Raw genomic sequence first — 71,699 nt, 5'->3', positions numbered from 1 at the left:
CCTTCCACTCCAATACAAAAAAATTCTTTGGTCTGCTCTACAAAAACTAGGGATTTAGTAGTGCATATAAATCAAGATAATATGCTTTGTTTTGAGATGATTGCTTATTATTATCTATCTATTTGGACGTGTTGTGATTGGTGTTATACATTTGTATGTATATGATGTTCCCGTTCCAATTCCTTGTTTGCTTAATCCTCAGAATATGGTTTACAAGTAATGGCATCCATTATATGGTGGGGGAACTCTTATCTAAGTTGTAATCAATATCTATCACTTAAAATTTTTTTAAAATTACCTTTTATTAGTATTTACGTATGTACTACAACTATGGTTTTACCCACATTATGGGTCTTAGAATCTACTTATATATGAAAGTCCTTGGTTCACAAGTTGGATGATTGGGTGCATCAAGAGTTCGCGTAATAAAGCATTATAATGAAATTAACAAGGGAAGTTTTTTTTAAAATCTATTAAAGGACCCATCTGTTCTTTTCCATGTTATTTGTTAACGAAGTAAGTTTTTTTTAATAGTAATTTTTGCACTATGAGGAAAAAGTTTATTTAACATATATGTTTTAAAATAGTTAGACATAAAACATGTGAAAAAAAACTAAAGTGTTTTTCAGTACTAGATTAAAGCTAAAATGTAAAATTGTAACAAAAACAGATTCTCGAACTTTGTTACATCAAATTATTTGTAATTTCTTAGGTATCAATCATTATGGAATTTTTTTTTAAATAAGAAGGGTTAGAGATTGTTGAATTAAAATCTGAGGTAAACAACAAATGGGTTATGGAGAAGTGCAGAGTGGGGAATGGGGTCTGATTCTCCCATTTGGGAAAGGAAGAAAGGAATCACTGTGGTTGAAAATGAACCCTTCAAACAAATGTGAAATTCGTGTGTCTACATGATTCAAACACCTATGGAAACTGATAGGGACTGACAAGACTCAATAATAACAAAATCTCCAACAACTTACAAGTTTATTTATACTTTAAGAAATACCATGTTTAACTATGAATTACTGTATCGTATCCCCTACCTTTCTTTTATGTTGAATATATAAAAATAAATCTTAAATTCTGATAAGTAATTTAGTTTCAAGATTCAAAGTTCCAACATTTCTTCTAGTGTTTCCTAGTTACTCTTGTTGTAGGGAGATCAATCTTGCTTAGAGTTGCTCATGGGATCAGTTAGATACAGAGGTTTTGAACCAAAAAGTAAAACTCATTTAGAAAATGAGTCGAGTCCGGGCCCGACCTGAATTTACAATAAAAATATCCCTTGTTATTTTGCTGTTGTTTTCTCACTTTTTGCTATCATTTTACTGCTATATTGCTACTATTTTGTTATTAATATTTAGATATTGTATATGATTTGTTTTATTCTTAATTTTGCTACTATTTTAGAAGCATTTGCTTGTTAAGTTGCATTTATGTTAGTGCTATTTAAGTATAAATACTTATTTTATTTTATTTTCAATTTTTTGAAAAATATTTATTTTAATATTTTTAGTGTATTTGGTGTATGATATTTAAAAAAAATTATATAAAAAAATTAATACGACCAGGTGGAACTAGATCCAGGTTTTAACTTTTTATCCAGGTCGACCTTGAGTAAAAATTTAAACCAATTTTTCGAACGGACCTGAATCCAAATCTGTCGCACAAAAGAGATAAAAAAAACTATGAATATTGTGTGATTAGTTTCATCGGTGTCAAAAATATGGAATTTAAGCAGGCAAGAGAAGATTGAATCAAAATAATTCCTTTTTTTTTTTAAAGTAAAGCTATATTTCTATCTGAGGTTAATATGAATGGCATATCAAATGCACTAAACGGGTTATATGATAACTCTGGTGTGAAAGTAGGCCAACATTTCTATTGGGAAATAGCAGGTTTCCAAGTCCATGCCCAAGTACTTATTACTTCTTGGGTTGTAATTGCTATCTTATTAGGTTCCGCCGTTATCAATGTTTGGTATCCACAAACCATTCCAACCGCTGGTCAAAATTTCTTCGAATATGTTCTTGAATTCATTCGAGACTTAAGCAAAACTCAGATTGGAGAAGAATATGGTCCATGAGTTCCCTTTATTGGAACCATGTTTCTATTTATTTTTGTTTGTAATTGGTCTGGTGCTCTGTTACCTTGGAAAATCATACAATTACTTCATGGAGAGTTAGCCGCACCCACGAATGATATAAATACTACTGTTGCTTTAGCTTTACTTACGTCAGTAGCATATTTTTATGCGGGTCTTTCAAAAAAAAAGAACTGAGGTATTTCTATAAATATATTCAACCGAGCCTAAAATTTTGTTAATACTTAATCCAACCCATGAAAAACACTAACCTTGCTATCATTGCATAGTGCAAAAGGTAATCAAGAACATGTTTTAATTCATGACTCATGATGTAGACCGTGAATGACAATTCTTTGATTACAACATTCATCGTATTTAAACTCTTGAGGCTTGATAAAAAATTATTTATTGTTTACGGTTTGAGGAACACTCACTTACTTTTCTAAGGTTTGACTGAAATTTTCTTTTTATTTAATTTTTTTACTTTTATATTTTAATTATTTTTTTTCATTAAAACCTTTTAAATATTTTACCCTTACAAAACCATGCTTGACAAGTGTCAACTATGTAAGATTAATGTAAGACTGATGGATGATAACTCTATGCTAAGGGCTAGTTCTTCATTGCTTAAAAAAAACATTTCTGATTCCAAAAACATTTCTGGAAGAAAAGCTGTGCAGAACAAACTGTTTTTGGCCGAAATTTTTAACTTTTCAGAGGTGTTTTTCAAAAGCACTTCTAAAAAGGAGAAGCTAAAAATTTTAGTTTTTTTTCTCCCAAAAATACTTTTGGTGCTTAATTATTTTTTCACCCCTCCAATAATATAGTACTTTTCTTTTTTTTTTCTTGGTGCTTAATTACAAATGTGTTAAATCATTAATTAAAAAATATTTTTTAAAATACTAATTACAAATATTTAATGGTTATATTTAAATATTTAAACTATAGTTTATATATTTTAATTAAATTTTATAAATAATTAATATTTATTGCTTAAAAATATTTAAGATTTATATTTCATATATTAAAATATTAACAACAAGTTATAATAATTTTTTTATATTACATTTTATTTCTCAAAAACACTTTTTGACAGCAATGCTAAACACTCAAATTTTAAACTAAAATTTTCAAAAACACTTCTCGGGAAAACTGACTTCCGAGAGAGCTGCTTTCGCCTCGGTAATTACCTAACGAGAGAGAGCCGATGCCAAAGTCGCCCTTTACGCGAGGGAACGCCGGACAGACTTACCTCTGCTAATTACGTTTTATATAAAAGTACTTTTTCACAGCATTATCAAAAGCATTGTCAAATTAGCCTTAAAATAGGAGAACCAGAGGCTTTTGAAAATTCTTGAAGAAAAACAGTTTTTCCTTTGAAAAAAAATCCAAACTCAAGTGAAGTTGTGAAGGAGTTAACTGCAACTCAAGACTATTTTGAAGAAGATGGGTTCTAAGAATGAGAGGTTGGGAGAAGAGAACATGGATGTGGAAGTCAAGGGTATGTCGACAATTTCCCCAACTGTGTTTTTCAAAGCAAAAGAGATTGTTGAGAAGCCAAAAAGTTCCGAGAAGGTTGTTGCTCATGCTAATGAGAAGTCCCAGAAGTTCAAAGGAAGAGTGGTGTGCCACTATTGTGGAATTGCAGGGCATACTTGGCCTAAATGTTACAAGTTGCTAAAGGATCTCGGAAGAAATCATCCAATTGTACCTCAAGTAGCAACTCAAGTTACCTTGATAGACAGCAGAAACATAAATTTGTCTTTAGTGGAAAAGACAAAAAGTGTTGTTTGGTTGCTCACCATTCCTTGCATAATGACTGGAAATAGGGGATGTCTTAAGGATTTTCAAGAAAACCATGAAGGTAGTGTGACTTTTGGTGATGACAAAAAGGGTAGGATACTTGGCAAGTGAGTGCTAAATGTAGATGGTATGCCTAAACTTAAGAATGTGTTCCTTGTAGAAGATTTAAAGGCCAATTTGATTAGCATAAATCAACTTTTTGACCAAGGCATGTTGGTGAATTTTACCAAAGAAAGTTACAAGGTGACCAACCAATCTAGTATATTGATCATGGAGGGTGCAAGGTCATTTGATAATCGCTATAGTTTGGTGGAACCTCCCACTTGTAATTGAGCTAGCTCTTTAGATCTTGAACTATGGCATGAACAACTTGGCCACATACATTTCAAAGGGTTATAGAGATTGGTGAGGTTCTATGCTATTTGAGGACTACCAAAATTAGGAATAACAATTCCCAATTTTTGTGGTGAGTCTTTGAAGAAGAAAAAACAACGTGAGTTAAATCCTCAGTTGCAACTTATCCAAAAAGTTGATCTTTAGAACTTCTGCACATGGATTTTATAGCACCAATGCTGGCAGAGAGCTTGGGAGGTAAATGTTAAGTTTATGTATGTGTAGTTGACTACTCCAAGTATACTTGGGGTTAATTTCCTACATGAAAAGTTTGACCTTTTTTATGCTTTTAAGAAACTATGTAAAAGGCTGATGAATGAAATTAGGAAAATTGCTTAGATTAAGAGCAATCGTGAGAGAGAATATGAGAATAATGAATTTTCGGGATTCTATGGTCAAGTAAGTATCTTACATGAGTTTTCTACTTGAAAAACTCCACGGTAAAATGGGTTAAATGGAAGAATAAGACATCCAAGATGTGTCTCGAGTCATGTTTAATGGAAAGAGAATTTCTCACAAGTGATTCATCCCGTAATCAAAGAAATGATCTAGGATCTTACTTCTTTTCCCCATTAAATTGTATATTTACCCATATTTATTTATCGGCTTCTTAATATTAAATTTCAACCATTCTCTATTAGAGAATATATTCTCCTGTGATTTGATCCATACCTATGAAAGAGTTTTAAGTAATATATACTCTAAGGGTGAGTTTGGATGGGCGGTGCGTTTACCTGCGGTTAGTGTAAAAACAGCGGTGGCGGTGAGATTAGATACTGTAGCGATACTGTAGCGTGAGACAAAAAGTAAGCTAAACGCACCGCACCGCACCCAATTGCCCATCCAAACCCACACTAACATTCTAAGGATGATAACCTCAGAGAGAATGGCCATCAACATGATAAAAAATCAACTCATTTACACTAAACTAAGACACTCGTACAATTCCAACACTAACAAATACTCTCAACTATACTTTCCCCAACAAGATTGACTAATTCCAAAAATAAATTACCCAAACCATGCCTCCTACTCCCACCCACCACCCAATCAAATACAACTCAACTGAACCCCAGTTATCCAAATGTCTCTTATCCAGTTGCCAAATCTTAAAGCCAAAGAAACCCATTGACTACACCGTCGATGACACTTCTTCCCTCACACCTACAACGTATAAGTAAGCCCTAAAACACCCTTTATACTGTTGTTATGAAAGCCCTAAAGAATTTTTTGTTATGAAAGCTTTGATTTTTTTTTCTTGTTAGGCTCGGGAGATTATATGAAAAAACAAAAAGGAAAAACAACTATAATTTTTTAGAATTATATTTTTAGATTTTAAAGGTATTTTCATTTTTTTTCTTATTTTCTCATTTTATGAAAAAAAACTACAATTTTCAAAAAATTTATTGAAAATACCCAAAAAAAAACTTTTAATTTTAATTTTTTTATGTGCATTTTATTGAAAACACGTATAAGTTGAAGCATATTAGTTGGGCATTCATCGTTTCCAAGAATAGTTTGAATTCAAATTATCATTGTACAAAAAAAAACAAGTAAAAATCAAATTGATTAAAGTTATAAATGTTGAGATTGAAAAAGTCATTTTACCTTTTTATAATTGTCATAACATCAATTTCTAAGCCAGACTTTTGACTATAGGCTTCACTGTTGATAATGTTTCTTATAAGGAATTCTTGATGAATATGTTCTTATGAAACAACCACTAAGATTTAAGGATTCAAATAATCAAAATCATGTTTTTCGATTTACTAAAACAAATTATGGGTTCAAGCAAACTCCTCAACAATGGTATAAGAAACTCACAAAAGTTTTTTTCCAAATGAGATTTCATCGGTCTCAATTAGATGCCTCCTTGTTTATCTTTCATATTCATGGTAACTATTTGGATTATGTTGATGACATTGTCATCACTGGTAACAGTCCGATTCTTTTTTGTAATCTCATTTCATCTTTAGAAAGTTTCCTATCAAAGATCTCAGTGAATTAAATTTCTTTTAGGGTATCGAAATCATTCCTATTTTTTATGATTTAATTTTATCACAATGAAATTATGTTTGTGATGTTCTTCAAAATACGAGTATGCATGAAATTAAACGTGATCCGGCTCTCATGAGCTCCAACCAAGTTTTGTCCATCAATGATGGCATTGCACCTGTTGCTGGGGCTGAGTTCGGACGAGCTCTTGGAAAATTACAATACTTATCATTCACAAAGCCAAACATTTGTTGATCAGTGAATAAGTTACCCAAATTCATGCACTATCCTTCACATTGGATTGCTTTCCTACTTGCAAGCAACAACCTTTGGTCTCTATATCTCTAAACAATGTGATTCTAATCTTTACATGTATAACAATGTCGATTGGGCTAGTGACCTAAACGATCGCATCTCAGCCGCAGGATACATTCTTTTCCATGGTCTCACTCCCATCAACTGGTCTTCAATAAAAAAAGAAAAAGCACTGTTGCGAGATCTTCTATCGAGGCAGAGTATCGAGTTGTTGCTGTAGCTGCTTATGAAACTTAGCGAGATCTTATGTGCGCTGTCAACATCCTGTTTTACACAGCAAAATGAAGCACTTAAAAAGTCGACATACACTTTCACTATTACTGCTATAAATTTCTACAAAAACATCACACGAATCATAAATGAATAATCTCATCTTAGTCATATAAAACACAAATGAAAAATATTCGACAATAAGTCTCTAAATTCATAATGAATTAATATGGTTTCACCCACACTTGCATTCTGTCTCGAATTATAGAGTAAAATTTTTAAAATTAAAATACGTACTTAATCTCTATACATGTTGTACATTTAGAATTCAGTTTTCTACTTCTATTTTTAAGAATTAATTAGTACGTTTACTTTTGTAAATCTAAAACGTAGGTCAAACTGTTACGATAAAATTCTTCTCTCAAACTCATTGGTGTGACATTAGAAATTAAAAGTATATATTCATTTGGTGTGACATTAGAAATTAAAAGTATATATTCATTTGATAGTCATGTAACATAAAAACAATATTGAAAATATTGATTAAGATATTTTCTTAAAAACACTTATTTGAACTCGTCATGAAAACATTGATTAAAATATCTCTCAAAAAGTTTATCAATTAAATTAAGATAAATTAGAAAATTTTGAAATAATTTGAGATTAAAAATATGATCCGATAGAATTAAAACATGATACACTCTTCAACGTGTGAATCAATCACTTTATAATATAATTTAAAGATAAAATAACAAATGAAGTGATAAAATATATTTATCTTTATACAATTACTATGTAAGTTATATAAATAACGCTTGAAAAGAAAAAAAATTTACTTTTTATATATAGTCTGCTACCCTAGCAAGCCTTTGTCTGCCGCCACTGCCAAGAGTTTTTTAGGTTTTTCGTTCTGCTTTGTTTCTATCGTTACTCTGCTTTTAGTCATCTGTGATATGTATAGGCTTTTCTTCTTGAAATAAGACCTGTGTTTAACGAAGGCTGGGAGTTTTTTTTTTTCACCTGCAAAGAATGGAGAATGTGTTAGGCCAACTGTCAATTAATGATGAAGAAGAGGAAATCATCCACATACCAATAGATCTAAACAGGGAAAACAGGGGCGAAATCTTTCAATTAGTAGGATGTTTTCTCACAGCAAGCACGATCCACTTTCCTGCAATGAAAAGTACAATGGCAAATCTGTGGCATCCGGTTAAGGGAGTACGAATCTGTGATCTGGAGAAAAAAGGTATCTGTTTCAGTTTTTTCATGCAATGGATATGAATAGGGTTTTGAAAGGCTCACCTTGGACTTTCAACAATCATCTGTTGGTACTATACAAATTGGAATTGGGGGAAGATCCTCTACAGATCCCTCTAGTTCTGACACCTTTTTGGGTCCAGATTTATAACATTCCTACTGGTCTCTTTTCTGATATTCTGGCTGTCCAGTTAGGAAATTTCTTGGGAAATTTCATGGAGCATGATGTCTCTTCATTGGGAAAAGGGAATAGGAATTTTATGAGAATTAGAGTACAGATCGACATAAGGCGTCCTTTGAAAAGGAGGAAGAAAATTTCTTTTGGTGGAAAATGTTCATACGTCAATTTTAAATATGAGCGCTTATCTTTATTTTGTTTCTATTGTGGAAGACTTGGGCACAATGACTCGTTTTGTGAGGAAAGAATGAACCTTGGGAGTGGAAATTGCTGAAATGGGTTGGGACTTGTCTCTTCGAGCCCAATCACGAAGGTCATTAACAATGAAAAGCATTTGGCTACGGGAGAAAAAAGATGGGGATAGTGGAGGCATTAATGCAGAATCTGGAAATCTCAGAAAGGTACAAGAGTCCTCGGGGTGGATGATAAGATACGGAGAAAATGTTGATCCAGTCCTTGGATTTAATTTGACGGGAGGTTCACTTCACGCAGAACGAGGCAAGGAGAACTTAATTCCTATTGCGATGGAACAGGATCTAGAAGATGTTGCTCTAGTCGGGAAGGAAGGAAAAAAGAGGCCCAGGGGGGAAACTGAAGATATAATAGGAAAAGAAGAACTGAGAAATGTACTGGAAATAGGAGAATGGTGGAAAGTAATCATTTATTATCGGCGGCTGCCAAATGGCAAGCCGACCGGCAACAATGAAAATTCTGAGTTGGAACGTCCGTGGATTGGAGAGTCTATGGACATTTCGAAGGCTTCAGCATTCGCTGAGGACTTATAATCCCCAAATTGTCTTCTTTATGGAGACTAAGCTTTGCAGGAAACGAACGGAAAGAACTAGAAGAAGATGCAGATTTTGGAATGGCATTGATGTTGATTCGGAGGGTTCTAGAGGAGATTGTGCCTAGCTTGGCGAAATAACATCAATGTTACGCTAAAGAATTTCTCAAAAAGACACATTGATGTGGAAGTGGAGGATGAAGAAAAGGATAGGAAATGGCGATTTACGGGTTTTTACGGAACTCCATATGCGCAAGATAGAGTTGATTCATGGTCTACTTTGAAAAATCTTCATAGAGAGGAAGATACCCCTTGGCTGGTTTGTAGGGATTTCAATGAAATACTGTTTGATTTTGAAAAGAAGGGAGGTTTACCAAGAGAGGAAAAAAGAATGGAATTGTTTAGAGAAGCGTTAGACTTTTGTCAGCTTGCTGATGTGGGATACTCTGGTAGATGGTTCACCTGGGAGAGAGGAAACTTACCAGAAACGAACATCCAAGAGCGCCTAGATAGGGGTGTTGCTAATACAAGTTGGATCTTCATGTTCCCTGAGGTAAGAGTTGAACACTTGGTTCACTCTTTTTCTGATTATTGTCCTATTTTTGTCAACACAAATAAGGAAGAAAAATGGGAAAAAATGAATAAATTTAAATTTGAAGCCTGGTGGATTATGGCGACTCATTTGCTGATGAAGCTAAGCGTATATGGGGGATGGCATATGGAGATTTCCTGCAGAACAGGGAAATGTTTCGAAAAGGGCTCATTAAAAGGACGAAACAGGTGCAAAGGAAAAAACAGGGAAGGAAAAAATTTCTCACAGCCAAACTGTCAACTTTGATAGAAACTGAAAGGGATGATTCCAACTTAGCTGAGATGATTGATACGAAGATCCAACTTAATTTTGAAATTGAAAAGGATAAAGCTTATTGGGAACAGCGAGCTAGACTAAATTGGTTAAAACTTGGAGACAGAAATACAACCTTCTTCCATAGTCAGGCAACGCAAAGGAAGAAAATGAATGTGATAATCAGACTACAGAATAAAAACGGTCAGGAAACGAATGATAGCCAGGAGATGAAGCATATTGCACAATCATATTTTGAAGAATTGTTCTCGTCAGAAAATCAAACAAATTATGAGCGTATACTGTCCGGAATTGATCGGTGTAACTCGGATGATGATAACAGGAAACTCAATGCAAAATACACAAAAGAAGAAGGGAGGCTTTATTTGAAATGCACCCCACGAAGGAACCTGGGGAAGACGATTTTCCTGCTCTTTTTTATCAAAAATGTAGGCATTTTATAGGAGAAGTGGCTGGTTTTTGTCTACACTTTCTTAATGGCGAAATGGAGGTCAGTCAAATAAACTTAACTCATATTGTTCTTATCCCAAAAATCAAAAACCCCTCCAATATGACCCATTTTAGGCCCCTATTAGTTTATGCAATGTTATTTATAAAATCATGGCAAAAGCGATAGCAAACAGATTTAGAGGAGTTATTGATAAATGTATTGACAGCGCACAAAGTACTATCTTACCAGGCAGACTAATTTCTGATAATATTCCTGATAATATTCTGTTGGCCTATGAGTTATTGCACACTCTTAAACAGAGAAGAATGGGGAAAAATGGATATATAGTTGTTAAGCTTGACACGAGCAAAGCTTATGACAGAGTGGAATGGAGATTTATCAAGGAAGTAATACTGCGGATAGGTTTTGAGCAGAATTGTGTTGCATCTATCATGAATTGCATGTCCACAGTTTCATATCAAGTTGTGGTGAATGGAGGTATTGGAAGAATTTTTCGTCCAACAAGGGGACTTCGACAGGTTGATTCTTTGAGTCCGTTTCTATTCCTAATATGTGCTGAAGGACTATACAGTCTAATGAGATTGAATGCTAGAGAAGGTCTTCTAAAAAGAGTAAAGGCAAGCAGAACTGGTCCGCAGGTAACTCACTTACTATTTGCGGATGATTGCATTCTATTTGGAGAAGCGACGAGAAAAGGTACGTTAGCACTTAAGGAGATTCTCAGAGAGTATAAGAGATGTTCAGGTTAATGTGTGAATTTTGCTAAATCCACTGTCTTTTTTAGCAAAAATACGCTCGAGGAAGAAAAACATTCAACCGCCAATTTATTGGGAGTTCAAAGTTCAGATGAGCCAGAAAGATACCTGGGTTTGCCAAATATGATAGGTAGGAAAAAGAAGCAATCTTTTCAGACTTTAAAAGACAGATTGAAACAGCAGGTTGAAAATTGGAGCACTCGTTTTTTATCGCAAGGGGGAAAAGAGATTTATTAAAGCAGTGTTGCAAGCCATACCGACATACTCAATGGCGTGTTTTTTACTCCCAAAATCATTATGCGAGGACTTGGAGGGTATTGTTGCGAGATTTTGGTGGCAAAAGAATCGAGGAAAAAAGGGAATCCATTGGTGTTCTTGGAAAAACCTTTGCTTTTTAAAGGAAAATAGTGGGTTGGGGTTTCGAAATTTTAATCAGTTTAACATTGCGTTGTTAGCAAAACAGGGCTGGCGTTTGTTTAATAATCCAAATTCACTTTTAGCTAGAGTGCTTAAAGCTAAATATTACCCAAGGTCTAGCTTTCTTAATTCACAGTTAGGAAACCTACCATCGCTTACCTGGAGAAGCATTTGGGCAGCAAAAAGACTCCTTCTAAATGGTCTCACCTGGAGAGTTGGAAGAGGGGATTCAATATCTATCTGGAATGACCGTTGGATACCAGGTATGGAACCGGAGATGTGGCAAAATAGAAGAGAAAATGGGGAGTTAGTTATGGTTTCTGATCTTATTGATAATATTAACAAGTAGTGGAAGACAGAGTTAATTATGAATACCTTTCGAAAGGAAATCGCTCATAAGATACTGCAGATTCCTATTGTGAGCACGGATTGTGATGACATGAAAGTATGGAAAGGGTAACTGTCCGGAGAATATACAGTCAGAAGTGCCTACAAACAATTACAAGAAGCTAGCTTGGATCCTAGTAATTATTTATTACAGACTGATACCAAAGATTTCTACAGGAAATTATGGAGTTTACAGTTACCAACAAAAATCCTAATTCTCGTATGGCGAATATCTTGGAACTACATCCCTTCACTTGTTAACTTCAGACAAAAGAGAGTGACCACTACTGCAAGGTGTCCACGTGGTTGTTCTGAAGAAGAAGACAGCTTTCATGTGTTCAGACAATGTCCTGTAAGCATGGATGCATGGATTAGTCTCAATATGGCATGGGTAACAGACATACAGATCAGAATACATGGTCATGGCTCACTTGGGTATTCAGTAGAGGAACAAAGGAGCAGATCCGTATTTTTTGTTGCACCTTATGGGTTATCTGGAGCTCGAGAAATCAGATGCTCCATGAAAGGAAGAGTTCATCAGGAAGGGAACTAACTATTAAAGTACAGAGTTACTTAGGAGAGCTTGAAGTTGTGCGAGAAAGAAAAATTACCACCACGACTGGTAGATTCGAACACAGAGAAGAGGTACTAGGGGAGTCCATACAGTTTGACGCAGCTTTCAACACCAACAACTCCAGATCAGCATCAGGAATGGTAGCCATGGGTCAAAATGGGGAAATCGTAGTCTCTAAGTCCACTCTTCACTCCAACGTTTCCTCTCCGTTTGTAGCAGAAGCATTGGCATGTTTAGAAGCAACCAGATTATGCATTAGATTGGGCTTTAACTCAGTCACGGTAATGGGGGATTCGAAAACAATAATCAACAAGTGCAAAGTAGGGGTCAGAGATAAATCGGTTCTAAGTGCGATCATGATTGATATTCAGAACAACAAAAATCGATTCCAAAACATTGTTTTTCGATTCATACAAAGAACAGAGACTGGTAAGGCGCATGACTTGGCGAAAGAGGCACTAAGAAAAGGGGAAGGGAGTTACCTGGTGGAAGAGACGAGAGAAGATCTGGGCTCAGGAGAAAGATGGCCACGAAATCCTGATTGAAAGAATTTGATGGAATGGAAATGAAACGGCAAGAGATAGCTAAAGCAGACATTTTTAATGCTATCATCTGAAAAGCCTGGTGCTTTGGAAATGAAAAGATGAAAAATAATGGAGGCCAGGCTGGTTGAGTTGACTGGGAAATGACGTTTTGATTTATGTTTTTTTAGGCTTTATTTTCTGTTTTTACTTATTTGGGCTTGTAGCCTACGTTTTATTTTTGTTTATTTTTTTATCCAGCCCAGCACTGTTGGGATTTTGTTCTTGAACTTTTATATTTCAAGCTTTTAATAATAGCCCAGTCGATTATTCAAAATAAAAAATAAAAAAATAACGCTTGAAAAGAATTAAATTATGTCAAAAATTAAATATTGAGATAAAATTTTAAATTTGAGCGAATTATAAGAATTAAAATTAAAATTTGGTCATTATTTTATAATAATAATAATAAGTAAACGGATCAAAATTAAAATTGGACTATCATCTTATAATATAAAGAGAGAACAACAGAACATGTGTCGCTCGATATCATATTATGTTAAAAATTAAATATAAAGATTAAAACTCAAATTTGGAAGTAATATAAAAATTGTAAATAAAATTTAATCATTTATTTAATGTCAGCAAAAAAAAAAGCTTCGTGGTGGGTGTGCCACTTGTCAATGAAAAGAAAGTCACACTTACTTGGTGAAAAATAAAATTATATGATAAATATATATATATAAAACATTGACACAAATAACAAATGATGATTTAGTTGGTCAAAAACTCAAAATGCTAAAAATTATAAAAGTTTTAGTTTAAATCTAAAAACGTGTACATATTTTTCTATTTTTATATAAAATATATATTAAAAATAATATTGTTAGAAGTTGTGTAACCCGAATCTCGTCATTTGTTGATGAAATAAATATAATGGCAAAATAAGAGATCTATGGGGGGCGAAAAGCAAAAGGTTTTTCAACCCTTAAATAAATATAGTTGAAGCTCCTCTTATACCATTTGTTTTTCAACATTAGTGGATTTCTCTTCTTCTATTCATGATTTTTTCCAAAAGGGTTTTTCACATAAAATCTCTATGTGTGTGTGTGTTTTTTTTTTCTTATTGTTTTGCAATCGTTTTACTGTCATTATCAATATTTACTATAATAAATATTTTTAAAATAATACAATTTACTTCGTAAAGTAAAAATATTATTATTTAACTAAATTAATGTGGAATTAATTTGTCCTACCATATGATAATATAGATAAGGAAAGTCTATACAACTGTTGATTGCTTAAATAAAAACAAGTTATTAAAAGTTACTGAAAGGGACACAGTTGAGATAAATAAAATTATGCCTTTATTAATTGATTAAGTGTTCCACTTCCCCTAATTCCACACTTTATTATTAAAAGGATTTTTCCGGGCAAATGCACAGAAGACTACAAGTTTTCAACATTAATTAAATATTCTTCAATTCCATAGTGAAGTCATTCACCTAAACCGACCCCTCAACTACTAGTATTTAATTTCTAATAATAATTATGATAATCTATCATAAAACTATTTTTTTAAAATTATTATAATAATGGTAAACTATATCATTAGTCACTAAATTGTGGGTACATTTTCGTTTTGGTCATTAAATTATTTGAAAATTTTTATTTAAGTTATTGGGTTGTTAAGTTTTTCTTTTAATAAATTCGCTAGCGAGGTCCAAGCAATGATTCGACGATCAGTACGATGAATCAATACCCATTGACGAGTATAATAACATATCTTAGATCCAAGTAAATCTAATAGTCAATGTCAGAGATCAAAAAAAAAGTTATTTGAATTTTGGTTCATAGATTCGTGGCATCCAAAACTATTTCATAAAAAAACTAAATTATAGAAGAAAATGGGAAAAATTTTTGATTAGTGCAAGCAGTACGAATAGAAAAAGTTATATAACATCAATTTTAACAGTCCGATGACTTAAATGAAAATTTTCAAATGGTTTAATGACCTAATTATAATTATTTTAATTAAATCACCAAAACTAAAAATTACTCATAATTTAGTAAAGAATGTAGTTTACCCTAATACTAATATTTGATTTACCAGACAGAATTCAATTAGAACTGTTATTTGGGAAATTGGTAATTAATGAAATATTTTAACTTCATAATTAAAAAATCGGTCCTATGTTTAATCAATTAAAGTTTTATTTTTATATACTATTTATTAAGCCTTATCTCAGTTGGTATTAACCTTAATCGGGTCACTAACTCAGTCAAAAAAATTACGGAAATGTTCAATAAAAAATATGCATATGGTGAGTTTTTTTAAGCATTAAAATATCATTTTTAAGTTATTATCATATATGCTCTTTTTATATGATGTTTAGAACTATACATAATTCATCCACAACCTTTAAATAGGAGGATAACTGCTTTAGTACACTCGAACTCACGCCTTCCTGCATTGGTAACAATGTTGATGCCAATTGAGCCAAGACTCAATCGGCATCCATATGGTGAGATTTGAACCCACACCAATTTGGTTACTAAAATCTTAAATTCAACACTCAATCAAATCTTTATTTTGATGTATTTTATACATTTTTGTTTTAATATGCACAATTTATTATCTCCATTAGTTGCATATCCATCTATACTTGCTATCTATTAGGCCCTGACTGAGTTGATATCACCCTCAATCGGGTCATAAAATTACAAAAATGTTCTTAATTTTTTTTTAAAAAGTCATGTTATTCGAGAGTATTTTAGTCTTCTCATTTTAATAAAAACCAATTAAAATGTGCATATAACGGAATTTAAGCCGGCACTAATTAGATTACTAAAACATAAATTCATTGCTCAACCAAAGGTTCATTTTAATGTCTTTTTTATACAATTCTATTTTAATATACACAATTTATTATCTCCATCAATTGTATATCTATACTATTTATTAAGCTTTTGACTTAATTGGTGTCACCCTCAACCTGGTCACCAACTTGGCCAAGAAATTAGAAAATATTATTCCGTAATTTTAAAAATGTTCAATTATTCGAGGGCATTTTAATCTTTTCATTTTAATAAAAATCAATTAAAGCATATATATGGTGAGATTTGAATCGCACCAATTAAATTACTAAAATCTTAGATTCACTATTCAACCAAAGCTTCATTTAAATATATTTTGTACATTTTTGTTTTAATATACACACTTTATTATCTCCATAAATTGTATATATTAATAATATGTTCATTGAGTAGTATCACAAATCAACTCGACAATAACTCAGAGTTGATAAATAATTGCAGTGCATTTAGTATTGTTTATATGATGTATTTAAATATTGTTTTACTCATAATTTAATCTAATTTTTTTATTTTAATATCATACATATTCATGTATTATTATGATTAATTAATTTCAAACCATATGTTTCATTCTTTATTACAAGTTATTTTTAAATATACATTTATATTTTAAATTCATAATTTTTACATGCATACGCGTGTGATAATATTTATAATATTAATGGTATCTTAATTTTATTTATAAAATAAAATAACTGCATGCTATATAATTATTAATTGAATTATTGTAAATAATATCTCAAGTAGTTTAAAAAAAACACTTAGTCGTCGTCGTCGTCGTCATCATCATCATCATCTTATCAACCCATATTAACTATTGATCACTGAAAATGTTAATAAATAGGGACACCATTAGGCGAATCCTTGGGTTGCCTGCCTCGTGTTAAACGTGTGGGTCCACGAAACATTTTAATAAGAGTACCGTGGCAAAATGCCATTGGTTGTTATTAACTGCCAATTGTACGTTGGCTTACGAACGTAGGTAGCAGATGCTTCTCGAAACTTAGGCTTTCTCGCACCGGAGATTCTTTGCGTTTATACGTTATACAAATCTGGTAGACATCTTTCTCCTCTTTTAAAATTTAAATTTTAGTTTTTGTATTTTAATTTTTATGTATAAAGTTTTTATATTTTTTAAATATAGTATATAGGTTTGTTTACTGTTTTTGATTTATCGTGGACAATTTTGATATGATTCGCAAGTGTTTGAAAATAAAATTTTCAATTCTCTTGTCCCAGGTCTCGAGACATACGACATATGACTCGAGACACAAAAACTTTGAAGGCATAAGTGACAGTATCAAGGTCTTGTCTTGAGACATACACCCATTTGTCTCGAGATATAATAACACATCCAAGCTCTTGTCTCAAGACATATAGACCTAGAACTTAAAATTTTTAGTTGAGCCAAAAAAGACCCGAAACGAGTTTAAAATGAAATTAAACTTTATTGTTAGTTTAATTAAATTCTAAAAAGAGTAATGTGATATTAATAAAGGTCCAAATTATAAGCTACTTTTATATACATATGGTAAATGATTTGAAGTTAGCAACCTGGTTAGGTTACTTGTATTTGCAATATAAGGAGTAGCACCGACATTATCTACTATTATTTAAGGTTTATTTCGAGTTGAAATATAATCTAACATTAATTTAATTGTAGAATTTATATTTATATTATTAATAAAATTTTTAATTGAGTCGGTATCACGGTTTAATCGGATATTTATTCAGTTAAAAAATTACTAAAATATCTTTTTGTAATTAAAACAAGTCATATTATTCAAAGCTATTTTAGTCTTTTCATTATAACAAAAAAATATATACAACAAGATTTAAACCTGCATCAATTGGATCAGTAAAACCTTAAATTTACTACTCAACCAAAGTTTTATTTTAATGTTTTTACATTTTTTTATTATCTCCCCCTATTTTTATAACGTTCTTAATTGAGTTGGTGTCACAAGTCAACTCAATACTAACTCTGGTATCAATTCACAATTGATGACAAAACCGTTATAAATAATTGTAGTGCCTTTAGTATTGCTTACATGATGTACTTATATGTTTAAATGCCATTTTACTCATTATTTAATTTAATCTTTATTTTAATATCGTACATATTTCATGTGTTACTATGATTAGTTAGTTTCAAACCATATATTTTATTGTTTATTCTATGTTATTTTCAAACACACATTTATATTCTAATTATTACCAATTCAGCTAAAAATAAACATACAAAAGTATTTTTGCATAAAATATTACTATGGTAAAATTGAAGTCGTGACACATTATCTTTAAAAGATTATCTTAACCGTTTTAACCAAAATTTCATTAGTTATGATATAATTTTTATATAAATAATTCTTTTTTATATAAGTTTTTACGTTTTCCATCTATATTGAGAGGTGCGACGCATTTAAAAAAAATTAAAATATTGACCGTCAAATAATCGATTAAATCCCTAACAAAAGTTAATTTTACCCTCAAATCATGTCGGATTTTTAAAATAAATTTTATGAAATATGTGAGAGTATTTACTTAAAACATGAAAAAAAATCCTATTTAATTAAAAAAAATTAATATGTCTCATAAAGTGAACCGGCGTCCTGTAAATAAACAATTGTAGGGGGATATTTGGAATAAATCTGAAAATGAAATTAGTTCATATTTGATCATGACTCTAACAATAATAATTTGAGTTCATATTTGAAAAATACAACTGTAAATTCCGCCGAAAAGAGGAGCCCACAAATTAATGTTGATGTATGATTTAAAAATAATAATAATATCAGACACATACATGCGGGTATACGTTGATATTGATGTGATTTTTTTTTATCACATAATTTATTTATTATAATTCAAATTATAAATTTCAAATAACTGAAATTGATATAAAAATATTAAGGATATTGTTGTTGAATAGTTTAATTTCATGAACACATTATTATTATTATTATTATTATTATTATGGATGAAACTATGAAAACATAAAATCTCATGAGGTAAAAAAAAATTGAAGGGATGGAAAAATATATATATATATTTTCCTATAGATGTGCTGGGTAAAAGAGATGAAAAAATAGAAGGAAAAAGTAATTTATTACTTGGTGGAGTTCAAAAATGGAAGGAAAGAAAATAAAACATTTGAAAAATGTATATTTTTGAACTAGCATGCACATCTCTCTCATTTTCTCTCGTCTCATCATTCCAGTTTGGAAGAATCGATTTTTATTCATTAAGATGTAAAATGATAATCTCTCTTATTTTTTTTCCTCTCACTTTTCTTTCTAACCAAGCACGCCCTAAAAAATTAAAATAAGTGAATGAATTAAAAGAAATTTTATTTTGAAACGTCTTAGATCCATACAGAGGTTGGGGTGGCCGAAATATAGGTACTCGAGAATTTAGAGAGTTAAGAGTGTCAGACGAAAGAATGCTTTGACCTTTTGTCCTAATGCACTTGAACTCTTAAGGGGTTGTCTCCGACCATTTTCAAGACGATACATGTTACCTAGGTGTTGGTTTCGGACTTTTTAGGATTTAATTGACTTGCTAATTTCTTATCCTGGCCAGGTTGTGGACTTAAGGAATGGATGTATATAACATTTGAGTGGTAAAAACTCTATCCTGACCAGGTTGTGGACTCGTAGATCTTCAGCTTGTAAGAGAATTCTTCTTCATTAAGGGCATCGACCTGCAAGGTCTCAAGATCGCAGAAAGAGCTTGCATGGTATATATAAATATATCAATACCCATTTCACATCTATTAACAACAAATCGGAATAAGTGGAATTAGACTTCTTTCTCCAACATTTAAATAAAATTTTAATTTTGAGGTTAACATTGTTGTAAGAACTTTACCTAAGTATCACTCTTAACATGAACGATTTCCTATTTCAATATATATTTGACAAATTTTTTCAACATATTTGTCATGTTATATTGCCAACCCAATGAATGATTTCCTATTCCTTTTTACCTTTACTTATATATATAAAATTAAAAATCGAATAGAAAATAAATTAATGGTGGCATGTAAAGGCGACGATTCCGAAATTCGTCGTAAAAAGTATATGTTATAATGAAACAAAAAAAAAAAAGAAAAAAAAAAGCGGAATCATTCAAGTCTTGTAAATGTCAATAACTATACTAACTACTTTAATGATGTTCATAAGTTAAACATGGCCTCAATCTTTGATGTGAAATTAGACAAAACTATAAATCTTGTTTCAAACACTATTACTATAATGCTACTTCACCATCTAATTTCTTCTTTTATTTTCCACCCCAACAGTTTTAAAGGTAAAACAAAACTCTTCTCAACCCTTCTCTTCCTTCAAATACATAATATTCATATTTAATTTTTAAAAGTTACTCAATATCTAAGCTTTTAAAATTGGCATAATAGTAATTTTAACCTTTAATATTTATATATTGAGTAACTTGAACTTTTTGTATTTTATTTTTTTGATCTTTTACCTAAAAAGCTAATAAAAAGTAAATTTATAGACTAAATTTGATCAAAAATAGGAACATAAGAAAATTTCAATATAATAATTTACATATTTTTTATTCTTTTAAAATTAACCTTCAAATGCCACAAAAAAGAAATTAAAATACATAATGTGTAAATGATGAGAGTTAATTTTTTTTAGAATCAGCATTAAATTGACACAAGTTATAAATTTTAAGAGTTAAAGTTACTATTATGCCAATTTCAAAATTTAACAAAGTATTTTTTATTAGTGACTAAAAAAGGTTGAATAATTTTGTGAACATTTTATGAAAAAATATTATCGACAATTAAGTGACTAATAATCGCAGTTTACCAAAATTTAAAAAATGAAAGGGTACCCTCAAGGAAATAAATAGGGTGGGCCTGAGATGGGAGGGAGAGTGACACATAATCAGATATTTCCAAAGAAATTGTATACGCGACTCTCTTCCCTTTTTACCCTTACATAGATATTTGTCACCCTGTGACCGCCTTTTGCCAGACGGCAGGTCTATCTCCCACCTATCAAAATATATGAAAAATCCTGTTTATTTTTTTATTTTTAATATTAATTAATGCCATTTTCTTAATTTCGGTTAAAAAACTTTATCATGGATGCATCAAACAAGTTTTTTAACTTCTCCCACCAGAGATCAGATTTTGTTTTTATATCTAATAACTTACATTAATTTTTTATATTTTTTATTATATCTATTTCCGTCATTAATATAAAATTTTCGATTTTGTTTGTTTATAGATTAACATAATTAATTTTTGAGGCAGAGGCACCAAATAGGTAGGGGGACCATCTTATAGCTGGACAGTTTGCCATATACAGCAAACAGTACGTTCTCCTTTGAGGGCCCCATTTCCTCTTTTTATTTTTGTTTGGGACCCGCAGCTTCTATACAGTTGGAATTGATTAAGCCGGCGGCTACCAGAGAAGTCAAAATTCCCGGTGCTTCCCACTCCATCCCAATCTCTCCTCAACCCACGTGTACTGCCCCGATACGCTTCAACCTAAGCGCGTGCTTTTTAGCTGGGGACCCTCTTGTGGTCCTAAGAAACCATCTTTCGACGCGTGTCTACCGCGTCGTTTTCCCGAGAGTGGCGAAGAGATAAGCGACGTAATTTGTGGTCCCCCCTCCCTCCTTCACCGGCGTTAGCTTCTTCTTCCTCTTCCTTTTTCTATGTCCTTAACCGCCTATCGCCGGTAACAGTCAGTTGAAACCGTAAAAAAAAAAAAACTGATAACTTCCACTGCAAGACATTCCAGTTTTTGCAACAGTAATGTATTTGGTTCCCAGTCGGATTTATTTTATTATTATTTTACAAACTGCTAAATTTTGTTACGCAAAATCAGGTGACGTGGAAAGCACGCTCACAGTTTTAAGGATTAGGTTATTTGGCTTCCCTGTCCTTCATGCGACAATGTACTTTTTGTTGTTCTAACTTCTAACATGCATGGTGCCGGTGGTATTCTACGTAAATATGTTTTTTCACAGTACAAAACAACATCAATGCATTAAATCATCTTTCTTTTTTTTACTTCAGTTAATCTTTTTAACTTCATTTATAATAATAATAATATATACAGATATTTTTTTATATTAATTACTAAAAACTACTTTATTATTGGTCTGACTGTGAATCCAAGCAAAACCCGCGTTTCACGTTTCAACTTAAGAGTCTGGTCCCCCCGTCCCCGCGAGAGAGATCGCCACGGTGACAGGTTTGAACCGTCAGATCAAAATCAATCATAAAAGCCTTTCCATCGATCAACGACGCAGGAAGTTCCACGCAAATTCTCCATACCTTTTATTTCTACCTAGTCTTTTCGGATTAGGAAGAAAATGACAAAGCAATACTGTTGGTAGTTTATTTAGCAAAGACTAATATTAAAATTTATTTGTAATTAAAAAAAAAAAGATCACAATCATGTAAACGCTTTGATTATACACACAAAAAGTCAAAAATAAGTTTCTATATTGGAAAATCGGTTCTAAATTGTTTGAATTTTACATTTTGGTTGGCAAATAATATTGTCTAATTTTCTTTATGGGAGGGAAAACAAATATTCATCTTTTTATAAAATATTTATTTTTAAGTCATAAAAATTAAAATTAATTATAAATTAAATAAAAATTACATTTAATTCAATTCGAATAATCACAATTTTTTAATATTTATTTCATAAATCATTCCAAGATTTCGATCTGAAATAATTTTTTATTTCTCGAATTTTCTTACTCAACCCTAATAATAATAATAATAATAATAATAATAATAATAATGATGGTCCCCCACTCGTCCACATAAACCACCAGCATTTTATTCATGATAATAAGCTGATTTCTCCACCTGAAAACCGCTTTTTCTTCAAAACAGCTTGTCCTTCTTCCCTATCTCTCAAACTCTCTATAGCACGTTTCTTACAGTAATTTACTACTAATAATAATCACATATTTTCTTCCTTTCTCTGCCAACATATATCCTCTCTCAAAGCCCTAGCCTTTATTTTTATTTTTATTTTTGCTAGATAAAGAGTGTATCTTTTAAGTTAATGAGACTGTAATTTTTTTTTTAAAAGCTGTCTTTGTCATCATTTTCTTCGTTTTTCTCTCTCTCTCTATCAGACAATGAATTCATAATCATCATCGTCGTCGTCTTCTTCATCGATATATCTCTTTCGAATACGTTTAGAGGAAAAAGGAAAAGGAAACAGGGTACATACATGGCGTTTCACCATAGCAGCACCCACCTTTCTCAAGACCTTCCTCTCCTTCACTTTACCGACCAGCAACAGCAACAACCCAACCAAGCCCAGCAAGGCGACCAACTTCAGGAAACCGCCGCTCCCAATTGGTTAAACTCCGCCCTTCTCCGTCCCCAACAGCCGCAACCACCGCAACCCCACCCGCACTTCTCCGACCCTAACTTTCTTAACCTTCATACTACTACAACTGCTTCCGACTCCACCGCGGCTTCCCAAGCTCCTAACCCGATGCTCTCCCGTTCATCCTCTTCGCTTCTTCATCGAAACCACAGCAACGTCATCGACGACGCGGCTGCGGCGGCAGCAGCTGCGGTGGCAGCAGCTGCGGTAGGAGGAGGTGTTATGGCCGTGGAATCGGGTGATTTGAAGAACAGCATCAGCGAGACTATGAATAATAATAAGAGCGAAGGCGTGGTGGTGGAGAGTGGAGGAGGAGGAGGCGGAGATGGGATTGTGAATTGGCAAAATGCGAGATACAAGGCAGAGATTCTAGCTCACCCATTTTACGAGCAACTATTGTCAGCACACGTGGCGTGCCTTAGGATCGCCACGCCAGTGGATCAGCTTCCGAGGATCGACGCTCAGCTGGCTCAGTCGCAGCATGTGGTGGCTAAATACTCAGCTCTCGGTGGAGGGTCGCAGGGCTTGGTTAGTGATGACAAAGAACTCGATCAGTTCATGGTATGCCGCCACTATTATTCAAGCTCCTTCCATTCCATTATTATTCCCTCTTCTGGTTTTCGTTTTTATTTGAAATTTAATTCACCTTTACCCTTAGTGGCAATCAATAACTCATTAACTCCATGCCAGGAGAAAAAACACAGACAATTAACTGCTTCTTTGGGTGTCCACTGATTGTTGTTGTTTTTAAGGTTGTCTGAAATTTTCAGCCCTTTTTTAGCCCTTTGTGTTATTGATTCAACTGATGATGACACTCGTTTTAGCAATTCTGTTGACATTAATGGCGATTGATTCATTGGGTTGGGATGCACCGACAATTCCTTTTTGTGATAAGCAGGACATTTTTTTAAAAATTTCGCTTCCTTGGTAATGCAGACGCATTATGTTCTGTTGTTATGTTCGTTTAAAGAACAATTACAACAACATGTTCGTGTCCATGCGATGGAAGCAGTGATGGCTTGCTGGGAGATTGAACAATCCTTACAAAGCTTAACAGGTAAATATGCATTTATGTCTATAATCCTCTGCTTTCATATTTAAATTAAAAACGTGAAACGCTGAATCATGTTATATATAATCTCTGCTGTGATTACGTAAAACAGGTGTTTCCCCAGGGGAAGGAACAGGTGCTACAATGTCTGATGATGATGATGACCAAGTCGACAGTGATGCCAACTTGTTTGATACAAGTTTGGATGGTACAGATTCAATGGGGTTTGGACCTTTGATCCCAACAGAGAGTGAAAGGTCTTTGATGGAGCGTGTGAGGCATGAACTCAAACATGAACTCAAACAGGGTTACAAGGAGAAGATCGTGGACATAAGGGAGGAAATTTTGCGAAAAAGAAGGGCCGGAAAACTTCCCGGCGATACAACATCGGTTTTAAAAGCTTGGTGGCAGTCACATTCCAAGTGGCCTTACCCTACTGTAAGTGCTACTTCACCAAGATCTCTTTAATTAAACTCTAAATGTTAACTAATTTTTCTTTTGCAGGAGGAAGATAAGGCAAGGTTGGTTCAAGAAACAGGTTTACAGTTAAAACAGATAAACAATTGGTTCATCAATCAAAGGAAGAGGAACTGGCATAGCAATCCATCGACTTCCACCGTCTCCAAGAGCAAACGTAAAAGGTAATGCTCAACAAAGCACATCTTGGTTTTGAAAGCTTTAGCAACAACCTAAATTTGAAAACAAAAGTAATGCAGGTGAAAACATAAGGTGATCGGTTCGTGTTAAACCAAATCAAAGATTAAACCCAACATTACTTCTTATATAGATCACAAGATATATAGGCTTTTAGTGGAACTGCAGCAGAGGCTTATAAGGTGAGGATCAGATTTTGCTGCAACATGAGAAACCGGCTAACACGGGCGATGAAGCTGATATTAGGCCATTTTGCAGGTATGCGAGATCGGAGGTATTGGTAGGGAAGTTTAGGAAAATTATAACTAGTGTTACTTTTAATTGGATGAAATTGTAGTTGCGTTGGTAGATTATGATTTTTGGTATGTATGTCTCTTTCATATAGATGTGAATAAATTGGGAGTGTACAGTGTAATAAACTTTATACTTGGTTACGGCCATGGTAGATCATTGTAATGCAGAGTAAAATTAGGTCTTTGCTCTCTCTTTTACTTCATTCCTTTTTCGCTTTTAGGGTGTAGCAGACTGTGCATGATGATGGCTTATAAGCTTTTTTTCATCAATTTTCCAATGCCATGTCAGACACTTGTATTTCTAAACTCCAATTTAATTCCTAATCCCTTAATTACGCCTCTAGTCTTTATACTTTTCTCGCATTTGAAATTTAGTCCTTTGTCCATAAAAATTAATCTTTCCAAGGTTCATGGTTTCCGCTATCAATAATGTAGTCTCCAATGTCCGAACATAAGTCCTCCCTTTAAGAATACAATGTGTCTTATTATTTATTATAGTTTCTCTGTCTTTAATCTTAGGACTTTAATCTCTTATTTTTTTGATTTAATATTTAAAACTCAATTGATTACCGAACCACGTGGCACTTTTAAAATAATTTTTTTTATCATGTTACTAATATTACTTAGTGTAGAAAGCAAAATAAGCAAATAAAAATGTTTGAATAAAATATCTTAAAGATTTTTGAACTTGAGGTTATAAAATTCTTTAAACACTATTTTAGAGGAAAAAAAGTGAATGTTGATACGTTTCTCTAGATGGCTTTAATGCGATTAAATTAAGCACATAAGCTTTTTTTTTTTAATTTTAAAAAATCATTAATTTAATTTAACAAAAATTCTTTTATTATATTATTTTAGGTAAACTACATAAAAATCATTAAAATTATTAGTAAGTTTATATTTTGTTCACTCAACTTCAAAAAGTTACAAAATTATCACTAAATTATTCGAAGGTTTTCATTTAAGTCATTCAACTATTCAACAGCTTTTATTTAAGTCTTTGAACTGTTGAGATTTTTTTGTTTTAAATTTGTTAGCAAATTCTAAGCGACGATTCAATGATCAATAGGTTGGATTAGTACCCATGAGTAGAAGAACATGCTTTAGATCCCAGTTGATATGATAGTCAGTGTCGGAGATTAGAGAAAAAAACTATTTGGATTTTTGGTTCGTAAGTTCATGATATTCGAAATTTTTTCATGAAAAAAAAACAGAACTATAGAAGAGAATGAGAAAAAAAAAATTCGACTGATACAAGTAGTACGAACAAAAAAGACCATATAACATCAATTTTAACAACGTAGTGACTTAAATGAAAATTTTTGAATAATGCAATGACTATTTTATAACTTTTTAAAATTAAATGACCAAAACGTAAACTTATTAAATAGTTTAATGACCTTTAATTTAGTTTACCCTATTATTAGTTTACTTGAATTATTAAATTAAAAAATTAAAAAAAAAACTAAATTCATGAAAATAAAATAATTTTTTAATCTTATTATAAATACTTATCATATTTGTCTTTTTTATACAATGTCTAGAATTACCCATAATCCCTCTCCAACCCTTAAATAGGAGGATAATATACTTCAGTACACTCAAATCCACGTCTTCTTGCATTGACAACAATGAAAATATCAATCGAACTAAAACTCAGTTTACAATAAAATAAAATTTAATTGTAGTAAGAATATAAAAAAATTGAAAATAATTTTAAGTAATAAATTTAATTAAATGGAGTGAAGTATGTATTGTAATAAAAAAAGTCCAAATATAGAAAAGATATTCCCTGTTTATTACAAGCTTTTAATGCAAATTTATTTCGGAAGATTTGGGGAACAAAAAGTCGTCAACTTTAGGTGCGTTATTTAGGTGATTCGACTTTTGTGCACTCACTGCATCTTCCGCTTTGATTTCGGTTTATCATCATTTTTGGGCCTATTGGACTTCATTTTGGGCTTTAAACTTATAAACATGCATTCATTATATCACCCTTTTATAGCAATTATCATTTATAATACAAATTTCGTTATAATTGTTAAATTTGTTATCAAATCAAATGCTTATCAAATAAAATTCTTAAATTCGTATTTATGGACGAGATCAAGTTGAAGCTCGAGTTTAAAAATTTTTTTAACTTCGAGTTCGTTTTGCTCAAATGGACCATCTCACTACTTAAAAATGATAACAAATTTTTTATATTTAAACTTAATTATAAAAATAATATTGATATATTTTTACTTTTTTATTATTTAAAACATTAAAATGGGAGAAGCCAAGCTAGCCCAAAGTTAAAAATATAGGTCATAGCCTGCTCCAAAACGAGTCAAGCTAATCAGGTTGGTTGGATTACACGGCCATGAACACTTCTTATTGCTATTTAAGAGTTGACTTCTTCTTCTTTCTTTCTTTTTTTTTAAAAAATTTTGCAATTTATTTTTTGAAATTTTTAATAATTTTAATTTTTTTAAAAATGATTCTTTCAAATATTTATTATTTTTAGAATTTTAAAGAGTGTTTTATTTTTCATAATTTTTATTTTTTTATATTTTTATTTAAAATATGAAGAAAAAAATAGATTTAAAAAATGTAGGTTAAAGAATAAGGACCAAATTAACAAAAATTATAAATATTTAAGGCTAAAAGGTTATTTTACCCTTTTTTAACTACTACATTAATAACTTTAACGATAAAAATAGACAGAAGGACCAAGGCTCTTGGATAAAAAAAGTGTAGAGACTCAATGTCTCGAAATCAAAGTATAGAGACTAAATTTCAAGAGAACAACGAGATCTGTAGCCAATTATATTAAAATCTCATTTCAATAAATTATTTGAGTTTCGTATTTATTATAAATTTGAAACATTCGAATCTCATAATTTGATTAATTGATGCAACTGTGATTTGAACCCGAATTATTTTTGAAAAAAGTGAATGCCTAGCCAATACGACACAACTTGGGGTAAAAATATCTTTAATAATTTTGTTGATATCAATTCAATAAAATATTAATATATTTGAAGTTTTTAATTTAAATATTTTTATTTTCTATGAGGTGAAAAATTAAGTAAAAGTTTCAAGTAATTTTCACTTATAACAGTCAAATATGATTTTAAACTTCAAATGTTACTATAATTACAATTTTTTAAAAATAATTTTTTTTAAATTTTAAATTTCAATGATATAATTTATGATCATAATTGAAAAAAACAAAAGCACTTAAAATTCTATGGATTCAATCTTAAAACTTGATTTATAATGGGCTAGAATAAGTTGCATTCGGATACTACTAGAATTTAAAGCCCAATTAGTAGCTGTTGTTTATAAATTATTTATAATTTTTCACTTAATTAATAATAGATTAAGTTAAATTTTATTAAATAATATAAAATTAGATTTATAAAAAAACATTTATTATTTTGAAAGATTTAAAATTCTAAATTAATTAATAATAGATTAATTTCAATTTTATTAAATAATATATAAATTAAATTTATAATAAAATTTTATTTATATATCATACCATTCAAATTTATAATATGTACTTGCATTCTAAAATATATTTTAATGTATAATATTATTGATAAATATTAAAATTAATAAGTCTTAAACCTGACAAAAATATTATGTTGTACATATGAAAACTTAATTTCATTCTTAAACAATTTCATTCCCCTTTTCAATTATTAAAAAAAAAAGTTAAAATTAATAAATAATACATAAAGAAGCTTGAAATGTGTCAAGCTGTAATCCCTTAGAGTTGAATAACTCTGAATACAAGTTTGGACTGAAATTCTATAATAGATTAAAAGGGATAAATATTAATTTTAGTTTAATGTGTAATGTTTTACATTAATTTTAATTTTGTGTAATTTTATATATAAAAATTTGGTTTGACTCGATTTTCACAAACCACTAACAACATTATTAAATTAGCATGATTTTATGTTGATATATTGCCTACACACAATTATATTAATCCAATCTGAAAATGAATGTATGTATTCATTTCTTTAAATGTGCACAACTGAATTAAAATTAAAATTTTATGTATAAATATGAACCATAATTCAAGTGCATAATTGTATCAACTTGAATATTAGACCAAAATTCATGTATAAATTTAATATTTATACATAAAATAGAATAACCTAATTTTATGATGGGCTAGAATAAGTTGAACTTTAATTCAATGGAATTCCCATGAAGGATTGATATGATTTCTTTTAGCGGTCCACTTCACTAATTGCAAAGTTTATGTAAAAAATATATATTTGCAAAGTTATATGTGAATTTATTTATTGATAAAACTAAGGCTAAAAGAACTATATTAATGTTGGATGGGTCTTAGTTCGATCAGTATGGGTATTGTTGTTAATGCAGGAGAACGTGAGTTCGAGTACACTGAAGCGCATTATTCTTCTATTTATGGGTTAGGGAGGGGTTATGGATAATTTTAGATATTCTGTTAAAAAAAGCAAATATGATTGACGGATAAAATAGAAAATGGTTTGAAAAATACCATCTTTCTTTTTAGTAGACAAATTCGACCCATTGGTTGATTCGAACAAATGATTTTGTTCTTGGCAATATATTCACAATACAAATAGCGAATTGCAGTTGCAACTTTTCATATTATGATCTCTATATAATCCACACGATATGAACGATAGTCAATTTTTTTTTACTATCACACGAGAGATTTTTGAATGAATATCACGTGTTCGAAAAGATAAGAAATTTTAAACGTGATTTTAAAATTTCATTAAAATCTTTAACGTAAATTTGAAATCATATTAATAGGTTAATAGGCCAAATCCATGAAACTAAACCTAAACATTTAACGATCAAAATTTCAAGACTCGAACAATCCTAAATACATGCTTCAATTTAAACTTTTATGAACGCTAATTAAATCTTGTTTTATCAGGCAATTCTTTTTACTAGTACATAAACTCCATAAAATCTCAAATTCATTCGCAAAAATTCGAGCTCCCTCCTTGCTGATGGATTTTCGACAATGGGGCTGATTAATGGGTGGGGATGATATCCTAGGTAAGTTCAATGCAATCTAACATATATCCTACTCTAGATTCAACACATGTTTATGTGACGTGGATTCACCTAACAATAGCATGTGAGCCCACATATTGGGAACCCATGATGTTAAGCAACCTTGATGTGCAAACTTGATACGTAAATCGTGTAAAATCTAACCGTGACCGAATCGAATTATGAGTACGTAATAGTGAGTATGATAACAATTTTTCTTTTCTAAAGACTTTTATGGTTATGAATCATGTAAGAAGAACAAAAACCGAGTTTTCCTCTCTCGAATCTAGTTTTTCAGCAAAAGGGGAAATCAAAAGGATGAAACTACGGCTTCTACTCTTAAAAAAAAAATGGAACGACAGCTCACAGCACCCAATGGAAAGAAGTCGTGATTTCTTCTTCTCTTCTCTTTTTGGCTATTAAGCCCTTGGGCTAATAGCTTCATAAAGACTCCAAATTTTTCTCTTCTTTCAATCAAGTCCTAGGCTTACACTTTCTCAAATTTCCCTTTTATTTTCTATTCAATCCTTGGCCCAACAATACCCATTATCAAACATTATGAAATGGAAGCTCATAAGCTTGGCAAATAATCTATTTCTTTTGACAAGATTCAGGTTTGGATTCTAGTCCAAGTTGTATTTATGGTTAATAAAATACAACACTGTTTTATCAAAATAAATTACCCCTAGTTTAGAGTAAAATAAAGAAAGCCACGTATGCTATAAAACTCTAATCCAAAGATAGTGCTGAGGTTTAAACTTAAATTCTATCATTTTCCTTTAAACTTCAATTAGCCGTAGAAACTTCACATTTTAATCTTAAAATCTGTGTACATAAATTTGCAGGATGAATTCGGTCACCCTACCGTACTTTACAATCTCTAAAATATCACATAGTTACCAAAAGAAATTAGAAATTAGAAATCCAATCTAATCCAGTTATAATTGTTGTATCGCTTTTCCTCAACTGTACGCACAGACTTCCCGCCGTACCGGCACCTGCGTTTCACCTAAGTGCTTGATCGCCGGTAACCGGTCCGGCGTAGATCGGAGTCGGGACGAGAAGTTGACGAAAGGAAGCTCGTCAGCTCGACTCGACTCGTCCTCGAAATTTAGCGCGTAGCTCATGGGATCGTAACTGAAATCAGAGGAGGCGTAGTGCTTGTGCCCTCCTTTCCCGATCCAAGCCATTAGGTTCCTGCATTTTTCCTTAATCAAGTAAGGCGATCTAGGCGTCGACCTCGAGGACTTCACCTCCTCCAACTGCTCAAATTCATCAACGTCTTCGGTATGCGGCACCGTCGAACAAAAGCAACAGATCGACGATCTCATCTTCTCTTTCAATCTCTCTCTTGCCGATGTTGAAATGCAGTTTTCGTTGTAAACTTTGCACTAGATTTGCTTTGCTGGTTTGATCTGATAAATTTGGAAATGGTGATGGGAGAAATGGGGGCGGGGAAGGTGAGTATATATAGGTTGAGCGGAAAAATAAAGAAATAAATAGACGGATAAGACTCCACTCTGGTGGCGAGTATAAAGTAAAGGCAGTTAGCTGGAGAGTGTGACCAGAAAGTATAAAAAACCGTGGGTGGAGCGTGGTACCACTGGCTAGTGGTTTTTTTTTCTTTTCCCTTCTTTTTTTAGGTATCAAAAGTTAAAACCGCGTGAGATTTTCCTGAGGATAAATTGGTAATTATGTATGGATCAAATTGTGATTTTCTCCTATACATTTAAACTTAAAAATTAAATGCTAAAAAAATAAGTTAAAAAAAAGAGTATTCAAAATTAAATATAAAATTACAGATTGTGTTTTAATTCGATTGACATAATCATTGTTGTCCGTACAAGAGAAAGCAGCTATAGGAATATAATTAGATTTTTGATAAAAAGGTAATACAATTTTCAATAAAATAAAACAAATCATTAAATTTATTCTCTGTTAAGTGATAAGTAGGTCCCTATCTACTTATCATTTTTTACCTTTTTTTCCAAAAACTTTATCTAATAGTTTTTATTGAGGGTTATCAAACATGTTTAAAAAATTAGAAATATTAATTTTCAATTAATTGAATTTTTTAAATATTTTATCAAACAGGGTCTTAGTCTTTATGTTTTAATGGGGATAAATCTAAAAAATATACATGAACTTTAGTTTAATGTGTAATTTGATACATAAATTTTGATTTGATATAATTATACACATGAAACTTTGCTTGTGGTTTAAAAGTATATGTGAAACTTTAATTTTGACTTAATCATACATATTTGAAGAAATAAATAATTTATTTTATTTTTATATTAGATAAATATAATTATTTATGTATGCAATATATAAATATAAAATAATATTATATTAATAATTATGTTAATAATTTAAAAAAATTAAATCAAATTAAAATTTCATATTTAAAATTACATAAAATTAAAATTCATATATAATTTTATGATTTATCCCTAATATAAATTTGAGATTAATGAAAAGAAGCAACCTTCTTCGTTCAGATCTCCAACTTTTTGCACTGTTTTAAATACTAAATTCATGGGTTGTATTTTTATATATATAAACTGATTATCCATTTATATGCTTTACCAATAAGGTGGCTCGGTTAATATACAAATTGAATTTTTTATGAATTAAATTATTCGAAATGCAATAATTTTTAATTGTTAATCAAAATAATTTTTTTTAAATATATTAATCAAATTGAAAATTTTGGATGTTTGGTAGGTTAATCGAATTAACCGAAATTTAAATGTTTTTATCTTTTGGTTAAAACAAGTATAAAACATATAAAAAATACATTTCTAATATTTATTTTCTTTTATTTAATAGTTCAAAAAACTTTAAATGGGGTGAAAACAACAAATAAGACATTAAAAACACTATATGAGTCTTGAAAATAACAAATATTTCGGTTAATTGGTTAATTTGGTTAATTACCTGATTTTAAACCGAATGAATCGATAACTAAAATTTTAAAAAATCATTAATTGACTTCTGACCACACTAATTTCAGCCACTGATCGATTAATTGAATTAGATTGATTCAGTCGATTAATTTAATTTTAACCGAATTATAATCACCGTATTTATAAATGTAGGATATTATTACACCACTAAAAGGTATAGATCCTTGATATTGTAATTGTTCATTAATAAATATAGAAATTAAATTAAATTATACTATTTGAACATACACCTGAAGTTTAATGGTTGAAAGTCAAAATTGCCCTTAAAATGTGCTATATTGTCCTCGGCTGAGCGCAGCAATAGGTTAGAAAAAGGAGTCAAAATAGTAAAGTGAAGGAGGAGGTGCTTTTTAATTAACTTATATCCAAGTACTGACTGAAATGAACAAAAGAGGACGTAGGCAATGCGTGGATTGAGGATAAGGATGCGAATGCAATGCGTGGACCGCTGATTTTACTCTCTTTACAGATCATTTAATAAACTAATGAAAGACATAAAAGTGAAAGGTGACTGGATTCTTCGACGACAATAAAAAAAGGTGAATAGATTCGGGCTTTTTGGATTTTGGTGCCCTTTTTAGGATCACGAGTTTGGGTGGGGAACGTGGCATATGGTCAGGGAATTTGGCATGGATCCGTTGTGAAATAACAGTTACGGTTGAGGTGTGGATGCATGCACACAGCATAGTCGAGGAGGCGAGCCGTACGTGGGGACTCGATGCCCGCCGTCCACCGATGCTCTATCTCCTTTTCTTTTTGCTTATAAATCACCCACCGCTTTTCTTCTTCCAATATTTCCTTCCTCTTTTTTCGCGGATAAGGTAGAAACAGCTGGAAAAAAAAAAAGAGAAAATGACGAAAGGGAGATATGATTACTACCATAAATCTTAAACCTTAAATTCATTAATTAAATTATTTATTTTGATCTGTCTAATCTAAATCAAATAAATTATTAAAATTTTATAATAGTTATAAAATTAATATTTTATATTTGCTTATAAAAGAGAGTTACTTAATTTATATTTGAATTTTGTACAAAATATCAATTAATATTTTAGTTTTTACTCAAACCCAAACTTCCACCCCAAAATGATTTTACTGACTTCGTCCTTCATTTTGAAATTTTTATAATGTTTTTATGTTATATAAATTTTTATAATACTAAACTAAATATATGACAAAAAACTAAAATGCATATTATAAAACTTTATAAAGTTGAAAAACTTAATCAAAATATATTTAAATTTAACATATATGTTATAAATTATAAAATTAATAAATTACAATTAATAAATATAAAAAATAGTTCTAAAATTAAAAGAGAGGCATTACAATAATTATATTGGAGTGAGTAGAACCGATTTTACCTAAATTAACTCTCGATCTGACTCTATATTTTTTAATGGAAAAATTATCCACTCATCTAAAAGGCCAAATTTCTTTTTTTCTTTCTTTTTTAAATAAAAAGCAAAATTTGTTATCCAGAAATTGAAAAACATGAAGGGCTTGAGTGGAAAATGGGCATCAAAGTTCATATTTAGCAGAGCAGGACAATGGTAAGATACCTTAGGAGATAAGATTTCGACATATGAATGAGCAGTTGATGTGCCGATGCCCATTGATCAACACCCTATCAAGCTTCTTCACAAGATACCTTTCTACGTGATGATTTGACCAATTGAATAATGGCATAGTGCTTGCATGACCCAAGACAAATATCCCCTGAAACCATAACTCTTGTAAATTGAAGTCTCAAAGTATTTATAGAATTCTATGTGTTGGTCTGATGGTCAAGGTGTTTATTGTCTTAAGTGTTATTTGGGCCCAAGTCGCATTATTTGTGTTTTTATTAAAACTTTGCTCTTCTCTTATAATTCACTCAAAAAAGAAAAAGAAAAATAAAGAAAATAATAATAAAATAAGATTAAAAAAGAAACAGAAAGGAAAGTAAAGAAAAAGAATCTAACCTCTCTTATCTGTTTTATTTTTTCAATAATTTTTCTTATTTGGCTATAGTGTTGAAAGGAAAGGAATTATTTTAATCTTTACATAAATAGTTTATAATAACAAAATTAAATTAAATTAAAAGTTATAGAAAATATCAATGTTCTGCATAAAATCGTAATCTAATGATATTAAGTGAGACATGGTAAATGATTTTGAAATGTGATTGAATAAGAAAAATAAAATGAAATGCTCCGGTAATTAGAATGAAGAAATCCTTTGAATTGGGGAGAGCAGGGAAAGATTATGGGGCCAAATGTAAAAAAAAACCCAAAACAAAGGCCCTCTTTTAATAAAGACTATGGGTTGGGGTCCAATTGTAATAAATGAAAAACTTGGATTGAAATGCTGAATGGGCCCAAAAGTATGCACTCCTGTTCGAAAACTGCGCCTCTCACTGCTGGTTTGGGCCTTTCTAGAAAGCAACGGGCAAATTAGAGAGAGACGCCTCCAAAACATTAATCAATACAATTATTTTATTTTATTTTATTAATAAATAAAAATAACATTTGACATGAAAAAGTAATTCAAATATAGCATAGCATAAGTCAAATTTGATACACTAAAAAAAAATCTAATACAAACCCATTCGGGAGGTGGAAGGGTTTGAGAAAAATATAGGCTTGAACAAAAAAAATAAGGCTCGTTTTATAAACGATTCGAGCCTCGAGTAAGCTTGTTTTCTCGGGCTTGACCCGAATTTACAAAAAATAAAAATTATTGTTGTTTTGTCATAGTCTTGTTGTCATTTTGTTATTATATTTCTACGATTTTGTTGTTATTATTTGGATATTATATAACTCTTATTTTATTTTTAATTTTGCTACTATTTTAGAGACATTTGCTTACTAAGTTGCACCTATCTTAGTGTTATTTAAGTATAAATATTTTTTAATTTGTTAAAAAATATTTATTTTAATACTTTTAGTATATTTGATATATTATATTTTTATATAAAAATAAAAACATAAAAAAAATTTAATACAAACCAACTGGGCTCAAATTTTAGTTTTTTTTTTATCTTGGTTAAATTTGAGCAAAATATTAGACTCATTTTTTTAGACTGAGTCAGACCTAAACTTAAAAATCAAAGACTAAAATTTCACCTCGATCCGAGCAATGAACCACTGTAGTTTCCATTATTTTTTTCCCACCAATTTATTTCCCATTTCTTATAGTTTTATTATAGCTTTCTTATCCCTGCCTTTCTTTTTTTCTCTAATCACCATTTTAAAGAAAAAAAACACTTATGAATATTTAAGGTTAGTATATCCACAGTGCTAACATGTTTGTTGTTTTTATATGTGTGATACTGATACTAAGTGAGATCTGATTTTTCATTTAACCACTTCATCATGTGAGTTTGGCTACTTTTTTTTAAATAAATAAATAAATTTTAATGAAACTGATTAACATATAATATATTTATGATAAACTAAGAAAATAGAAGTGTTAGTGAATTTTTTAATTCCATATAGAACAGGTATGGATAAACACTGAAAAAATATATATATATATATAGTTGGGAATTTGACTTGCTTATGTTTAGTTTAGTTTAGTTTATTTAAGAGTTGGCATGTGAATTGATTCCTTTACCAAAACCCTACCTCACCTCCCCAATCTATACCACGTTTCCCCCATAATTAATTTCAAAGATGTCCAAATTATATATTTGGTCTCTTTCATATGTTAGCATTTACGATTCAGTCCTTAAATTTTAATTTAATAAGAATTATTTTGATTGAAATATTGACGTCTAAAGAATAGCTTATGTTAGCATTTTAACCAAAATAGTTATAAATGTGAATTAAAGATATAAAGAGACTAAAATCATAATTTTGTTTTTAATAAAGATGTTATAAAGCTCATTGATTGAAGTTGTCCTCCATTTTCTTAAATCCGACCTAATGTTTTAAAACGAGTGGACCGTTTCATTTATCATCATCCTAACTTCCAAACTTACTTCAATTTCTTTCCAATTCATTTTACCTTTGGATTATTTGCATCTTTTGTTATCTTTTAAACCTTCAAATCATATTAGTTTAATTTTCAGCTTTAGTATTCATTATGATACTTGTTATCATCGATTTAATACTCAAATGGGTTCGGGTCAGATGAGTTGGTTTCCATCGATCTCGCAGACCGAGCTTGCATGATGGATATTTATGTTTTCCCGTGAAGTCATACATGAGATCGCACGTAAGACTGCATAAACACGTGTTAAGGTTAGAGTAGGATATATGTTTATATGTATGGAACCTACCTAATAGGTAATGTCAATGAACGATACCCATATAATATAAATAGGTAAATACCACCATCTACGGGAGACACAAAAAAATACTCGATAATATTAAATTAAATATTTTTTTATAAATCCACACATGAAAAAAAAAATTAAGCTAGATGCGAACTCACATTTAATATCAAAATTAACAGCTAAATTGAGTGAAGGGTTAATTGGAATGATATTTTGATTTAAAGGTTTTGATGCAATTAAGCCTTTTAAGTTATAAAAAAAATTATTTTAACCCTTTATTTAATATCTATTAACTTTGTTGAAGTGGTAGTTCATATATATCACTTTAACAATTAATTAAGTTTTTTAAATTAAAAATATTATTCCTTATACTTTTTAATAATTTTAATAAATTTTAATTTTACAAAACAATTTTTATAATTTTTAATTTTTTAAAAAATTAAGTACTTACTAATATTTCATTCACATGGCAACCTACATGTATGCCACGTCAGTAAAGTTAACAAATAGTAATTTTACTCATCAATTTTGGATGGTTTGATAAAAAACGAAAGGACTAAAAAATTATTTTTTTAATAAAATATTATGCCAAACAGTTAAATGCTTTTATTAATGATATATTAAAAAGTTATTGTTTGATATAAATTCTAGGGGTTCCAGTAATGTAAAATTTTTTATTAGTAAAATATTTCTATTTAATTTTAATTATATATAAAATATTTAAATAAAAAATTGGATTGATAGATTTGTCCGGACCCGGTCTTGAAAGAAAAACCGGATCTGGTCTTTATGAAGCAATTTTGGTGTTTGAAATAGTAGCATGACTTAATAAAACAGGTTTAAGTTTGTTATTAACAATTGAAATTTTCATTTTTAATTAAATAAAGATTTTTAATAATCTTATTGTTTTTCAATTAATATCACTTAAAATGTTGCAAATGTTGAATTAATTGTATTTTTAAAAATAAATTATTTTTTATTTTGTGAAATAGTAAGATATTTAAATTATTGTATTTAAATTTTATGACAAACGATACAAAATGAAATAATAATATTAATAAGATTAGATTTAAGAAATAATTAATTTAATAAAATAAGATTAATTTTATCAAACAACGTAATTATTCTTCATACTTAATTTTATCAGTATACCAAAAAACTTTCTAAAATAAATTTAGTAGTTGTAAAATTCAATACAAAATTTTCAACACCTAACTTAATTTTCACCGAACATGTTAGCATGTATTTTAATTTGGTTAATTTTAGTTGGCTAAATGCTCAAATTAGTGTCCAACCCCTTAAGAGTTGTGCCAAACTTTTATGAAAGTAATCAACTAACACACTTCAACTCAATTTTGTAAAAATTAGGTAAATGATGAAAAATATATGACATTACCTTAAAAAGAAAAGAAAAAAAAAGAAAATCATAATTTAAAATTTGATATCAAGATTTGAAAAGCTCTTATTTGAGCCACTTTGAAAAGGTTTTGCTATTGTTCCAGCACTATCGTAAAAGTTTGGCCTTATATGATCATTTTTAACAATTAATTAAAGGTTAAAATATGATGTTAGCCTCTGTACCTTGACAAAATTTGAGATTTGGTCTTTGTACTTAAAAAGTTGAAAATTAAATCTTCTTTCTTTTCTGATTTAAAAAATTGTAGTCCAATCACTAACATTGTCAGTATTTCTGGTCAAAGTTTATCAATTTGACACATTGATTAGGCTATTTTCATATTGTGTGACATTTGGCTGACAGAAAATAAACATGTTATGTTGGTAAATTTGACAAAAATTATCAATAACGATGATGATTAGACTAATGTTTTGAAATTGAAAAAAAAAGAGAGTAGAGACTAAATCTCAAATTTTACAAAAGTGTAAGGACTAATGGCATATTTTGACCTTAAATAAAATTAAAGTCAAAATTTATAACGAAATCCATAAAAATTTTGGAAGCAAATTGAGCTTAGAAGTATAGAAAAAAGGCTGAACATTTCTTCAACAACTCTACTCTGGCTGGCGGCTTTCAGCAGTCGACACGGTGACTTTCTTCACCAACTCTCTCCCGTGACAGTCTGTCACCTTCCCAAATACCGCCACCGCTTTAGGCGGCTTCCGCCGCTCCATCACTTGCCGAAGCCGCCCTTCACCAAGTGCCATAAACAAAAGAGAGAGGTCATTAAGCAAATAGAGTGAGAAATGGGGTGTGGGAATGTGTTCTTCACGTTGATCATAACATTATCAGTAGCTCTAATCACCTACAACATCCTCATCTCAGCCAATGCTTCTTTAAAGCAAGAGCTTCCTGGGCCTTCAACCTCATCCATCATCGACCCCATAATCCAGATGCCGGTAGAAAAATCCAGAAAGTATGGGTCAAATGCAGAGAAAAGGTTGTTCCACACGGCTGTGACAGCTTCTGACTCGGTTTACAACACTTGGCAGTGTCGAGTTATGTATTACTGGTTCAAGAAGCATAAGAATGGACCCAATTTGGATATGGGCGGGTTTACTAGGATCTTGCACTCTGGTAAACCTGACAACTACATGAATGAGATTCCCACTTTCATTGCTCAGCCTTTACCAGCTGGAATGGATCAGGTATTTCTTTTTGAGGGGCTTAGCTAGTTGACTTTATTCAATTTGTGAAAAGGGCATCTAAGTTTGGAAATTCTCGAGGTTAATCTTCATTCATTGGATTTCTGCTATGCTGATTGAACATTAATTAAACCAATCAAAGTTGTTTTAGATCCAACAAGTATCAGTGAAGTTGATGATTCTTGTTTCTGTATGTATGTATGTATAACTTGTTAATGGCAGGGTTATATAGTCCTGAACAGACCCTGGGCATTTGTGCAATGGCTTCAAAAAGCTGACATCAAAGAAGAGTATGAGATCCCTGATTTCCTTATTTTGTATTTGATTCAATTTAACTCCATATTTGGTTGATTTTACTTATCCCATCTTTATTATGTATATGCAGTTACATACTGATGGCAGAGCCAGACCATATTATTGTGAAGCCTATACCAAACTTATCAAAAGATGGGTTGGGTGCTGCATTTCCTTTCTTTTATATAGAACCTAAAAAGTACGAGTCAGTTCTGAGAAAGTACTTCCCTGAGGAAAAGGGTCCAATAACCAACATTGACCCCATAGGAAATTCTCCTGTTATTGTTGGGAAAGTAAGCATTTTGGTGTTTGCTTAGTTTACTATAGCAGCAGCAGCTATTTTGGTTTTGCCTTGGCTTGATCTTTCGTTGATTGTTTAGGATTCTCTCAAAAAAATTGCTCCGACTTGGATGAATGTGTCATTGGCAATGAAGAAAGATCCTGAAACAGATAAAGCTTTTGGTTGGGTGCTTGAAATGTGAGTTTTATCCAGTTTCCTCCATACTTTTACAATGGTTCCTTAGGTATTGTTGACCTTGAGTTTGGCTTCTTGTTCCATAATTGTAGGTACGCTTATGCTGTTTCGTCTGCCTTGCATGGTGTGGGTAACATCTTGTACAAAGATTTCATGATCCAGGTTTGATGAGATTGTCCATTGTTTCCCATAATTTCTTCTTTATAAAACAATAAAAGATGCCACATTTGAGAATTTGGGGATGCTAGTTTAAACCCAAGCTTTCGTGCCATTCAAGCTTCTTTTTATTAGGCCAAGAGGCTGTTGGTGGGGATAAGCTCTAGTTTAGGACCCACCTCTGCTATGCTTCTAAGAGCAAAAGCCAAACTGAATAAGCTTTATTTGTCAGTAGAACAGATAGGAAATTTGCAACTTGTCTGTTATGTAACCATAATTTTAGTAGTTTGTGGACAGTGACTTTTCTCCTCCATTCTTATGTATCATATTCCTTAGTTCTTATTATTTTAAGAAAAAAAGGGGTAATCAGTCCTGAATTCTCCTTACTAAACACTTGCTTTGTTTTGGGATACTTATCAGCCTCCTTGGGATACAGAAATAGCTAACAAGTTCATCATTCATTACACATATGGATGCGACTATGATTTGAAGGTAATCTATTGTACTAAAATCTTAATCATTTTGTTGTAGGAAAATGCTTCTTGGTTATGAACTTTCCAATTATGTTCCAACATATCTGTCACCTTTTTACTCAATAGCTGTAAATTTTCTTCCCCATTTCAGGGTAGGTTAACCTATGGAAAGATTGGAGAATGGAGGTTCGATAAAAGATCGTTTGATACTGAAGCACCACCAAGAAACCTTCCCCTGCCTCCTCCTGGTGTTCCGGAAAGTGTGGTAAGTTTAACAAGCACCCTTTTATAAGCACACACAAAAAGCAAAAGGAGCATGTCTCCCTATATGAAATTTTAGACCATGCAGTACAATTTGGGAGTATGTTAGGTTAAAATTTCAAAGCAGTCCTCCCTACACTATAATCAAAAGATGCGTCGTAGTTTGGTGCCATAGAACTGAATAAGTTAATGAATCCTTTGTACGTTTGATATTAATGTTAACGAAAAACTATCTAATGCTGACGTGGAGTTCAAAACTTTAGATAGAAGTAAAAGCAGCAAAAGAATTCATTGTATTAAGAACATATCAATTCATACAAGGATTTAGTTTTTCATTAACAATGTAGTAAATTTTACTTGTTTGCAATGACTACCAATATGATGTTGTAATAAAATAGAATGTAATTGTGGCAGGTGACACTGGTGAAAATGGTAAATGAAGCCACCTCAAACATTCCAAATTGGGGTTCATAGAAAAGGGAAAAAGGAAGGTTAGGGGTGCAATTGCAAGATATAGGCAAAAAGGGCTCCCTTCATTTCAGTTGTCAGCTGCAGATATTGGGTTGGTCATAGTGGGGAAGAAAGAAAGGGCGTGTTTGGTTATATGTTGGTGTTTATTCTATGCTGGTAGTTAAGATTGGGAATAAGATACACCCTGAGCCTGAGGAGAATAGAGATAAAAAAAACAAAGTTATATATACAGGTGGTCCTTGTGAGCCCATATGCTTGTTTTAATTAAGATATATAAACTTGTTACTCTTTAACTACGTTTTTTAACTTTTTGTCTTTGGAAAGAATTGGCCTTATTTGTGATTTCACCTTCGGAAAGAATTACTTTAATTTTAAGTGAATCAATCCTCAATAATATTTATACACTAATGCAATTTTAAAATTGTTTTACATATGTTTGTAACTTTTTGTGTAATTAGCCCTGGCTTCTGTTTCTCCCTCTTCACAACCATGCAAGTTCTTCAGAGAAGATGGGCAAAGCATTGATTTCCAAATTGTGAAAGTGGCCTCTTGCATTATCTGCATTATCAATAACATTTATGAAGCCAATATCCTTCTCTATGACTGCCAACAGCATCAGTTTCCACCACTTTATAACCAGCGATAGCCACCTCTGGAGGACCAGGAAAACTTTCTGCCACATCCTTACCCATCTCTTTAGCATTTGAAGAATCTTCTATAAGCTTTGACATCAATTCAACGTTCTCCTCCTCAATATTCATATCTATCTCTTTAGCACTTGGAGAATCTTCTATAAGCTTTGATATCAATTCGATGCTCCACTCCTCCATATTATGACCCATCTCTTTAGGACTTGTAGAATCTTCTATAAGGCTTTGGTAACTATTCAATGTTCATCTCCATAGTCTTACCCATCTCTTTAGCACTTGTAGAATCTTCTATAAGATATGGTAGCAATTCAGTGTTCACCTCCATATTCATACATCATACCCATCCTGTTGGCAACTGTAGAACCATCTAAAAGCTTTGGTAGCAATTCAACGCCCCCCTCAGAATTATAAGATACAGGAGATTCTGACAACTGCACCAAGGGTGGAAGCTCGGCATAACTTGGTTGAACATTCAATGCAGCCATTGTATAAAACATACCATGATAAGGAAAGCTGGGAGCAGTAGGATTTTCCAGCTTCAAACGCTTCGGCAAAAGTTGCATGGCTTCTGAACTAGCATATCTGGGCTGCCATAGTCTCCACTACCAGTAACTCTTAGAAGACCTCCTTTTACATGTTCAAAGTCAGGATGAAATGTATCGACGATAGCATTATACCGAACAGTGTTGCAAATGTCACATCTAGCATCATGACAGACGTCATAATGGGATGCAAGTGAGAAGAATTTGGTGCATCTACAGGCATATCGACAGCAGACAGTCGAATGCAAATAGTTTGTAAAATAAGCCGGAGCATCATTCCCCGAAAATGCCGCTGAATTCTTGCACTTGATATAAGCAAGTAAAACCTTCCGTTGGATAGCTCGATTCAACCGATTATTAGCATCTGCCTGCGATTCTTGTAAAAAAAGCGGAGGAAGATAACCATGACTCGCAGCTTGTTCATTTACGGGACAAAATGATAGATTCTGTCCGGCGAAAGGAAACCTAGCATCAGCCATAGACAGAAGCAAAGCCAGAGCAATTGTTTGGGTCTAATTTTTTTATAGTTTATATCTTTATAATTTTTAAAGGATTAAATTGAATTTTTATAATTATAGGAGAGCTAAAGTACAATTTGACCTTTACCAATTTAAATTTTTTTTAAAAAAATTAAAGGCCTAAATAGTAATTTTACATTTTAGGGGGCCGGGGCCCCTGCCAGCCCCCTTAGATTTGTCTTTGGCCACAGATGGGTCATAATATGTCGAATTCGACATTCTCGATCCCACGCGAAGCGATGTATTAGGAACCATCTCACTCACAACTTACGGCCCTAGTTGTAGGACTCCTTATTTCCAATCAGAATTCCACCCAAGTGAATATTACCAAAAGTATTAGATATCCATTCATTTAGATTATTGCAAATTGATAATTAGATAAAAATGAAAACAACAAAAATCTCAATTAACTTAAAGTATAAAAAAATTTACATAAAATCCCAAAAACATCATTTAGAGTTTCAAATAGTGGTGGAGTAAGAACGAAAATAAAAAATCAAATATGAAAGTGAAATAGATAGCTCGAAATCTCATTACTCAAGTAGAAATCTTCAAATTATGTTTAGTGTTTCGAAGATTAACTTCTTTACGAGGGAAGGAAAAAATATGAGGGAGAGAAATATGAGGCTAGTTAAATTAAATTTATGCAGTTTAGGATTTTATACTAAAATTTGGGGTCATACTTTTTGTATTATAATTTTTTAATAATTAAATAATAATGTAAATATTTTTTATAGTTTAATATATTTATATTTGTTAATATGTGATTAAATAATAATTTTTATATTTAATAATTTCAAGAAAAAAATTGTATTTAATAAATAAAAATGGTCATCATTTTCCTTTGAGTAAAAGAGTAATAGAGAGGATCTCAATCCGTAAAAAAAATCAAGCTTTTTTGTAACGATAGTCGTCAAATCATTTAAATTATTGGGTCTAATTCTAATTAAATTAATTATTTAAAAGTCATAAAAATTAAAAAATAGAGAATTAATTCAATCGGTTTTTAGTCCAACTTAATTGGTTCTGAACAGTTCATTCAAAATCAGGTTCAAATATATATTGGCCCGTTCATTTCGTTACAAGTATATATTATATTTGTAGTATATAAATTTCTATTAAAGGGACAAATCTCAAAACTATACATTAACTTTGGTCTAATGTGCAATTTTGTAAAAGAAATTCTGATTTGATACAATCAGAATTCTACACAAGTGAATATTATCAAAACTATAATATTTTCATTTATTCAGATTATCACAAATCCGTAGTTAGATGAAAGCGAAAACAACAAGAACTCCAATCAACTTAAAGTACAAAAATATTTACACAAAACCCCAAAAACACCATTTAGGGTTTCAAATGACAATGGAGTAAGCAGCGATAAGAAAAGGTTTACTCCTCAACTAAGTAACCACAAAGAGAGAAAGTTAGAAAGGACGAAAACAAAAAGTCAAATATGAAAGTCAAGCAGATAACTCAAAATCTCATTATTCAAGTAGAATTCCCCAAGTTAAATTTAGTGTTTTGAAGATTACCTTGTTTAATATGAGGGAAATAAATACGAGAAATTTAAGTAGTTTATGATTTTATATTAAAATTTGGGTGATATTTTTTCATTTAATATTTATTTATATTGTTTTTTATGAGGTTACTTTTATAATTATTATTTTTTGAGTAAATAATTTTTATATAATTAAATAATAATGTAAATGTTTTTATAGTTTAGTATGTTTATATTTGTTGCTTTCCAAAAAAAAATGTTTATATTTGTTAATATGTAATTAAACAACAATTTTATATTTAATAATTTCAAAAAAAGAAGTTTATATTTAATAATTAAGAATGGTCAATCATTTTCCATTTGGTAAAAGAGTAATGGAGAGGATCTCAATCCGTAAAAGAAATCAAGTTTTTTGTAATTGTAGTCTTCGAATCATTTAAATTATTGGTTCCGATTCAATTGATTGATTTGGTTCTAATTAAATTAATTATTTAAAAGTCATAAAAAATAAAAAATTAATTCAATCGGTTTTTAGTAGAGGTGCTCATGGGCCGAGTGGCCCGGCCCGACGGCCCGCCCGAAATATGGGCTTGGGCAAAAAAATGAGGCCCGTTTAGAAAACGGGCCGGGCCTCAGGCACAACTTTTTGCCCGGGCTCGGCCCGGCCCGATATAATAAATATATTTATTTTTTAAATTTTAAAATATTTTTTTTAATTTTAAAATATTTTTAAAATTCTTTTTTAAAATTTTTTTAATTTTAAAATATTTAAAATTCTTTTTTAATTTTTAAAATAAATTTTTTTGTATTTATTAAAAAAATAGGCCGGGCCGGGCCAGGCCTGGACAAAATTTTAGGCCCATATTTCGGGCCAGGCCGAGCCCGTGCCTAGGACCCGGGCCAAAATTTTTTATGGGCCCGGCCCGAACTCGGCCCAGCCCGGCCCATGAGCACCTCTAGTTTTTAGTCCAACTTAACTGGTTCAGAACAGTTCATTTAATTGGTTTTTAAAGCTTTGTTCATCGTCTTCACTATCGAAGAGATAAAAAGGAGAAACTTTCAGAGCAACAAAGGAGAAGCTCTCTTCATTGTCGAAGAAAACAGTCCATTATATTCTAATTTTATATTTTTTTTACAATTTAATCTCTAAAATCAAAATTTTTACTATTCTACAATTTAATTCCTCAAAAATAATTTTTCTTATTATACAGTTCATTTCTAGACCTCGTTTTGTACAATTTTGCAAAACAAATTTTCATTGTTTTACTAAACAATGAAAATATAAAAATATATTAATTGTATGTCTGTTTCATTGAAAACAACTTTTATAAAATATTTTCAAAAAATCTATCAAACAAAAAATATTTTATACAGATTCATCCAAACGCTAGAAAATATTAACTTTTCAAGAAAAATAAATTATTTTCTAAAAATTATTTTCCGAACACTATTTTCAGAGAAACAAAGTAAACCTAAAGATTATACGTAGTTTAAGCATTGCATTAAAAAAAAATTAACACCACTAAATCTTTTGCATTGATAACAAAGATTGAGACTTTAAATACTGAATGTTTAAGTTTAATTGTCATGTGGATCTCAAATCCAACCATGCAACTGACAGAAGTGTTCATGGAATCATGGCACAAGCTCGCGTAGATTCAAGTTTTTGACTGACCCAACTTAATTTGTTTTTACAATTTAAAATTAATAAAAATAAATTTAAATAAAATAAAATATTACATTATTATTTTAAATAGCAACGGGTCAGCCGTGCTTGAGCTTGAAAGGTTTTTAGGATTTAAGCCATAAGTCATGCCCAACCCATGAACTTCTAATAAATGTTTTGTGCGATTGATTATTTGTGCTTTATGTTAATTTAATTATACCTTATAATTATATTTTTACTTTGTAACGGTATTCAAATCTAGAGGTTTGATAAAAAAAACTTCAGTTAACCTTGTCATTTCTTTTGAGAAATATTGAAACTTGAGAAAAAAATGCACTAACCCTAATTAAATTTCCCTTGTTTTATAATAAAAGACTAAAAAAATTCAAAAACTACATGAGTATAATTATTATTATATAAAATTCATTTAGTAAATAAAATCTCACGAGAATTGAGTGATTTTCAAATCACCATGAAAGGGGAAAATCTCTGTAACCCTTCAATTAATTCATGTATAAGATTTGTGTATTCTACATTTGGTGCTTCCTTCAATGGTTTTTCTTTTGTTGTTGTCAAGACCTAGAAATAGCTTTGGATGCATCAAAACATATGAAAGACACCAAACATTAGCACAGGTAATCTGTACAATCACCACTAAAATAACATCCTATCACACTTGCAACCTTATTCTCTCCCATACTAAAAAATGAAAAAACTTGAACAAAGAGGACAGTATTAGAGGAAACCCCTTGGGAATAACTAATATAATATAATTAAATTAGTATTACAATAAGAAGGGAGTGAGGGTAGTGTGATAGAATCAGTTGAGGAAACGCTTACAATTTTTTGAATTACAAAAGCAAGGGATCTTCTTACCTTCATCCTCATGGTTAAAATGGTAGTCATATGTTATCTCTTCTCCTGGATATATGTCTCTCTCTGCAAAAAACACTACCTGCCACCCACAAAAACACTCACTCAATTCGCCATTTCCATCGCAGTTATATTACCTACAACTTTTTGGACAAACTCTAAGCCCCCATGTTTTAACTTGCAATAAATGCAAGTTGATTCCTTGTCAACAAAATTATTTAGATCAACCATGCTTTCCAAACATTCGATGCACGTAATGCAGCAGCAGCTTGTGTTTGAGATTACTACTGCCATCACAACGTAATTGATATTACCGACACTCTATTCTATGCAGTGCATATACTTACATATTGATACATATGTATCCGTGCACGCACGTGGTGTCATGTCGCATGTGTTTGAATCTTATTTGCATGTACTCAGTATCAGAATTTGGAATTACCTTCTTTTCATTCTTCACAGAAATCACTTTGGCAACACAATTGGGCTGTCAAAGACATTAAGTCTGATGTCAGAAACGTGGATAATAAAATAGAATGATATTAGAAAAAGAAAAGGTTGAGAAAATATCCAGTAAGCTCAAGTGCCATAGGGGTAACCAGAAAAGAAATACAGTAATATCAGACTTGTGTAATGACTTAACACATTCATATTTTGTTTCTAAGCTTTTCAGTAACTGCAATTGAATCACAAAGTCAAATACATTTTTTCCCGACATTCAATAGTCTTCCAGAAGGGTTCCATCAATTTTAATAATGAAAGTGACCCCAGTTCTTAAAAGAAATAACATTTAAACGAATTTAAGCAGAACTCTAGGAGATATAATTACCAGACATGAATGGTTGACAAAACGGGCAATCCCCCCTTTGCGAGTAGCGTCAATGATATGCTCTTTATCTATCCTGAAGAAGTAGCATGCGCTTTTGTACTGGACTTTTCTGCCAGACAGGTATTCAAGTTCCCTTTTATCAGCCACATGTTGCCCCACAATCTCACCAACATACTCAACCACCTAGTAACGCCATGATTAATGTCAGGTTTTGCAATTATGAAGAGAATTACGTTTACTTGATAGGTGAGAAGAACAAACCATTTCACCACGGGAAATGAATCTAGATGTGTAAAGACCAAGAGCATGTATGCCAGATTTATAAACTACCAAATGCTTCCAACCCTTTGCTTGTTTGTAGCGAGCATATTCTTTCTGTATGTAATGGGAAAGGCAGAAAAGTTAGGCTTACAAGGACTAATTCTGGTATAATCATCTAAAATTATACAGTTAAGCTAGCATATGGAAAAAGTACTATGAATGGATGTCATGGGCACTGGGAAAAACAGAATCCGTCCACTGCTTGTTCAAGAAAAATATGACCGTGCTAATTACTAGAACCCAACAGAGTAGCGCAAACTGAATCCAAATGAAGGCAACTGTTGAATAAGCAACTTTAATGTACCCGGCAATCATTTTCAATATCTGATTTTGACAGCTTTGGAAGCCTCTGCATGTATGGCTTCTGCCCATTAATGTGAATCCAAGCATTTAACTGCTCTTGAGGAACAAAGCATCCGTTCTTTCTTCTTGACTGACCATAGGGATTGTGCCAAAAGCCATCTTGTTTGCGGCCTTTGAAACCCTACCAGAGTTGCAATCAGATCATAATATGAGGGTCCCATGCTGAGATAACTCAATTAATTCACCCCCACACAGAATATAGAAAAAGTACCTCTGTTCGAGCACAGGTTGATTCCCCTTTCCTAGGAAAACTCAGTTTACCATTGGTGGGATCACTATCAGACTCACATATGGGGTGTAAGGCGTGAAGCATACATCTTCCATAGAAACCAACACTTTCATTATCAAGCCCCTCAACCTCACTTTGTAACAGACCCTGGAGGCAATATAACAAAGTAATTAGGAAAAACCAAAACCCCTATCAGACAATCAGCAAAATCCATATCCATGATCAACAACCTTCCCTTACATATTTAATTGAGGAAACACATAGAGATAGAGTTTGGAAAAGTCTTATGAGAAGTGTCAATAAATTATGGCATTCAAAACATTTTGAAAACATAAGGTTGTGACCTGCTCAAAGCTTAGAATATAGAAGGGGAAATTTTGATTGCTTCAGAAACAGCAGAAATTAAACCTAAGATAAAAACAGATTGCCCGTAGAATATAACAGTAGTGCAATTAAATTCAGGTTCTTGAGTAGAAACCTTTTGGTGAGCACACCAAGGATGAAACCGAACTGAACAATCCACAACCCTGCATTGTATGCATGAGCCACCAGATCGGTTACATATAGAGCAAACCTGGAAGAAATAAATTCATGGTCACTTCAAGGGGAAGTTTATCCAAAAATAATGTAAGCCTCTTCACACAAAATCATCTTTGGATGCAAAGGTACGCAAGAACCTCTTTTTAAAAAATAAAAATAAAAGGCAAATATGCAAACGGAAACAAAAACAGTTACAGAACATCTAGAAAACAAGAAACAAATCTTCCATGGGACATGCATGACCAAAGATACACGTCAAATTTGCAAGTTCAGGCCTGTTCAGGGTATTCTATATTTGCTAAATCATTAAACTTACCACATTTTCTCTTCCACGAGAAACACCAGATACATCAAAAGCACTCATGGTGTTGACATTTGGGCAACGAGTTCCAGGAGTCCAGAGCCCACAGACCATATGAACCCACTGTTTTACAGATGGATCAAGCACTCCTGCTATTACACTATTGTACACATTTAACTTGCTAACAGAGCAAGGCGAGTTTTGAATATTGTTTAAACTATTCTGCATATCCATTTTCCAAACAGCAGTTCTTGACAGCCCGAGATCTTTACATTGCAAGTTACATAATTCCTTCCCAACAACTAGACTTTGGTCATCAACCATAGTTTCAGCAGACGAAACTGTGTCCTTAGGCCTACACTCTGATTCAATGTTCCAAGCTTTTAGAAGGCCTTTTACAAATGTATGACTTTGTAAAGCCCGAGTCATGGCACCACCACCATATCCACAGAGAACACACACCTAAGAGATGATAAGAACGAGTGAGTATAACAAACCGAACCACAAGAGAGATATGGAACAAAAAGAATGCACACAAGAAGTACATGACACATTGCAAGTTACAAAGAAGAAAGACTAGCAACTAAACAATGTTGAAACTGAAATGAAATAGCCTCATATGTTAAATACTTAAAGAGTCAAAACTTCTTACAATATCTTTAGAATTTGTTCTGCATGGTCTGCAATACCACTGGCCCTTCGGGACTTTTGAAACACCATAGCAGGCTTGATGCACCTGTGTATTATGAAAACAGAGTTAGAGAGTGATACTTTAGCAAGTCAACCACAAACTTGAGATGAGTAAAATACTCTGATTGAACATTGACTACACTCCAATAGGCAATTGAATTCATCCTTGTTTGAGCTTCCACAAACACAGCAGAATGCATCTGCATCAGCGCTGGAAGAGCACCTAAGCTCGTCGATAGCTCTGTAACATAATTTATAATACCATTGCAGTTAGCCTTAACCGAATTCTTGTAATTTTAAAGCTGTACAAGCATCTATAAAAAAAATAGTGAAATTATCCATAGAAAGTAAGAACTAATTCACAAGCTTACTTTTCAGGATTAATGTCACATGCTCTATGTCCATGACATTCAACATCATCAGCTTTGTTTAAACCTTTCCTCGCTTTCATCCTAGGCAGGCACTTTGAGATCTCCACAAGGGGATAACTGTCAGAACGAGACTCTTTACCTGATAATTGAAGGGGGGAAATCAATGATCCTCGACAAAATCAAACATCACAAGTAAAAATGCTGCCAGGTATGTAGATAAACCAGATTCATTGCAGCATGTTCACTTGCAGCATATCCAATATTATTCACTTAAATGCTAAATAGAGATTATATGATGCTCCATGAAGATTTACCACTAGTAGCATATGCAAATTTTATTAAGCACACCAAATGTAACATACTACATATCATGAAGGGAGCACATCATGACTCCATCAGTGACACACATAGACATGTGAACTTGGCCTCTCCAGCTAGAAGTTCAAATTTTAAGGTGTTTCCATGATTGTGAACTGTTATGAGTGACAGAAACAACACCAATTGCAGTGTCCACAAACAAGGAAGAAATCGAATAAGTTCACTCAAATTTCTTTGTGAAGATGGTAGACATAGAGATGTAACCACAATGAAAAAGCAAGGAGAGAAGGAAAAGGAAGAGACGACAGGATAGATCCGGGTAAGTTATAATTCCATCAAAACAATATAAATAAAGCAATTGCAACTTGCATCTAAATTGAAACATACAAATAAGAGTAGAAAATGCAAAACCACTACAATAGGTGTAACAAGTGTACATGTATGCTGAGAGCTAGGTGTTATGGGCATGCAGTGCAAGATAAATGTATTAGTTCTAGCTGAAAGTTTTTGCTTTCCTAAAAATGCCTTGCACTAAAAAAATACACTAATCAAGTTCAAATTTTAAAGACATGTTTGTCCCCATCCTTATTAACACCCATGATATCCTTTGCATCAAAATATGGGGAAAAATATATTAATTTGTTGCAACTATTACAAAATAATTATTAAAATTTACCTTTTCCTGTTAGCTCAGAAAGGCTACGCTTACGCCTTTCCTTACACCTTGCATTTGACCAATTACAAGTAATGGCATCAGGAACACAACTTTTCTCACTTCCGTCAGCATTCCCTTTTTCCAGGATGAATGACATGTTATGGAATTGCTTAATTTCTCCCAGACATGTCTTCTTGCCTTCTTCAACAAGACAACCACTTACTTCATCAAAGAATGAAACATGATGTGCTCCATTTTCTTCCTCTTTTTTCAAATCAGAAGATAAATCAAAGTAACCTGTGGTGCTGGCTATTCTTTTCATATTTGACATCCTTGAAGTAATTTTGGGTTTACAGCTCTTTCGAAGGTTACGTTGGTCCAAGCTTTTAATAACCCTGCTCAGAGGAACAATTTTTGGAGGCTTAAATTCAGCTGCGGCAGACTTGCAACTGCATATTTCACCATATTCTCCACATACAATGGGCCTAACTTTCTTATCACAAACAGTCTCAAAACATGAAAATGCATTTGTGCAATATACAGAATCACTATTAGAAGTTTTTTCAACGGTTCTAAGAGGCTTTGGTGACCCTAACTTCTCAAAGGAATTATAGGCCAAATTCTGCTTTAACCTTTTTCTACCTGAAACTTCAAGGATATTGTCAGACCTATCATCATCTTTCAGTTTAACCTGATAATCTTCACCATCCTGATCCTTGTACACATCAGACAAATCTCTTTTCCGACATACTATTTTAGCTGAAGCCAACTCTCCCGGTCGAATCAGATGAGTGGGTTCATATGATTCAAAAACTGATGGAATGAGGGTCTGCCAATCCTTGGAAGAACGAGAGGACATGTGATGACTGCCATTACCTTTGGGGCAATGTTGTAAGGAAAGTTTAGGAGCAAAGGACATATCCAGCATCCTAAATTTAGTTGCTCTCTTTCTCTTGCCACCTTTCAAGCCTTTCCTTATTTTCTTCACATGATTGATCCTCTCATTACTAGAAAGGCTCATATAACTTTGATTTTGACTTTTTTTCCATGTCAATGAATCTAGGAGTTTAAGCTCATCAAGCAGACTAAGAGATGACTGCCCATTCGGAATTTTGGATGATCTGTTGTTCCTTATCTTATTCCTGCAAGAAACACCAATAAACTCAGCACTTCTTCCACTTTCAAGTTCATCATTTGATGAACATTTATCAATACCAGATCCCTCGTCAACTACAAGATCATTTCTATATTCATTGTCTCCAGCATCGATGGTAGAAGAATCCACATTGTTAACCTCAGTTGACGCCTGGGTGACAGCAGCCCCAGAACATCCAGAAGAAATATTTGACATGCCCTGCCATTTAAGTGAGTCAGCTTCATTTATAGCAGAACCAATACCATGCACACCTGCAGAAGCTCCAAACTGATCTCCAGCACATCCACTAGCATCTAACAACTCAGCTGATGAGTTAATTTGTGTCATTTTACAAGCCTCCTTTTGCTTGCTTGGAACATCTCTCCACTGGGAAGCATGACAGGCAATTCTCATAGGAAGTTGCCCATTCACTTTCCCCCCTTGATCTAATAAATTAGTTCTGTCATTTGGATAGATATGCTCTTTAACAAATTCAGAAGCAACTGGATTATGTGCTTCACAACATACACCAACTTGTTCCTTGGAGACAACACAAGATCCTTCAAACCTACACTTGGTATATCCTTCTAAGCACTTTGCATGGACTGAGCAGATGCAGTCACCCCGAGAATATGTGCAAGGTACTCTCCGGCAGCATTTTGCATGCCCACTCGATTGTGTGATGCTCTCACCTCTGATGAGCCTAAAACATTGAATGATGAAAATAAAGCTCAGAAGGATAACATCAAGAACTAAATTCACCACCGACTTTGTTACAATACACATCTAACCAACCAACATGTACTAAATATGATATATTAAGATGTTTGTGTAGCAGTGAGCAGATTCATTAATTAGTAAGGCAGTGGAATATGCCTCATTAGTCATTAATTAAACTTGAAAGCTTCAAATACTGCAAGTTTTATATTCATCTAGCATATTAAAAACTAACCTCAATGTAGACTGATCACAAAAATGGTCATTAGAAAATTGGCATGGCATGTCAATTCTAGAATGTAGTGGAAGCCCTTGTGTCAATTGTGAGAAATCACAGCAACTGCTTAACCCTGGATGATGAAAATAATAAGCATTAAAATATATAATCTAGAGGAAAACCAAGAAACATGAGCAAGTCACATGGAAATTCTTCAACATTATCACTTGCCTGTCATGGGGATTGATCTTTCAGCAGCAGATGGAAATGATGATGAAGCACCTTCAAAAACATCTTGCCTGCTGGGAAGAATAGATCCACACCTTCCTTCCCTAGATTTTGATGATTCAAGAAGAGAATGCTGTATATTAGGATTAGAAGTTCTATCTAATCTTCCTAGCTCATGGCTCATTCCAACTGAAGAAATTGCATGTCGCTTTGACAACTCTGAAATCTGGCTCAACGCAAGCACTCTCATACTATCATCAAGCAAACAAGGGCCCTCTTGTTTTGAGGTGGTAGAAGTTGAACCTGGTACAAAAGTTGAAGTAGCCAACAGAAAGCCCGTTGTAGCAGCAGAGGGTTGAGAAATATGTCGAGAGCCCAAATATGAACTACTCATTGTAAGAAAAGCTTGATCAGTATGTGCATTATTTCCAACAAAGGAAGAGTTCCCAGGAAGGTTCAGACAGCTTCTCTCATCAAATCTACCTGAAGAAATATTAGAGGACTGACACGAGTTCATGTTGTGCACTGATGAAAAACCAGGCATCATGCCAATGGCAATTCTAGAACTTTCCTCCTGCTTATGGATTCTCAATGCTGGATCAATTGCATCGGAAAAGCCAACAGGAAGACATCCCAGACCTGCACCTTTGCCCTTTTCTGTCAATCTGCAGAAACCCAACTCAGGCATATTCAACTGCCTCCCTAAACTATTTCCAATTTTCAGGGGAGCATTTAGTGGGTCACACTTGGTAGTACTAGATCCACAATGAAATATCTTTGGCATGCTAAATTCACTGACCATATAATTAGTACCTTTAGAGCATGCACTCCCTTCCAGTGGTAGCGGTGAACGTGCAGGAACTACTAAATTTTTTGTGGCATCAAGTCGGCTTTCAGGTTTGGTAGCATCCACAAAACTGCTGGCTGCAAATGCATGCTTACTAAAGTTCAATAGGCTCTGTTGACTTCTTGCCATAGTGTTAGAAGAGTCTGCCTCCTGAAGACAATATTGCCTAGTTTCCTCCTTACCGAAAAACATAGCTGCATTATTCCAGAATCAATCATAATACAATTCTTAGCCACAGTACAAAACCCCAAAAATATACAAACAAAATAACCTATAACATGTATGCAATGAAAAAAGAGCAGACAGATCTACCCACCTCGATCAACCATCTTCTCAGAATGGTATGACTCTGGAGGATCAACAACTGTCTTAAAATGTTTGGGTGCAACAACTGGTAGAGCAGAGTTTCCTATAGGCTGACTTGGCTGATAAGGTTGCCCGAGCTTTAACTCCACATTAGAGGAAGCAGCATCTCGGTCAGAAATTACAATATCACCTGTGATTTTAGCTGCAGTTGCATCATAATTTCGACCCAGGGTTCTTAAATTTTGCAAACTAGAGCGGGCAAGGGATGGGTTTCTAGTCTTCAACATAGAATCAATCCAGGTGGAGACAGACTGACAACCATTAGATGAATCCCTACCACCAAATGTTGACATCGTTGAACTCTTAGAGAAAGCACACTCCATTCTCCGGCCATCAGCAACATCAAGCAAACTGCTTTAGGAAGCACCAAAAAAGCGCTTGAGAAGAAAGTTATTATTACCCTCATTCTTTCGCTCTTGTTTGTTATACAAGAGACTGATAGCAGAATTTTGTTCTGTGTGAACATTACTCAGAATCATGGAATTATTATCCACGCACCTTGACAAAGCTTGCGATGAACCAATTGGATTAGCCACGTGAGAAGTAATAGATATTTTGGGCACGGTTGAACTAGATTTCACCAAACCAGTAGTTGGTAACAATCCTTCAGGCCAGTCCCATCCACTCTGATCTTCAGGAACCCTGATCTAAAGCATCATAAAAACATCACCATCCAGTGTTCTCGTTGCTTCAAAGACATGCCAATAAGAAATAAAGTTTTCAATCCCAAAGGTTAAGAATGTGGAAATCAACAAGATAATTGATAATAGTGGTAGTAACTAGTAAGGTCTATAATACCATTGCAATAAGAAACCCAGTATGCGTTTGCTTTTATGTGCCTTGACCCCCCCCTTTCCAGAAGCATGCAACTTTCACAACATAATAACACAAGATTTGCAGGAAAGCATGAAAATTAATACATGGAAGCCATGAAGCATAACCTCCTATGGCCTATGGGCCACACTATCAAGAAGTTTGATTAATCATCTTATAGAGGTATTATTGATTTTTTAAATTAGTCAAATTTTGTAAATATCAAATAGTCCTCAAAGGACAAGGACTAGCTTAAATTCTAAATAACAAACTATTCATATATGGAAATTAAGCATGAGACACGCATATCTGTGATAATGAAGCAAAAAATCAGGAAATCATTTGAAGTAAACATTGGGAATAAGGGCAATGTAACTCTTACCCCAAACTTCTCAAAGTAGAGTTTCCGCCATCGTGCAATGGTCCCTCCACTTTCCATGTGAACAGCATCCCCAGGGTTCATATCACATAATCCTGCATGCTGCAACATGACAGCAAGTTGTAAGCATGAACCAACTCCAAATGGGTAATGCAAACATGCATTAGGGCTACAAAACACAGTGAACATAACAGACATGAGCAAGTTACCTCGCAAAATTTGGAAACAGATGTGTGAAAAAAATGACAGGAGCAAAGAATACTGAGAAGTCCTGTATTGCTGAGAAGCAGATACCCACCTTTTCCGTCAAAGTAAAAAGTTAAAACATGTTAGGCCACATCCAATATGGATGACAATTAACCAAAAGCAAGAATTACAGTCATGCACTCACCTGTACCCAAACAGAATACACGGGGACACCCACTTAAAATAGTTGATGACTGATCAGATATAGAAGAGTTTAATTCCTCAGGTATCTTCATTGACATCCGTATATTTTTGCTATGGGGATTACCAGGTTTTGCAGAGACAGTACTGTAGCAATCCCCTTTCAGGGTAGCAAAGTCCACTACTTTCTCAGTACCGGGAACCATGTGATGATTGACTACTTCAGCCAGATCTGAAGTCTGAACATTTACGCTAGACGCATGAAAGTTACAAGGCAAAACCGAAACACCACTACTGCTGGAACTCAATTCCAATCTAGATGGAACAGCAGAACATTTTCCACCATTTTCTGTGTTTTGTTTGCTCCAGTTTTCTGACAGCAATGTCCCATAGGCTCGTGGAGTTTCACTTGAAACATCATTAATATTACCATACCTAGAGGCATTGAATACTTTTCGACTTGACAGTTCCTGAAAGTCACACTGTAGAAGTGATGGTGGCCCAGATAGAAGAGCTACAAACGAATTTGCCAGCTCAGATTGACTTGATTTATGGGAAAATAAGTTTGAATTGTTGGGACGCATAGGATCATGCACTCTTTCATGCAATGTGGAACTTAAATCCTGTGTAGTATGTTGGCGAAAATACTGGCCATAATTCATCTCCATCTGTATTTAATTAAAACAAGAAGCAGGAAGTGAGGGAAGCATCCAAACGCACAAGTCAAAAGTAACAACACATAAGTTAGTTCTCTTTATCAATGATGACTGAATCAGAAAGTAAAATCAGAAATGACATTTGATAATTTTGCAAACCATATGTTTTGAATATATAATACCCAAAAAAAGGAAAATATAAGAAATCATTCGTCTAGAAATAAACAAGGTTGCAGTATTCAGCGTGCAATTTTCCTACTCTACATTGTACATTCATCCATTCAACATATCCCCCTCCCAACAAAATTGGATTCTGAGGGCATCCCTGCTTCTCTCATACCCTTAGGTTGTGACAAGGTGCTTAATAAGACTCCTTCAAGTTTTCTACCAGAGGAAAACTTTGAAATACTTCAGAGCAGCAACGTGCGATTGATAGAGTGTTCCTTCCAAATACTAATTATTTTCCCCTATCCACTGAGTTCCACACACAGACAGACCTCAGAAATTGTTGCACAACCACCATACGTTTCAATGACAGAGCTTAAAACATCAAAAAGAACTACTAGCCCTTCAGGAATGTCATATTCCGGATTAAAGTATCCTATCCCGCTGTAGAATCGTCTCACACACCTAATAGAAACGCTCAAACCCCAAGCAGAGGAAAAAACAACTAACATCAAGATTACCTTCACAACAGATCTTTTTTACTGGCAAAAAAGAAAAAAACTACGGCTCTTAACCTTGATTTTGAAACATATATAAATATAAGCGTTAATTACCTGATCTCGAGGCTCCTGCGATGCCGATGAAGCCATTGAAAGCACCGATGACTGCAATGTAGAATCAAATTTGATCCGCCAAGGGTTATCCATCTCTCAATACTCTATTATCCTAACCCTCCTACATCAAAATCATCAAGAAAACCCTAAAAGAACAGTAGAAACGACTGTCAGCGGCCGAAGAAATCTATAATGTTCCTTCTTAAAACAGCGTTACAGCAACCAAACAGTATAAAGCGAACGAAAATCACATGCACAATAAAAAAACACCCAACAATAATAATAAACGAAGAGAGTATTAATGGAGCTCAGAAACTGAGAAAGAACAGGGAAAAAGAGGGTTTACTTTACAGATAGAGCTACAGAGGGAGACGCATCTGAAATGTATTCGTTCGAGACAAGGTTGACTGGACGCTGGCATAGTGACGCGTGTAACGCGTGAAATGAATATGAACCGTCGGATATTCGAGTTTGTGATTGGATGGTTGATAGGTGGTGCAGATGGGAGATTGTGGGCCGTCGATTGAGAATACGGCTGGGTTGGGATTTGTTGATTGGGAAGGAGAGGGAGACACTGTTATGATGGGAATTTAGGGCATGCGCGCCAAAGTTTGGAGTGGGACCCTCCTAAATATTGGGCCAATGAAATAAGAGATGGAAAAGAAACTGTGGGGCCAATACGGAGGAGGATGAGGCTGACATAAAAACAGTGAAAATTATAGTTTTTAATTCGCTCTCCTCATTTATTTAAGGGTAAATTTTTTATCTTAATAATAAAACAGTGATTTAATTTTTAATTCAGTCATTTAATTTTTTAAAAATAATAAATTAATCACCAATATTATTAAAAAGTAATAAACTAGTTATGATTAACATTATCTATTATAGGCCTAACGGGTGAGATGACTAATTATTTTATCATAGTGAAACTTAGTTTAAGAACCAAACAAAATAATAAAAGAAAAAATAGTGATGATGAAACAAAAAAAACCATCAGAGATTCAAACTTTTCCTTTTTCACTATTTATTCACACCTCTCCCAACTTCTCGTCGCTTAACCCAGTAAAGAGAAGCTTCCAATCGATCTGTAAATTTTCTTAACAATTCTAGATTTTCTTAATGATGTTTCGTCTATGAACCAGCCTCAATTTTATAGAATTTCTTAACAATTTTCTATAAATAGTGTTAGGTTCTATTGGGAATTAAGTTTTTATAAATTTATTCTTTTTGTTTTTGGGTTGAGTCATTACAATCAGTTGAAAAATAGTGGAGATGAAGAGGCGGGGGACGAACCTTGGTTGTTACAGGAGAATAAGGCCTAAACTTCGTTCTTTCCTTTTGCCTTCTTTTCTTTCTTGTGCCTTCATATTGCCTCCTCACTTATTTAGCCTGTCTTTTGTTTTATCTCATCTCAATAAGCTCTTCTTTTTCCTTTCCTGGGTTTCGGTTAGTTGCCTCTGATTTTTTTTGTTGCTCTATGTTTATATGTCTTGACTTCTTTTACATGTTTTTTAGCAAAAAAATTGTGTGCAAAATGATAGCCTTACTAGTGATATGGATGTAAATGCTCCTCTTTATTCTTCAACCTCTAACGGTTAGTACTTAGTACTTTTTTTTTGCACCTTCTTGGTATAATTAAATGATCTTTCATATCAAGTAATTGGCTTCTCTTCTTTCTTCTTCTCCTTTTTTATATTATTCTTCTTCTATTGCTCAGCTAGGGATATTAAATGACAAGCAAGGATTCCAACGTGACCGATTAAATAACAGGTCACTTTTTTGTTAAATCTATAATGAAAAATGGTTAATAGGATTAATTTGTTATTTTTTGAAAATTAAATGATTATTTTGTCAACATCAAAGTTAAGTAACTGTTGATGTACTTTATCTTTATTTAATTTTATTAAATTTTAGTTAGATTATCTTCCATCTTAGGTGAATTGATTAAACAATCTAATTCCAAAAGAATTAACAAAAACATAAAAATTGTTTTAATCACAAGTTGGATCGGTTCATAGTAATTAATAAGTTGATTTATTTTTTGCCTCTCACTAAATTAATATTTCGTCAATCTGATCCAATTCAAATAAATGCAATTCAAATTTTATGTGTTAATTATAGAAATAAATAAAAAAGTTTAAAACTCATAAATCAAATTGATTTAGAGGAATGGAATTTAGCAAATTGGATTTTTTTATAATCAATATATAAGAATCGTATTTTCTTTTCTTTTTTTTTTCTAAAATGGATGTTAACCAAAACGGTTATCAGCCTTACTTTTGAGAAAGGAGGATGGGAGAGTGGGGAAGGAGATAGTATAGCATTAGTTTTAAGAAATGTTTTTAAAAAGAATTATGAAAAAAGTTATTTTGAGAAATATTTTTGAAAAGTTTGGTTTAAGATAGTGTTTAGTATTTGTCGAAAAATGCTTTTAAAGAAATAAAATGTCCGTTTTAGATATGGTGTTATAAAGTAACAAATATACATTTAAATAATGTTCAAATTAGTTAATATTATAATATTCTAATAAAAATATAAAAAATAATCTATTATAATTTTTGTTAATATTTTAATATATGAAATATGATTTCAAATATTTTTTAAGTAATTAATATTAATTATTTATAAAATTTAATTCAATATATAAAATATATTTAAAATATTAAAATATAACAACAAATTAAATATATAATATTATATATTTAAAATAAATTTCAGAAGGAACATATCTAATATAAATATTTTATAAAATATTTTATAAAAATTAAAATTATCATTTATTTCTAAAAGCATTTTTATCAAAAACAAAAATTAAAAAAATATTATTTTTACTTTCGAGTTCAAAAGCACTTCTATTTAATATTACTTGTGACTTCAAAAACAATAAATAATCCATTATCCAACCTTTGTGGTGGAGAAGTCAACCTTTTCCTTGTTAGATGAATGCCCCTTTTGTGGGTTTTACTTTTTCCTTATTAGTCCAAAATCATAAATAAAAAAATATTTTTATACTTCTATAAATATGACTAAAATGCTTCTTTTTATTAATCATATTATATCATGTATATTATAATATTACAAAATTTCAAATTTACAACCAACGTGAATTGTATATTTTATTACTGCATGGACTATCTGATTTATTAATATGTGAAATTAGTTTTTTTTATGTAAAATTGATTTAAAAATAATAAAGAAGATAGAATCTTATGCGAGTTTATAAATTATAATTTTTAACCATTTTAAATTTAAATAAATAAAACTAAAACAATCAAAACTTTAATTTTAAAATTCAAATTTTTTATTTTACATGATAAATATTTTCTTCTTGAAATTTATTTTATTGGGAGGCCTAAATCAAAAGGCAAGCTTGGTATCCGAGAAGCACAATTATTGAACAAAGCCCTGCTTTGCAAACAAAGATCCTTACACAACCTCACACACTAGCACACTCACTCTTACTAACAAAATATTGGTCGTCCACAATTTTTTTACAAGTTCAGGCACACTTAAATGATTCATAGGTATGGAAGTGTCACGGGCTAAAGTGTAAAGCCTGTGACCATGGTACATGATGCATCCCATAGAGGTCTATCGATTAAATGGGATCATTTAGCCCACGAGATCTGACCTGATTCTAATAATTGTTAGAGAAGCCTGTCAGATTGAAGCCTAGTTGGCTCGATAATAAAGATATGACAACATAGGTTATTTTTAGTAAATATGATAATCATATATTGTAGATTTGATTTGATATGATGTAATATTGTAAATCCCTAAAATCAATGGATAGACTAATCTCGTCCGTCGATGTAATTTGATCTTTACCGTCGGTTTTGGGGGAGCTTAACTATAAATAGAGAGTATCCCCTCATTTGTATCTCATTCATTGTAAGTTGAATTATTAAAAGTAATAGAATTCTTTGAGCATTTTCTCAAACACTTTGTGTGCGTCCTTTCTGTGGCTTTTTGTTGTTCTTTTGAAGCTTATTTTAGCATAATTGCTTCCGCTAGACAAATTGGTGCTTAGAGGAATTATAAAGGAATCCTCAATTTTGGGAGTAAAGGCTGACTTAGGCGAGTTTGGAGTGAATAGATCGCCTAAGGCCACACAGATCGCGAGACGAAATATCTAACCCCGTGACAAATGGTACCCGAGCTATTGGTTTGAAGGCACCGTTGGGATGCCAAAAGAAGTTGTTGATCAGAATGAGCCAATGCAGACCCGTGGGAGGGCTAGAAAAGCAAGTTGCTCGAGGGACATACTAACAACTTTGGAAAATAGAGTGGGTAATCTCGAGGAGTCCGTAGGGAACATGAATGAGACGCTTGAGTTAGTCGAGGGATGCATAGATGGGTTTGACTCAATGGAAGAGCAATTCAAAGAATTTGTGTTGGATTCTCTCGATGCCAATGCGGAAAAGGTGAATGAATTAGTCAATTCCACTACGAAAAAGCTAGCAGTGAGGGATGAGACTCTCGAGGATATGATGTTAGCCATGAATAAGGAAATTGAATAGCTTAAGGGGGAGCTCACGATTTACAAAGTTACTTTGAGTAATGGGATGTCGTCTTCAAGGTTGAAGCAACAAGCAATAGATGTTCCCAAATCGAAGAAGTTCAAGGGTGCAAGGTCCGCAAGGGATGTGGACAACTTTTTGTGAGAAATAGAGCAATACTTCCGAGTGATAGGCATCGAGGATGATGTCATTAAAGTAAACATTGCTTCAATCTTTTTTATTGATGTGACTCTCTTGTGGTGGCGTCATAGGTCCACGCATGAGAAACGTGGTGGAAACGTAATTGGGACTTAGGAGGAGTTCCAAAGAGAGTTGAAGAAGCAGTTTTACCCATAGTATGCCGAGAAGAAGGCTCGGGCTAAGTTACACTGTCTCACGCAAAAAGGCACTATTTGAGAGTATGTTCAGGCATTTAGCGAGTTGATTATAATATCCCAAAAATTACTATTGTAATACCCCGAAAATTACTACAGTAAGAAAGTAGGTATCCTTAATATAATAAAATGAGGAAAAAAAAGTGACAAAAAGGGAAATTTTGAGTTATGGCAACATTGGGAAGTATATTATGATATATTAATTCAAGAAATGATTAAATCGCAAAAGTGAGAGTTTTGTTGATTAAGAGTAAATACTCAAAATTTGAGGGGGTAAAGTGTAAATATGAAAAAGTTGAAGGACCAATGGTGCAAATATTTTAAGGGTGGAATAATCTAGAAACTAAGGAAAATGGATGAATTAGGACCAAATTGAAAAGGTGAAGAATTTTGAGGGACTAAATCGTAATTTTACTAAATTAAGTGATTACTCAATGATGGAATTTTTAAATATTATAAAGGGCAAAATGGTCAATTAGAAGAGAGAGAAATCTAGAAGGCAATGATGATGTTGGAGATATTTTAGATTAATTAAATAAATATTAGTTTGTTAATATTTTAATTTAATTTTTAAATATTATTTTATTATTTATTATTATTTTATTTAGTATATACATAAGAAAAGGAAGATGAAGAATCACCATTCCACAATTTTTTCCCATGCACCAACGTGAAAAGAAGAGAGAAAGAAAGAAAGTTTTGCTTTCTTTACAAATTGGTCATTTTACCAAAAATTCACCATTTTCACCTAGAAATCAAAAGAATTTCTATATCCATCAAGAGAGAAAGATAATAATGAGACTATGGGGAGCTAGAATATCAAGTTAGATTCAAGAAAGAGGAGCTGGAGGAGAGAGAAAATCAAGTTAAAGGTTGAAACTAATAAGATAATGTAAGAACATCAAGATTTCAATATATTTTTAAGTTTGATATTATTGAAAAAGCATAGAAATGATGTTATAATAGAGTTTTATTATATAAGGTCTTATGTTCTTGATATATTAGTGAAGAGAAATAAGTGAAAGTGATGAGAAATATTATAGAGAAAGGGAATAAGGGAGTTATAAACTTAGTAATCAACATCATGCACTAAAACAGTTTTGGACAGTAGTAGTAGTTTAACTTTGAAAAATCTCCATAAATTGTGGAGATCGAATTAGAGGATGAACAAAATATTAAATGAAAGCTTATTGAGTCTAGTTTCTCATAGAATAAATGGTGTAAGTAATGGAATTGTAAATCATGAGATATAATAAATTTTGTGAGACAATGTCAGAATGAATTTGGATTCCCCTGTTCTGAATTTGGAAAATCATCAAAAATTTAAGAAAAATAATTAGGGGATTAAAATTATGTTTAAATTTTTAATGAGTCTATTTTCAATCGAAATAAACAGTAACATCATCCGAATCTCGTACAAGGAGATAATTAATTTTTAGTGAAGAAGGGTCGAAACTGTCAAACAGCAGAACAAGGATGACTTTAAAGAATAAACTGCACTTATTGGCTAAACCATAAATTCTGAAAATTCTATGGTAAGAAGATATGTGAGTCTAATTTCATATAAATTTAGTGGATCTTAATTCAGAGTTCCGTAGCTCAAGATATAAATAATTTAGTGACTATGACTCAAGTGGACAACTTTGAATGAACATATAAATAAATGGTGAAATTATATATAATGTTATATATAAGCATGTTATATACATTAAGGATGTAGAATGGAGAGGAGGAGGAGGAAAATATGTGATTATTCAACTAGCATAAGATTTCATTAAAAATGGCTAATTTGCATGTTTTAGGTTCAGGGACTAAATTTGTAAAAATGTCAAAAAGTGACCAAATTGCATGAAATGAACTGTTTTATTATTTAAATTAATAAATTGAATGAAGTATTAATTTAGATCAAGATTGGGTGGAAATTCGAGAAAAATAGAAAATTACCAATATGTCTCTGAATTTTGGTATTTCTGCAATTTAGCTTGATAAGTTCGTATGAACTATATTCTGTATAATTTTAATTAAAGTGAATGTTATTTGGTGATGAATATTATATAAATATGTGTTTTATTATTGGAATTGATTTATTATTGGTAATATGTCTAATTATTAGATGCATTAAAATGATTATCGGAAGCTCGATTGGGTTGGAAGCTTATCGGAGATATATTACACTATTCGTTAGTTCTATCGATAATTTTGGATGATTTGATTCTGGTTATAATGGCATGTATAAGTTAAATTGGCCAACGTTAGCTCATTAATGTTTTGATTTTGATTGGTTATAAATATGAATACTTGACGAAATGAAATGCCTATAAATTAATTTGTAAACTCCGGTAATGCTCTATAACCCTATTCTGGCGATGGATATTGGTTAGGGGTGTTACATTGATGCTTCAAATCTCTGACTTGAGCGAGAAATAAATGTTCTATTGGTTTGAGGATGGGTTAAAGCACTGGGCAAAGCATGAGTTACGTAGGCAATGAATCACCGAACTTATTATAGCCATGGCCGAAACAGAGGCCTTTGTTGAGCTTGGTCCAATGAAAGACGAGTTCAAGTTGTCTAAGCCTAATATAAAGGGCAATGGTGAAAGAAACCATGAGGAAGATGAAGAGGGACATAATGATTATGGCAACAGTATCGATAGCACAAGTGGCAATAATAAACCACAAGATGCGAAGCGAGGATCCAACAACACAAGGGACAATGGGAAAAGGATAAAATGCTTCATTTGTCAAGGACCACATATGGCGCGAAAATATCCGAAGAAATCGATGATTTCGGCTATAAAAAAGAAAGGTGAGTCGAAGGAAGAGGCGAAGCCTATTGAGAAAAAGACATTGAGGGTCAATTTAATAGTGATCATTCCTAAGGAAATGAATGGTGGAAAAGGGTTGATGTTTGTTTACATCAATATTGCAGGTCAAAAGAGGAGTGCTATTGTCGATACGGAAGCATTAGACTTGTTTATATCGAAAAAGGTTGTGGAGAAACTTAGTCTTTCAATTAATAAATCAAATAAAAATATCAAGACGATAAATTCTGCTGAGGCCTAACTGTAGGAGTAGTTCGTAATATGGAGCTACAAATCGACAAATGGAATGGCAATGAAGACTTTGAGGTAATCAAATTAAATGATTACAATTATATATTTGGCTTAAACTTCCTTGACAGGATCCAGACAGTTCTGTATCCATGGGCCGATCAAATTCATATTATCATTGGTCCATTATAAAAGATTATTGTGTCGGTGCATAGGGATATGAAGGTTAAGACCAAGGTGTTGTCATCAATCCAACTAGACGAAGATGTTTCGTATGGGAGAAACATTAACTCGATAGAACGAAATGCTACGAAAGCCCATTCGAAAAAGTTAGTGGAGCATGAGACCGATATAAGGCCTGTGGAGTCGCCACCTTTGGGAAATGTGGGTTGTGTACCGGACTTCGATGGGAAATAAGCTATGCAAAAGCAATCGAAACGACTAAATGCTGCGAGTAAGGTACATTGCAAACACTCCGATAGTGTTTTGAATTCTGACTTGTTGGCTTGGCAAGGTTGTAGGGGCCCTTTCAAAGTTCTTAAGCAAGGAGGCCGAAGGTCTATGGGCAGTACGAATCCAATATACGAGAATCAGGGGGATTCCAATAGGAACAAGTCAAAACTAGGGCAAGTTAGAGCAGAGTCTTCTTGCTAACGAGATGTACCAACGAGTGTAACGGTTCAAGTTAAGAGGCGACAGAAGCCAAGGCAAAGGTTCCGAAAGAAGGGACAATTTGATCGTAAGACAAGTCGGGAAGAGGCCAATGCAATGAAAGATTTTCAAGGTAAATTAAGTTAGTGTCATTCGGAAGTCGTAATGAAGGCGTTGCGAGAATGAGTGGGGGAGAATGTCACGGGCCAAAATGTAAAGCCAGTGACCATGGCACAAGATGCGCCCCATGGAGGTCTATCGATTAGATGATGATCATTTAGCCTATGAGAACTGGCCCGATTCCAAAAGCTGTTAGAAAAGCCTGTCAGATTGAAGTCTGGTTGGCTCGATAATGAAAATATGACAACATAGGTTATTTTTAGTAAATATGGGAATCATATCATGTAGTTTTAATTTGATATGATGTAATCTTGTAAATCCCTAAAATTAAGGGATAGGTTAATCTCTTCCGTCGATGTAATTTGATCTTGACCGTCAGTTTTGGGGGAGCTTAACTATAAATAGAGAACCTCTCCTCATTTGTACATCATCCATTGTAAGTTGAATTATTAAGAGTAATAGAATTCTTTGAGCATTTACTCAAACACTTTGTGTGCATTCTTTCTGTGGCTTTCTGTTGTTCTTTTGAAGCTTATTTTGGCACAATTGCTTCCGCTATACAAATTGGTGCCTTAGAGGAATTCTAAAGGAATCCATACTTTTGGGAGTAAAGGCTGACTTAGGTGAGTTTGGAACGAACGGATCGCCTAAGACCGCACGGATCGTAAAATGAAAAATCTAGTCCCGTGACAGAAGAGCATTCTCAATTTGACGGGACATCTACCTACAGAGGGCCTTGACGTTCAGATTTGGGAGGGGCACAATGTTTCGATATTTAATAACAAATTACCACTTCGACACCACCCAGACCAACAATTACTAGGGATTAAAGCCCAATATGTTGCTGACCAGACATGTGGAAAGTGGAAAGAGGTAGTCATCCAAAACCAATTGGGAAATGTCTGGACAATGGAGTTGAGTACTCGAGACTTTTCCATAAATCAAGGATTCGACAAATATGTATGGAAACATGACTTTTTACGAAGATTCTCGATTAAAGGGGTATACCAAATGCTATTGCTCCGTCAACAGCAACACCAAGCCTTTTTCTCTCTAAAAATAACAATCTAGTGGAAAATACCTCTTCCCTCTAAGATTCTCACTTTCTTATGGAAGTATGTTCCAACGCATTGCCCTTTCGAGTCGAACTCCAGGTTAGACATATTCAGTGGCGGAGCCACTAAGAGACCCAAAGGCCATGGCCCCTTTAAAATGATAGATTTTTAATTTAGGTCCTTTATAATTTATAAAATTTTAAATTAGTAATGGTAAAATTATACTTTACCCTTAAAAATGATAAAAATTTTATTTAAAATTTTAAATATTATAAAAAAATATAGACTATTAAAATGATGAAATTACATTTTTACTATCGTAAAAGTATAAATTTAATTTTGGCCCCCCAAAACGAATTTTTTGACTCTGCCACTGGACATATTCTTATGCAACCAATGTGTCCCATAAGTGAGGAAGCGCAAGAAACCTCAGATCACCTATTTCACTCACGCTCCATGTAACAGCCTGACTTTCAGTGATGTCGAAAACAGTGGTTCGAGGCCACTAAATTCGGCGAGTAAGCTCGTAAATTTTATTATTTAATATTTACGAGTCAAATATGGTTTAAATTTTTTTTGAATTGGTAATTTATGTCTTATAATGAATTATTAGATTCGAGTGATAAAACTCTAGTTCAAGTGGTTTTAGAAAATGAGGTATCGGGATATCGTTTCTATAAATCGAGCCGTAAATATTTTTATAAATATTTACGGAGTGTCTAATATTAAATTTTTGTTGAAATTTTTTAACGTTTCGACAGTTAATTAATTAAAAAGAACTAAATTGAAAAAGGTGTAAAACTTACTAATTATAATAATAAAGTGACTAAATGACTTGATTAATAAATAAAGAAATACCTAAATAGCAATTATGCCTAAATGAAAAGATGAGGCGGCATAACATGGAAAAATATAATAAAATAAAGCCATTAATGGCAAATTTGTAATTAAATTGAAATTAAAATAAAATAAAAGTGAAATTATAAAGTTTCTAGGCAATTCTTTATTCTTCTCCCAATTTTCGGTTCAAAAACAAACATGGGAGAGCTCCTTGAGATGGTTCTTCAATTTTTCTTCATGTGAGTTCAAATCTTACTCGTTTATTGTAATTTTTATGTTTTTGAGATTGTTACAATTAGGTCCAACTAAATCTTACTCTAGTTTTTTATTTTGTTAAAGATTTTGAATGTTTCCATCGATGAATATATATGATTTTAGTTATTAAATGATGAATTTGAGATGTTGGTTGATATTTAAAAGTATTTTATTAAGTAATTTTGATGAATTTTTTATTAGGGACTAATTTGTTGAAATAGTAAAAATATAAGGGTTTGTTGTAAAATTATTGAAAAATTAGGCTGTATTGAATGCCATTAATATTCTGCTAGCATGGGTTTGCATTAAAAATGGTTAATTTGCATGATTTGGGCTCAGGGACTAAATTGAATAAAAGCAAAATTTTAAGGGCAATTTTGTAAAAATGTCAAAAATGACGAAATTGCATGAAATGAATTGTTTGATAGTTTAAATTAATAACTTGAATGAAATATTAATTTAGATCAAGATCAGGTGAAAAATCGAGGGAAATTGAAAATTACCAAAATGCCCATGTATCTTGGTATTTCTGTAATTTAACCGATAAGTGTAACACCCCAAACCCGGTCTAAACGTTATGATTGAATCTAGTGATGTCACATTGTAACACCCCTTACCCGTATTCGACGCCGGAATAGGGTACGAGGTGTTACAATGTGACATCGCTAGATTCAGTCATAACGTTTGGACCGGGTTTGGGGTGTTACAGTAAGTTCGTATGAACTATATTCTATATAATTTTGATTAAATTGAATGTTATTTGGTGATGGATATTATACATATGCGTGTGTTCTATTGTTGGAATTGAATTATTATTGGAAATAGATTATCAAATTTAATACTCAATTTGGATTAAACGCGGGATTGAGTACAATCATTCTGTGGCAAAGGATGAATTGACGAATAAGACCATAACTGGGTTATGACACTATGAACGTAAGATCATGGTTGGACCATGGTAGTGTTTATATGTAAGACCATAGCTGGGCTATGGCATTCTGATGATAAGACCAAACTGGGTTATGGCACTATGAACGTAAGACCATATTTGGACCATGACAATGTTTATATGTAAGACCATAGTTGGGCTATGGCGTTCTGATGATAAGACCATAACTGGGTTATGACATTATGAATGTAAATGATGAATTGACGGAAAATGTAAAGGATGAATTGTCGACAAATTACCCAAGTAAATTGAGGTTCAGCATTTGTTGCGAACTTTCGTGTTTACTTTCTGTTTAGCTCTCATGAGCTTCTGTTCAGCCTTCGGGCTTCTGAAAACAATGTACTCATATCCGTAAGTCATTCTTCGAATGGTAAAATAACATGAGTTGTTTTTGGATGATATATGCATATGAAGAAACATTAAGAGAATGATATGTGTCATGATATGTATATATCAATATCTTGATATGTTGATACATGGAAATTATGTAAGTTGTGATGAGTAATAAGCTCAAGTGTGATATGTTGATAAAATAAGTTTATCAATGTTGAATTTATATGAAATATGTTCAAGTATGCTAACAAGGGTTGTTGTTGACATTTAGACAAATGCCAAGTTACTAGTTAAATGGTAATATGTTTATTATATGATGTGTTGAAAGGGTAAGTGCTCAAATGAAAATATACTTGTGCTCATGAAAGAG

The 71,699-nt window shown here is 32.4% G+C and overlaps 7 protein-coding genes and 1 pseudogene across 12 annotated transcripts in view; 6 read left to right on the top strand and 2 right to left on the bottom strand.

Moving 5' to 3' along the window:
- LOC107953757 (trafficking protein particle complex II-specific subunit 120 homolog) overlaps positions 1-146 on the top strand; it is a 6,455-nt gene extending 6,309 nt beyond the window's left edge. The window contains 1 exon segment of the mRNA XM_016889153.2: positions 1-146. This exon segment is cut by the window's left edge and continues 295 nt beyond it. The gene's annotated coding sequence lies outside the window, so the exon portion shown is untranslated.
- Positions 147-1,801: 1,655 nt separating this feature from the next.
- Positions 1,802-2,328, top strand: LOC121219478 (ATP synthase subunit a, chloroplastic-like; annotated as a pseudogene).
- An 8,161-nt stretch (positions 2,329-10,489) lies between these two features.
- Positions 10,490-11,861, top strand: LOC121219477 (uncharacterized). The gene is made up of 3 exons (XM_041097726.1): positions 10,490-11,036; positions 11,125-11,207; positions 11,559-11,861. Exons 1-3 carry the CDS (start codon positions 10,490-10,492, stop codon positions 11,859-11,861), a joined length of 933 nt encoding a protein of 310 aa, XP_040953660.1.
- A 410-nt stretch (positions 11,862-12,271) lies between these two features.
- On the top strand, positions 12,272-13,324 carry LOC121219250 (uncharacterized). Its single transcript, XM_041097092.1, has 2 exons — positions 12,272-12,702; positions 12,956-13,324. The coding sequence occupies exons 1-2, from the start codon at positions 12,287-12,289 to the stop codon at positions 13,026-13,028; spliced, it is 489 nt and encodes a 162-aa protein (XP_040953026.1). The 5' UTR covers positions 12,272-12,286; the 3' UTR covers positions 13,029-13,324.
- Positions 13,325-22,739: 9,415 nt separating this feature from the next.
- Positions 22,740-25,451, top strand: LOC121219249 (homeobox protein knotted-1-like 3). 4 transcript variants are annotated; one of them, XR_005915920.1, is made up of 6 exons: positions 22,740-23,832; positions 24,208-24,328; positions 24,435-24,760; positions 24,827-24,963; positions 25,039-25,158; positions 25,235-25,451. XR_005915920.1 is itself a non-coding variant. In XM_041097091.1 (5 exons), the coding sequence occupies exons 1-5, from the start codon at positions 23,110-23,112 to the stop codon at positions 25,040-25,042; spliced, it is 1,311 nt and encodes a 436-aa protein (XP_040953025.1). In that variant the 5' UTR covers positions 22,740-23,109; the 3' UTR covers positions 25,043-25,451. The 4 variants fall into 4 exon arrangements, 2 of the variants coding, with proteins under 2 accessions (XP_040953025.1, XP_040953024.1); XR_005915919.1 differs by having other exon boundaries at positions 25,031-25,158; XM_041097091.1 differs by having other exon boundaries at positions 25,039-25,451.
- A 5,835-nt stretch (positions 25,452-31,286) lies between these two features.
- On the bottom strand, positions 31,287-31,655 carry LOC107955970 (uncharacterized). The gene has a single exon (XM_016891741.1). The coding sequence runs from the start codon at positions 31,653-31,655 to the stop codon at positions 31,287-31,289; it is 369 nt and encodes a 122-aa protein (XP_016747230.1).
- Positions 31,656-39,498: 7,843 nt separating this feature from the next.
- LOC107953761 (hydroxyproline O-arabinosyltransferase 1) lies at positions 39,499-42,635 on the top strand. The gene is made up of 8 exons (XM_016889157.2): positions 39,499-40,161; positions 40,381-40,448; positions 40,544-40,745; positions 40,833-40,930; positions 41,020-41,089; positions 41,504-41,575; positions 41,708-41,821; positions 42,232-42,635. The coding sequence occupies exons 1-8, from the start codon at positions 39,760-39,762 to the stop codon at positions 42,289-42,291; spliced, it is 1,086 nt and encodes a 361-aa protein (XP_016744646.2). The 5' UTR covers positions 39,499-39,759; the 3' UTR covers positions 42,292-42,635.
- A 5,159-nt stretch (positions 42,636-47,794) lies between these two features.
- LOC107953762 (uncharacterized) lies at positions 47,795-60,692 on the bottom strand. Of its 3 annotated transcripts, none has more exons than XM_016889160.2 (21): positions 60,476-60,692; positions 59,183-59,328; positions 57,752-58,415; positions 57,570-57,658; positions 57,364-57,462; positions 56,667-56,815; positions 56,119-56,522; positions 54,959-55,996; positions 54,746-54,860; positions 52,680-54,496; positions 51,686-51,824; positions 51,435-51,555; positions 51,277-51,360; positions 50,640-51,086; positions 50,262-50,357; positions 49,766-49,930; positions 49,496-49,675; positions 49,132-49,245; positions 48,871-49,053; positions 48,484-48,528; positions 47,795-48,123 (listed from the first exon to the last, which is right to left on the bottom strand). In XM_016889160.2, exons 2-21 carry the CDS (start codon positions 59,273-59,275, stop codon positions 47,989-47,991), a joined length of 6,177 nt encoding a protein of 2,058 aa, XP_016744649.2. In that variant the 5' UTR covers positions 59,276-59,328; positions 60,476-60,692; the 3' UTR covers positions 47,795-47,988. The 3 variants fall into 3 exon arrangements, with proteins under 3 accessions (XP_016744649.2, XP_016744648.2, XP_016744650.2); XM_016889159.2 differs by lacking the exon at positions 60,476-60,692 and adding an exon at positions 59,529-59,687; XM_016889161.2 differs by lacking the exon at positions 60,476-60,692 and having other exon boundaries at positions 56,119-56,519; positions 59,183-59,532.
- Between the last annotated feature and the right edge of the window lie 11,007 nt (positions 60,693-71,699).

Source organism: Gossypium hirsutum, chromosome D07 (assembly GCF_007990345.1).
Source record: "Gossypium hirsutum isolate 1008001.06 chromosome D07, Gossypium_hirsutum_v2.1, whole genome shotgun sequence".
Classification (NCBI taxonomy): Eukaryota; Viridiplantae; Streptophyta; class Magnoliopsida; order Malvales; family Malvaceae; genus Gossypium; species Gossypium hirsutum.
Note: the sequence above shows the minus strand (reverse complement) of the source record. Positions and strands in the feature narration are given on the sequence as shown.

Bases quoted from the DNA above. Each gene is read 5' to 3' on its own strand.
- LOC121219477 (XM_041097726.1), top strand. From the start codon at position 10,490: ATGGCAAAAGCGATAGCAAACAGATTTAGAGGAGTTATTGATAAATGT. The intron at 11,037-11,124 runs GTACGTTAGCAC...TGTCTTTTTTAG, and splicing joins TGGAGAAGCGACGAGAAAAG to CAAAAATACGCTCGAGGAAG. The intron at 11,208-11,558 runs GTTTGCCAAATA...TTAGCAAAACAG, and splicing joins TGAGCCAGAAAGATACCTGG to GGCTGGCGTTTGTTTAATAA.
- LOC121219250 (XM_041097092.1), top strand. From the start codon at position 12,287: ATGGGTAACAGACATACAGATCAGAATACATGGTCATGGCTCACTTGG. The intron at 12,703-12,955 runs ATGTTTAGAAGC...GAAGGGAGTTAC, and splicing joins TTTGTAGCAGAAGCATTGGC to CTGGTGGAAGAGACGAGAGA.
- LOC121219249 (XM_041097090.1), top strand. From the start codon at position 23,110: ATGGCGTTTCACCATAGCAGCACCCACCTTTCTCAAGACCTTCCTCTC. The intron at 23,833-24,207 runs GTATGCCGCCAC...TTGGTAATGCAG, and splicing joins AAGAACTCGATCAGTTCATG to ACGCATTATGTTCTGTTGTT. The intron at 24,761-24,826 runs GTAAGTGCTACT...TTTCTTTTGCAG, and splicing joins CCAAGTGGCCTTACCCTACT to GAGGAAGATAAGGCAAGGTT.
- LOC107955970 (XM_016891741.1), bottom strand. From the start codon at position 31,655: ATGAGATCGTCGATCTGTTGCTTTTGTTCGACGGTGCCGCATACCGAA.
- LOC107953761 (XM_016889157.2), top strand. From the start codon at position 39,760: ATGGGGTGTGGGAATGTGTTCTTCACGTTGATCATAACATTATCAGTA. The intron at 40,449-40,543 runs GTATGAGATCCC...ATGTATATGCAG, and splicing joins AAAGCTGACATCAAAGAAGA to TTACATACTGATGGCAGAGC. The intron at 40,931-41,019 runs GTGAGTTTTATC...CCATAATTGTAG, and splicing joins TTTGGTTGGGTGCTTGAAAT to GTACGCTTATGCTGTTTCGT.
- LOC107953762 (XM_016889160.2), bottom strand. From the start codon at position 59,275: ATGGATAACCCTTGGCGGATCAAATTTGATTCTACATTGCAGTCATCG. The intron at 57,659-57,751 runs GTGAGTGCATGA...TTGACGGAAAAG, and splicing joins TGTATTCTGTTTGGGTACAG to GTGGGTATCTGCTTCTCAGC. The intron at 56,816-57,363 runs GTAAGAGTTACA...ATGATGCTTTAG, and splicing joins TCTACTTTGAGAAGTTTGGG to ATCAGGGTTCCTGAAGATCA.